Below are 72089 nucleotides of genomic sequence, written 5' to 3'. Positions count from 1 at the left end.
TGGGACCACTCATACAAACAACAGTTTGTAAAGCAGCTTAATAGAGGAAAAGGTTGGGGGCGGTTAAGGGCTTCAGTGGGAAAGTACGAAAGTTTCCACTGGGCTTTTTCGTCCTGGTGCTAATGGGCAGCCTCCTTCCTGCCTGGAAACTCCCCTGGAGGGGAATTTATGGCAGCTGAATTCTCACCTCCTGGTGCTGGGATCCCATTTTCTCCCAAACATGCAACTCCCTTGGAGGGGTGTTAATGGTTGCTGTGTCTGGGGGTTGGGGGGGTCTGCTTTAGTCAGATAAGGGCGGTTCAGATAAGATTTCTTTATGCATCTTTTGCACAAATGTTTCTCATTTAAAGTTATCTTTATGCCATTCTGGTGGGTTATTAGTCCCTTCATCTCTCTATATATCTATATCTTTTATCTATATCAATATAGATATATTGATATAAACTCATCAAATGTGTATATTTTCTGAACCAATTTTTTTCCACCACATTTACCCCTAATACTTCAGTTTGTATGAACTATTTATTTATTTATTTAATTTTCGGCTGTGTTGAGTCTTTGTTGCTGCACGCAGGCTTTCTCTAGTTGTGGTGAGCATGGGCTACTCTTTTTTTTTTTTTTTTAATTATTTATTTATTTATTTATTTATTCATTTATTTATGGCTGTGTTGGCTCTTCGTTTCTGTGCGAGGGCTTTCTCTAGTTGTGGCAAGCGGGGGCCACTCCTCATCGCGGTGCGTGGGCCTCTCACTATCGCGGCCTCTCGTTGTGGAGCACAGGCTCCAGACGCGCAGGCTCAGTATTTGTGGCTCACGGGGCTAGTTGCTCCGCGGCATGTGGGATCTTCCCAGACCAGGGCTCGAACCCCTGTCCCCTGCATTGGCAGGCAGACTCTCAACCACTGCGCCACCAGGGAAGCCCCTGGGCTATTCTTCATTGCGGTGCGTGGGCTTCTCATTGCGGTGGCTTCTCTTGTTGCAGAGCACAGGCTCTAGCTGCACGGTTTCAGTAGTTGTGGCAAGCAGCCTTCAGTAGTTGTGGCACGAGGGCTCAGTAGTTGTGGCTTGCAAGCTCTAGAGCGCAGGCTCAGTAGTTGTGGTTCACGGGCTTAGTTGTTCCACGGCATGTGGGATCTTTCCGGACCAGGGCTCAAACCTGTGTCCCCTGCATTGGCAGGCAGATTCTCAACAACTGCGCCACCAGGGAAGCCCTGTATCAACTATTAAAGGACAAACTGATGCATATTAAAAATTTAAAGAGATTATTTGAGCAAAAATCTATTCCAACCTATTAAGGCAGCACAAAACTCAAAGTGGTAAGGAGCTTTCCACCAGCAGGAGCTCAGGGAAAGCTTTTATAGAGAAAAGGCAGAAACAAAGCAAGGAAATTATTTGATTGGCTAGAACTTAAGTTTACCTTATTTGGAAAAGCCTACTTTGTTTTGGTGATTGGTTGTCCTTTGGTTTTGATTTCTTCACCTTGAAGCATTTACATGCTTAGGTTTTGGTTTGCTTACACAGGCAAACCCCTTCAGTCTAATGGCTTCCTTGTTTAATTAATTTAACTTTACAAAGAAGAGGGGTATCCCTCTTACATAACCACAGTACTGTTATCAACTTTAGTACACTTAACACTGATATAATTATATTTCCTAAATCTACCATTCACATTCCAATTTTGTTAATTGACCCAATAATATATTTATAGCAATTTTATCCTTTCCAGCAGAGGATCCAATCTAGGATCAGGTATCATATAGCAGACCCTTGAATAATATGGGTTTGAACCGCATGGGTCCACTTATACAGGGATTTCTTTCACTAAATACATATACAGCAACGGTCCCCAATCGCTTTGGCACCAGAGACTGGTTTTGTGGAAGACAATTTTTCCACAGACAGGAGGGTGGGGGATGGTTTTGGGATGATTCAAGCACATTATATTTATTGTGCACTTTATTTCTATTATAATTACATTGTAATATATAATGAAATAATTATACAACTTACCATAATGCAAAATCAGTGGGAGCCCTGAGCTTGTTTTCACTCACTGATGGGCTTTTGATATGAGTCTGCAAGCAATTGATTTATTATGGTCTCTGTGCAGTCAAACCTCTCTGCTAATGATAATCTGTATTTGCAGCCACTCCCCAGCACTAACATCACCGCCTCAGCTCTACCTCAGATCATCAGGCATTAGATTCTCATAAGGAGCGCGCAACCTAGATCCCTCGCACATGCAGTTCACAGTAGGGTTCACCCTCCTATGAGAATCTAATGCCGCCTCTGATCTGACAGGAGGCGGAGCTCAGGCAGTAATGCGAGCGATGCGGAGCGGCTGTAAATACAGGTGAAGCTTCGCTCGCTCGCCTGCCACTCACCTCCTGCTGTGCGACCCGGTTCCTAACAGGGCATGGACGGGTACCAGTCTGTGCATGGCCCGGGGGTCAGGGACCCCTGTACTACAGTACTACATGATCCGCAGTTGGTTGAATCCGAGGATACTGAACTGCAGATATGCATGGCCCACTGTAAAGTTATATGCAGATCTTCGACTGTGGGGAATGTTGTTCCCCTAACTCCCTCATTGTTCAAGGGTCAACTGTACTTAGTTGTCTCTTTAGTCTCCTTTAATATGGAACATTTCCTTGGCTTTTCATTGTTTTTTATGACATTGACATTTTGGGAAAAAATAGTCCATTTTAAAAAAACAAGTAGAATACGTCTTATTTTGAGCTTGTCTAATATTGTCTCATCATTAGTTTCAGATTATGCATCCTGGCTAGAATAGTACATTAGTGGCGTTGCATCCTCAGGAGACCACACCTGGAGGCACACAATATGTGTGCGATCTGACCCTCATTTGTGGTGTTAATTTTCATCTTCTGGTCAAGGTGTTGTTCACATAGTTAGCCGATTTTTTTTTTTTTCTCTTGTTACCAATAAGCAACCTGTGAGAAGAATTATGTGCAGTAGTACACCTTTGGTGGATATCAGAATCTAGTCCTGTTAATTGTTTGAGGTTTTGTTATATACCTGTAAACTGGGCTGTATCCTGAATTCTTCTAATTTCCTCAAGTATCTGGCTCCAAACTAACTTCTAATTTCTTCCATCCTTCTGACTTGAAGTCACTAAGAACAAAGGCTGCCCTTTTCTCTTCAAAGTGAAGCTGGACAACTTGATATAAACCTCAGAAAAATCACTGCAACAGCTTATGTATGGACAACCTTTATGCCTACTACTGTATGGGCCACGCATAAGGTTCCCTGGAACACCTGATAAAATCACCAGAAAGATTCAAACCACAAAATATTCTGCAAGCCCAACATCTTGAAATCAATGGCTGCCCTCAGAACTCAGAAACTGGACTCACAGTCTGCTCTAATCATTAACCTTTCTTTTTATTTTGTTTCCATAGAAATACCTCTTATTAAATACCTGGTTGCTTGAACCATATAAGCCTAACTTTGGGAGCCCACCTGTATCACTGCTATAAGTGTTCAGAATTTGTCACCCCAAAATGTGCCATGTTAGTATATTGATTATTTTGAACTAACGTTACTTGAGAAACAACTGGTACAAGAAGGACACTCTGACCCTCCTTTGTCCCCCTAAAAGTAGGAGATAAATCTCCCATGAAAGGTACCCCCCCTGTACCAGGAGGGTAGAAGGCATTCTTATCAACAGAGATAGGGAATTTAGGGCCAAGAAGGCTGTGTAAACAAACGTTGCTACTTCATCATTTTACTAACCCAAGCCCAAACCCTCTTGTCTTGTCAATCTTCACAAATTTATTGTTTCTTTGTCTAAAATGTATAAAACCACCCTGCTTTGTTTACTTCTTTGTGGGGCTCCCATATAATTACATTTGTTTATCTCCTATTAATCTTTTTATTACAGGTGGGTCTCAGCCAAGAACCTAGAAGGGTAGAGGAGAAATTATTTTTCCTCCCTTACACCGCCTCCTGAAATGAGACACAACTCTTTAACCGAACTGACCTATTCTCAGTACGAAGAGACTGGTTCAGTAAGATGGAGGAATCTACCAACTTCACAAGGGCTGTGAAACTTAGCAGGGAAGTTTCAAAGGCAGGAATGAAAAATAGCAGAATATGCCCCACTAAAATATACCTCTTTGGCATAAGGTTTATTTTGAGCTGATTATTTTTTTTTTTCAAGTAGACACAGGAGAAGCTCCGAAAACAGAGTTGAATTTACCCCTTTTTAAGGGAAATCTCCATTGGTTAGGATGTCTCCCTCTCTGTACCAGGAAGAGAAGAATGACTCTAAATCACAAAAGACTCATGCATGAAGAAGGTGCTGGCTTAAATCTGCATAACAACCTTACCCTGTTTACTGTGTCTTTCCTGATAACCTCCCATAACTGCCCCCTCTACTCCCCCATATCTTTCTTTTGTCTTTAGCTGAAGATAGTACTTAAAGTGATGGCTTGGGCCATTTCGGGGCTTTTTACTCAGTTTTCCTGGATATCTCCCATGTATACATGAGGTATTTGTGTTAATAAACTTCTGTGTGTTTTTCGCTTATTAATCTGTCTTTTATTACAGGGGGTCTTATCACAGAACCTAGAAGGGTAGAGGGAAATTTGTTTGAAAAGGGCTTTTTTTGTGGAAAAGAGGAGGATAAAGAAGAATGACAGTTAGTTCCAAAGATAATTTCATAATAGTAACAGTTATTAATGCTAGAGCTGTTAATGAAAAAGATAGTGTGCGTGTTTCTAAGAGTTCTTTTAATATGAGGATCATTCACAACTTTCTCTTTAGGGTCAGGAGTAGTTAAAAAAGTAATATGACAACATTAAGCAAAGTATTAGCTGCTGTTGTTCATTTTTACAAAAGACCAAATGGAGTAAAGACACCCTCTAGTGGAAGGTTAGGTCCTTTCTACAATCAAACTGAAAGAACAGAAAATCTATCCGCAGTTAACATTGCAATTGCGATGTGGGGATTTTGCTTTCTTCTGAACAATAGAATCAATAACAGAATTAAGAAATGAATTCCCTTATGTAAGAAATTAATTCTCATTCATATGTTCTTTTTTTAAATAAATTTAATTAATTAATTAATTTTTGGCTGCGTTGGGTCTTCGTTGCTGCGCGTACGCTTTCTCTAGTTGCCACAGCAGGACCTACTCTTTGTTGCGGGGTGCGGGCTTCTCATTGTGATGGCTTCTCTTGTTGCATAGCACAGGCTCTAGGCACGTGGGCTTCAGTAGTTGTGGTGCATGGGCTTAGTTGTTCTGTGTCATGTGGGATCTTCGCACACCAGGGCTTGAACCCGTGTCCCCTGCACTGGCAGGTGGATTTTTAACCACTGTGCCACCAGGGAAGTCCCATATGTTCTTCCTGAATGAACTTTATTTATTTTAATTACTTTTAGGGTGCATTATCCTGTAAGTAGGAATAACCAAATTGTCATGGTCCAGGAAATCTGTTGTTTTCTATTTTGAAAAAACTGTTAGTCACTCTGTATTGACAAATAAATCGACTCTCTCTCACAAGTTTATACAAATAAATATTGACTTGTTCAATAGATAATCTGAATGTGTTATCAAAATTTGCTTTAATTTTATAAAAGAAATTAATATTTGAAAGAGAATAGTTTGCAAAGTTATCAAAAGATCTAATAATAAATATCTAGAAAAATAAGATGTTGACAGAAATGTTTATTTTATGACTTTCAGTGTCAAGGTGCTTGAGAAAGAGAAAAGAATGAAGGGACTGAGTGTGTAGAGCTGGTGGGGGTGGTGGGCAGGAGATTATACTCTCAGAGTCTAGCCCAGGGCCTTGTTCACAGTGGAAATCAATAAACATTGTTGACTGGAGGTGAGAAAAGTTGTTCCCTAACCAACTGAAATAAAATCTCTTCTGGATGAATTGCTAAGATGATTGCAGTGGTTAAATATCTGTAAAATGAAAAAATCCATTGTTTCATGATTTAAAACTGTCCTGTAAGACTTACATGTTGACATTCCCTTGGTTTTGACAAAAGAAATACTGAAATACAATGGTGGAAAGATGGTCTTTTCAACGAATGGTTCTGGGCCTATTGGATAGCCATCTGGACAAAAAAAATAAATCTTAACTTCTACCTCACACCATAAAGAAAAATCAATTCCAAGTGGATTGCAGATCTAAATGAGAAAGGTAAAACAGCAAAGCTTCTAGAAGAAAACACAGGCACCTCAGGGACAGCAAATATTTCTCAAACTGGACATGAACAGCACTAACCACAAAGGAAAAGGTTGATAGGTTGTACTAACTGAAAATTAAGTACTTCTCTACATAGGGCTTCCCTGGTGGTGCAGTGGTAAGAATCCGCCTGCCAAGGCAGGGGACATGGGTTCAAGCCCTGGTCCAGGAAGATCCCACATGCTGCGGAGCAACGAAGCCCATGCGCCACAACTACTGACCCTGTGCTCTAGAGCCCATGAGCCACAACTACTGAGCCCACGTGCCACAACTACTGAAGTCCACGTGCCTAGAGCCCGTGCTCTGCAACAGGAGAAGCCACCACAATGAGAAGCCTGCGCACCACAACAAAGTAGCTCCTGCTTGCCGCAACTAGAGAAAGCCCGTGCGCAGCAACAAAGACCCAATGCAGACAAAAATAAATAAATCAAATAAATAAATTTAAAAAAGAACTTCTCTACATAAAAAACACCACTAGAAGACATTTGCAATACATATAGTCAATAAAGGACTTTTATCAAGAATACGTAAAGAAGGGACTTCCCTGGTGGCACAGTGGTTAAGACTCTGCGCTCCCAATGCAGGGGGCCTGGGTTTGATCCCTGGTCAGGGAACTAGATCCCACATGCATGCCGCAACTAAGAGTTCGCATACCGCAACTAAGGAGCCCACATGCTGCAACTAAGGAGCCTGCCTGCCACAACTAAGACCTGGCACAACCAAATAAATAAATAAATAAATATTTTAAAAAAAGAATACGTAAAGAATTCCTACAAATCAATAAGAAAATGAACACAGTAGAAAAATGACCAAAAGACTTAATAGGGACTTTATAAAAAAAAGACATTCTATTGATTGATAAACTTATGAAAATGTGTTCAACTTTCTTAGTCATCAGGGAAAGAAAACTTAAATCACAGTGTGACAGCACTATGACTAACGGTATCCTGGTAAATATTCGACAATTGGCTTTCCAGAGGGTCAAAAAAGTGTATATGTGTGTGTATCACAAATTGACAAATAATAATAAAATATACAACATAATATATACTCTTTATTGTAAATTCCATATAGCCAATTAATTCTAACAGAATGCTTCTGTTGATTTTTGGTGAACTTCTGTATCCTTATCTACAGCTGTAATTCAACCATGCTTCGATAATTTTTTTTAGCTATTTACAAGATATCAACTACAAACATGACACTTTTTTTTTTTTTTTTTGGCGGTACGCGGGCCTCTCACTTTTTGTGGCCTCTCCCGTTGCAGAGCACAGGCTCCGGACGCGCAGGCCCTGTGGCCATAGCTCACGGGCCCAGCCGCTCCGCGGCATGTGGGATCCTCCCGGACCGGGGCACGAACCCGTGTCTCCTGCATCGGCAGGCGGACTCTCAACCACTGTGCCACCAGGGAAGCCCCAAACATGACACTTTTAAGTTTAACCTGCATTATTAACGTTTCCCCCATCCCTATCTTAAGTCTATATAAATCATCAGAACAATAAATCAAGCTCTGATTAGTAGCAATTCCTAGTTTCCATAGTGTAAATACTCCACTGTGATCAATTTCAAACTACCTAGAGGATATCGCTGAAGAGATGCATATAGTATTATGCACTATATAGTATTTCCACCATACAGATACAATTACTGTAAATAACCTTAATAGCATAGATGATAGTCAAATGTAGTAAAATAATTAAGAGGTGGTGAATTTTGAATACTTATTATTTTTGTTTTAATATAACATTTATATTTATGTAAGTTAATTTTTTAATAATGGTTGTGTTTAATAATGAGCTCTCAAAATTACTACAAATTTAACCTTTGGCCCCTGAGAGACGATCTGAGCCAACTCCAACAAAGGTGAACACAAGGTAGGTTCACCTTTGAACCTACCAGAATGAAAAGATAGCCAATACCACATGAGGCCCTATGACCTGACAATTCCTAGATATATCCCCAACAGAAATGAACACATATGTTCACCAAAGACATGTACAAGAATGTTCACAGCAGTACTATTCATAGTAGCCCTGAACAAAAAGCAACCCCAAAGTCTATCAACAGTAGTGCAGATAAGTAAATCATACTATATTCAATGAGAATGAACAGACTATTGTTACATGTGCCAGCATGGATGAATTTCATAAACGTAATGTTGAGTGAAATAAGCCAGACCCAAAGGTATACATGCTGTTCGTTTCCATTTATATAAAGTTCAAAAGCAGACAAAAGTAGTCTACAGTGTCAAATCAGGAGAGTGGCTACCTCTTGGGGTCAGGGCATAAGGGAGACAACCGGGGGTCTGGCTATGTTCTTTTTCTCAGCTAGCACTGTTTCCACAGGTGTGTCCGGTTTGTGAAAATTCATTAAACTGTACAGCTTAAGATCTGTGAGATTTTCTGTGGATGTTGCATTTCAGAGTTTTAAACATTTTTTAAAACCCACTCCCTAGATTTAAAAAAGTAAAACTGACCTAACTGATAATTCCAAGGTAAAATTAAGTTGGCTAATTTAATTATCCATAACTAAAGGAGTAGGGGAGTAGAAACCAGAAGGTTACGTCATGGAGTCCCATTGTCTCACCATGAGACCCTGTGAAAGGATTTTTATTCCTTTTGTGACTCAATCCTTTCTACTACAAAAAAGCAGTGAATTACAAAAACCAGAAAATTACTGAAAGACAGAGCTTACCAAATCTCTATACTAATCTTAAAAATAGTTAAACTCTTTCTGAAGCTGGATTATGTCAGAGAGTAATATATCCTAAAAAAATATACATTGTCCTTAAAAATATGACTCTAATGTTGAGAGTGATATAGTCTTTTAAAGGGTTTTCAAAGATATAATAACCTTGTTCATTTTTTTTCCTTTGGCCTGGATCCACAGACAGAAAACAGGTGCAATCTAATAAAATAAAAAATGAAAGGAGTACTTCCCAGTAAAAGATATGGGTAAATGGTTAAATGAATATTGGAAATGGAGTGAGGGCTCCATCAGCCATAAACCCAGTGGAAGGCAAGGAGCAGCTCTCTGCTGAGTACAAGTTAATTTAACATTATATGTTGCAGATAAATATGTTTGCCAGAGATTATTAATCCCTATAGATCTATACCTAGATCTTCAAATTATTATCAAATTACTTTTGAAGGTTTTCTCCTTCCATACATAGCATATCAAAATATTACATACAAAAAGACATTACACTCTGTTGCTACATAAAGACCCTCCTTCTAGAAGTTTTACTGGTATAGCACATTTCACATTTCATGAATTTTCATGTCTGTTTTGCCCTAGACTTTCCTTTCTATGTGAGTTACTTAGCAGAACTTAGTTTAAGAATATGTGATATGTCTAAAAGAGGAATCATTTTAGATGGATGTGATAGAAAGAGATCCTTTCTTGAAGGTTTGTTCCTGTGAGCCTTACATTTTGTTCAAGGATAAGAACCATCACTAGAGCATCAGTTTCACCATAAATCTACCCATCTCCTTTGAAAAGAGTCTATAACCAGCAATCAAAGATCTTAGAATTATTCTAGTCATTTGGCTCTGCACACACACCGACTTGACAGATGTGAATAATAGGCTCAGACTGACTGGACAACCAGAAGAAGACAACATTTGGGTAAATCAAACAAGGTTTACATATTTAAAGGTGCAGCATGAAGTCAGAACAGGTAGGCCGTGCACTAGAGAGATCAGCTCTCATTTCCTATTAGTGGACAGAAGTCCTTTCACTTGAGGACCCCTCAAAGGGGCCACACCAGCAGATACACAGTTGGCGGTGGTAAGTTTGAGCAAATGAGGCTCACATCAGACCTTGCAAAGATCAGCTGCCTCCTTCAGACCTAGTCTTGCATACACAGTCCTAAAGCAGTCCAAGATGTGGTCTTGGTCTTGCCTGGGTACACACTGGAGACAACTGCACCCTGGCCAGGTGTACTGCATCTATCAGGGAGTCATAGTACACACCCCAGGTTTGCAGGAGTACATAGGGCTCCATTGGACTGGATATAATACTGAATTCTATTCCATGGAGCTAGAGTAAGGATTTGTCACCCATATGGCCCTGGGAGTCATGCTAATGTACCCTTGGACCAGTTTTAGGATCTAATCTACAAGTCCAGACTTATGTTGACAAGGAATCATGAGATTGAAGAAGGAAAAAAAAGACTGCAAAATATATGCCCCAACCATAGACGGTCCAATTATGTAGTCACTAAGCATTGTAAGATAACTTTTCTACATCATAATGTTTTACATGTGTTTTTATTTTGCTTATTTGTTTTTTCCTTCTAAACCTACACACTGAGATATGAGAAGGTTTCTATCTAGCCATCCTTCATCATCTGGGGGCATCCTTTCAACAGGTGGAACATCCTTTTGCTTTGGATGATGTCCTTCCTTTCAACTCAGTTTTGAATGATAGGATGCCAAATTGCAGCGTCACAATGAAATCCCTGCAATTTGGGCTTAATCCATGACATTTTAATTAGGGAAGAATTACTAGATGTTACACGTCTCTGCCTAAAGCTTAATCTATCTTAACTGCTCCTTTATGCTGAAACCCTTACTCACCCTGGATCATTCTGCTGAGGCAGAGAGCTGATTTAGATCAGGAGCCAGGCTCAAACCCTGGCTTTACCATCTACTAGGCTTGTGATCTTCAGTAAGTCCCATAGACCTCGAGCTTTGCTTTCCTCATCAGTGAAGTGGGATTTTAATCTACCTCATGAGTTTGTAGCGACAGTTCAGAGAATGTTTGTAACCTTGCCTTGAACGGTGCTTGACAGTCTGTGCTCAATAAATATAAATTGAGTCTAAATCTGACAGTTCAGTATTTGAAATATCTCACGTGTAAAAATTCTTTATTGTCTATAATTTTTACTGACATGCATGGGTTTTACTGAAAAGTCTCTAAATTTCAGCAATAAAATAATTGCTAGGATTTTAGAGGATGAGTTTGTTGTGCTCTGAACAGACATTAAAGTGCTTGCAGCTAAAAGCATTTCCTTGTATGTGAACTTAAGGCTTGCGACTACATGCCAAGCAACTCATGAATCAATATCATATTCTGGGGCACCACTTACCCTCTTGGAAGCTTTTTCAGAAAATTAGTAAGTGTAACCAAGAATTTGTTGAACTCAAGTAAATTTTCACTGAGCTGTTTGATTGCTCAGTCTTTTAGACGGATTTAAAGGTTATTAGAGAAGGGCTGTGGTTGACAGTGCTGCTGATGGACCAGGAAGCAATAAGCCTGCACAGTAATGAAGAGAAGGAAAATCATGCCATACAGGGATTAAGATTTTAATTGGTTTCTCAAGGCACTTGCAGACTCTATTCAGGAGCTAATTCTGAATTTTAAAAGAATACTGAAAGAGTGCAATCATGACCATTTAGGGCTTTCTGTTTTACATTTATAAATATTAATTGAATGCATCAGCACTGTCTAAAAATAGCCCAGTAAACATTTACCAAGAACATCTGGCTATTAGACTTCTTAATGCATCCAACTATGTTAATTTTGGCAATGAATGTGCAAATTGCTAAGCTTGTTTAGGGATTCTAAACTTGGAAGGGGCAAAGGTTGGGGTGTAGGAGGTAGTTCTTTGAAAATTAGCAAGAAAGGGACTGGACTGTAGTGGTCAGTGGCTCAAACTCTGACTCAACCTCTAGTTACTGCCCCATCTCCTTCATCTGCCCACATGATCTAGGCTCTGCTGATTACAGGTGCCAGCTCTGAACTTCTGAGTTAATGATGCAAAGAATCAGGACTGCAGGAAGCCTTATGGTAGCCACACAGAGTTCCTAGGGAAGCAGGGACTGAGGTTCTAGCAGCAGTAGCTGTGTCTGCAGGGCAGGCTGCAGTGTGTATCCTGTGGGAGTGATGTCTGTGTGGTTTTGACTGGATGAGTTGTGTGATTTTGAGTGGTGTTTCTGGCTGCATGACTCTGAGTCTTGTCCTCCACCTTCCTTTGGATTCTGAGGCCTACCAAGAGCATGTCACAAATTCCTTTCTGCTAACTAAGCCACAGTCAGTTTCTCATGCTTGTATTTAAGAATATTATACAAGAAAGCAATTCATTCAATTTTTTAAAAGCCAATGTTAGACATTGTCAAAAATTCCCATGCATTGGATTTGCTGTAGTACACCACTTTGAGTCCTCCCTTCTAAATTATAAGCTCCTGGGAATTCCCGGGCGGTCCAGTGGTTTGGACTCTGCTCTGTCACTGCCATGGCCTGGGTTCAATCCGTGGTCAGGGAACTAAGATCCCACAAGCCACATGGTATGGCTAAATAAATAAATAAATAAATAAATTGTAAGCTTCTTCATAAATAAAGTGGGAGAAGAGAAAATATGAAGAGAATTCATACAAGTTGGGTTTCTTCATTTTTCCCCTCATTATCAAAGTAATACATCATCCTATCTTTTTTTTTTTTTTTTTTTGCAGTACGCGGGCCTCTCATTGTTGTGGCCTCTACTGTTGCGGAGCACAGGCTCTGGACGCGCAGGCCCAGCAACCACGGCTCATGGACCCAGCCGCTCCGCGGCATGTGGGATCTTCCCAGACCGGGGCACGAACCTGTGTCCCCTGCATCGGCAGGCGGACTCTCAACCACTGTGCCACCAGGGAAGCCCCACATCATTCTATCTTTTTAAAACAGTATTTTTAACAGAGTAATAATTATAAAGTAATTCTTTAACAAATTTATAGGATCAAAGAAAAGGCAAAGGTCAGGTGGAAAATGGCTGGGTCATAGGGTACATCTAGTTTGCCTGAGTCCTTGACATACCATGCTGACAGGAAAATGCATATTCCATAATGTTTAGAACAATGGGGTAGCCTGGTGAGAAAGACAAAGGAGGCTTTTCCCTTTCCTTCTTTTAACACATGCCAATTAGTAAATGTTGTTTACTTTGGGCAAAACATTGTGCTAGCAATCTGAAGAAACTCAAAGAAGTATGAATCACCTGACTGCCCTTCAAGGAAACTCATTCATTCACTCATTCATTCATTCATCTTTCAAATGTTTATTACACTCTTCTATATTAGACCTGATGGATATAAAGGCCTACAAGGTATAGTCCTTGTCTATTGAGGCTTATGGTTAATAGGTATAATCATCCACATGACTAGAGACCTGTGTGGCCTTGTGACACACAGGCACCTATTATATATATATATATATATATATATATATATATATATATATATTTTAGCTTATTTATTTTTGGTTAACATTTTAAGCATGTACAACCAATTATCATAACCTGTGGTGTTTTTTTTGAAATTGATATTCATTGCATATCTTGAGTTTACAGATTTAAGCAGTATATAATCAGAAAAGTTATAAATAAACTCAGATTATACAGGCAAAGGTATGTTCCCAAAGGTGACACGTACAAGTACATTATTAAAAGCAGGCATCTAAAATTGTGACCGAGCTCTTTTTAAAATGCAGAAATGTAAAATTACACTTTTTTTTTTAAATGAAGAGATTATATATACACTTTAAAAATCAAATGTGGCTTATATCAGAGACGGATGACAGCTATAGGATTGAACTCATCAAAGCCAATTACCTAAGATTTTTCTTGTTACCTAAACAATAGCAATGGCATTAGAAGAAAATTACACCTGCATTTTAATTGCCAATCTAGCATTAAGCTAGTTCTGCAAAAAGGTAATGCAAACAAAAGACTTCCAAACTCCAAATTAAAAATCTGCTAGGCCCAGATTAAATTATGGAATGTTGCAGATGAAAAATAAAGATAAAATTGGATTATTGAATGGAATAAAAAATTGCTGACATTTCTCTGAACCTTGGAACTACTAAATTTCACTTCTTTAAATATGTCCATTATTTTTTCTTAGTGGTGTGAGCTATCTCAAATAGCTTACAAAGTTATTCTCTACAAAGCACTTTTGTTTGCTGCTGTTCAGATAGAACAAAAACCGTTCTGCATTAACTTAACAATATATGTATATTTGTTACAAGATTTTATCATGATGGATATCTAATAGTTTTTCCATTAAGACAAAACAGTAAAATATTTTTGTTCCATTAGCACTGAATCTTAAAAATGTTAACATTAAATACAAAGAACCATTATCTTATTTGGCTATTAGATATTGAGTTGGAAAAACCTACAGTTCTGTGTTTCTCCTTTACTCTCACACTACTGCCACACTCATAACACTTCTGACACTTCCGGTCACCAAATGTTTGCATTTTTTTTTTCCCCACACCAAGCAATTCTCCAGGAAGCCAGCTGGGTTTATGATTTAATTGAATTCTGGCACTGTCTACCTGGAGATAGAGTCAGATTCCACAGGTTAAGGGTTCAATCCCACAAAACTGCTCCCGTCCCACTTCAGATGTCAGTTTCAAGTACTAGGTCCCTAGGTTACCGACATCTATGAAGTGGGGTGTGTCAACCTCTGGTATGGTATGTGGATGTTCACCCACCTGGAAGCTTTGTGAACCCCTAACTACTGGGATTTTATGAAGGCTTCCTCACATAGGGATGGTCAATTATTAACTCCATTTCCAGTCCCTCTCCCCTCTCTGGAGGATGGGTGGTGAGGCTGAAAATTCCAAAATTCTAATCATGGTTTGGTCTTTCAGTTGACCACCCTTCATGCAGAAGCCAGCCAGAAGCCTACCCAGAGTCTCCTGAATGGAATGAAAGATGCTTCTAGTGCTCTTACCACTTAGGAATTTACAAGAGTTTTAGAAGCCCTGGGTCAGGGATTGGAGATGAAGACCAAATATATATTTCTTATTATAAATCACAATATCACAGATATATTTTAAATCTCTTACTAGAGAGAAAGCCTATGAAGAAAATGCAGAATATCTTGAAGTTTAAAGGTTGAAGAACCCCCAAAGGCAAAATCCAATCAAGTAGTTTAGCAGCCTAGAAGGAGGTTAAAGACACTTAAATATCTTAAGACCTGAGTCAGAATGGGCTTCTTCTCTTTCTAGGTATTGTACTGATGATAAATTGAAATTATAGTGGAGTGATCACAGTTCAGGTATACAAAAATGGGGTTGGGCAGCCATGGAGGTTCTGGTCTCAGACATATTCCTGAACCAATGAGAACTGAACATTCTTTAAACTGTACCAGATCCAAGGACACAACCAGCTGTATTCAGAATAATACCTACCGAGTGCAACTTTATGTTCTCAAGGTCTCCCCTTATAACTATGAAACCATTTCAGACCCCAACCATTCCTTACTGAACAATCACCCTTACTTCTTGCCAGCTCCAATTATAATTCTTGATAAACAACTCATGTAATTAACTGTAACCTTGTGGGTTTTGCCTTTATAAGCCTCTCCCATTTTGTAGACTGGTGGAACACAATTCAAGTGCTTCTTGGATCTGTGCCTCATGGGATGCAGTCCTAACAAACCTCAAACGAACACCTTTTTATTTCAATCAGGTCTCCATTTCATAGGATTGTTGTGAAAATTAAACAGTGAGTGTCAGGTGTCTGGCTTATAGGAGGTAACTTAAATACTTACTCATTTTTCTTTTCTCTAGGAGCTTAAGATCTAGTTGGGATGATAAGCTGTAAACCCCTGAAGAGGTAAAGAAAAATCCAAGATTTAAGCCACAATTCACATGCAGTGAGGTGGCTGGAGAAGATGATTTTTAATGTCATGTCCAGCTCTAAACATCGATTATTCTATGACAGCTGTATGAGAAGTGTCATGGGGCAGTGCATGATGAATTGGCAGTTGGGAGGTGCAGACAGTAAGTGTTATGAGGTCAAAGAAGGGAGCAACTGCCTTGGGCTGGGATGGTTTAGGAAGACTATTAAAAAATTCTGAGCTGTCTGAGCTAGAACAAAAGTCCAATTCAATTAGGAGAGTGACTGGCAAGGGTCTGTTTATAATACAAATTTAGCCCAAGCTGAGGAGAATAAGAAACATAAGGAAAAGGCAGTATCAGCAATTTGGTTTCTGAAACACACAGAGAATATAAAGCAGCTATCTTGTTTTTCATCCTTATAATAGTCTTATAATAGGTGAAGTGTATCAGCCCTGCTGAGAATCTCCTGAGTAAGGAATCTGTTAGAAGTGTGTTTGGTTACAAATAATAGAAAACCTGGCCAATGGTGGCTTACACAAATAAAGTGTTTTTTTTTTTTTTTCTCCTTCAAGAGAAAGAACTCCAGGGTTGGTGCCACCACATAATAACACAGCCAAGACACAGGCTCTTTCTATCTCTCTTCTGCCTCACCATACTCTCTGCTTGATAGCATTTGCCCTTTTTGCTCTTTGCCTTATGGTCAGGAAATGGCTGCTGTACCTCCAGGCATCACATTTGCATTCCAGACAAGAGGCAGACAAAAGGGCAAAGGAACGGAGTGAGGGCAAAATGGCTTACCCACTGAGTCTGTGCCTTTTTATTAAGAAAGCTAAAGTTTTCTGGAAGATTACCCAATAGATTTCTCCTTGTAAACTGCTGGCCAAAACTGTGTCTTGTGGTTGCTCCTAGTGGTAAAGAGACTGGGGAGAAGGGGAATGTGGATGGGGTTAAGTCAGCCAACTGACCATGAAGAAAAAAGTGTTGAAGCCTTGTGAAAAAAATTACTACAAATTCAATTTTCTTAGTAGTTATCAGGTTATTCAAACTATCTACTTCATTTTGTGTGAGTTGTGGTAGTTTGTGCTTTTTGAGGAATTGGTCTATTACACCTAAGTTTTCAAATTTTTGCATGGAAATTTTTTCGTAGTATTCCCTTATCAATATCCAACTATTTCCCAGATGTCTAACTCTTCAAGATATTCAGAAACATTGTATATGTCATCGATTTTTAGTTTCTTGTAGAGATCTCGCTCAGAGCCATCTGATTGCTCCAATCCAGATGAAGCTCCCTTTGTGTAGCATATAAGTATCCCCTTGGGATTTTACTTAACTTTTCTCATGTTTCCTGAGTCCTGTATCTTCCTTTTTCTTGGTTTACATCTGTCAGTAACTTCCTCAGAAGGGTGAAACTAAGAATATCTTTATTCAATCCTCACACTTTATTGACAGTTTGGTCTAGGATAGAATTCAAGGTTGGAAATAATTTTTCTTCAAAATTTTCAAAGTATTTCTTCATTGCTTTCTTGTTTCTGTTGTTGCTGTTGAGAAGTCTGAAGGTATTCTGATCCTGATCCTCTGTATGTGACCTGTTTTTTTCTACTTGGAAACTTCAAGGATCTTTTCATCACTAGTGTTCTAAGCCTCATGACAATGATCTCTGGTGTGTACCAATTTTTTCCATTTTGATGAGAATATGGTGGATTCTTTCAATCTGTACATTCTTGTCCTTATGTGCTGCAAAAATATTTCTTGTATTATTTCTTCAATAATAATAATTTTTATAATAATTTGGGAAGTTTATTAGGAGGTCATGGTTTGACTAACTGAAAAGTATCCTAAAGTAAATTAGCTACAGAGCCAGACATTTTAGAAAGTGCTTTTTTCTGACATCCAAATTTGCTTACATACACTCCCTGTACATCCTTGGCAACTCCCCTGAAACTCAACTTCAGGTGTTATAAAATGCTGACATAGGCAAAGTAAGTTTATTTCTAAACAGTTTTGGCAGGAAAATTCTCCCCATCACCTCCAGACAAGTACAGTTTTGTGTGTCTTTTCCATTCTTGCTACAGGAGTGAAATAAAAAACAGAGCACCAAGCATCTTTGAGATCATCTGAGAGGAAGAGGTGAGCAGGCTTTTAGACCAATGAGACACCGACATGGTAGCAAGTACTGAAAAGAAGGATCAGAGCAAAAATGTCAGTTTCATATCCCCCAATTCTTAGTTCATTGGGACCCAGTGCATATACAGTTTTATTCTTTAATTTTTTAATTTTTATTGGAGTATAGTTGATTTACAATGTTGTGTTACTTTCTGCTGTACAGCAAAGTGAATCAGTTATACATATGCATATATCAACTCTTTTTTAGATTCTTTTCCATATAGGTCACTATAGAGTACTGAACTGTACTGTGCTATACAGTAGTCCTTATTAGTTATCTGTTTTATATATAGTAGTTTTATTGTTGAAAGTTATTTTGGTACATCTAAATTTGTTCATATTTTTTTCTTTGTTCATCTTCTCTTTTAAAATACCTATAAAATTTATTTTTGTAAAATATTTCCTCATCTACTACTATAGTAGTTCTCTCCCATCACTAACATCTAAAGCGAGAAGTCAGTGATTACATCTTTGAAAAACTACAGAACATTACAAATTTAATCTCCAATATTTTGCAATTTGAAAAAGTGGGGAAATTTCTCAAGTACTATTATAGTAATTTTATTATTTTATTTTTTCTGTTTTATTTACTGAGATTCTATGTGAGAGTTTATTTGTATTTTTAAAACTTTTTGTTAAGTATAATACACATGCAGACATATGCACGGATGTTATAGGTGAATGAATTTCACAAAATGAACACTCAAATTTTATTTTGTTTATAATTTCTTTATCTGTAAATTAAGAGTGAAGCAAGATCACAAGTGTGATGTTTCAAATTCTATACACTGGATGTATCAAATACTAACCATTCTTTGCCATTTAACTCAATTGCTGTTAAGGAGCTTCACCTGAGAATAACATAACTCTGTCCATAACAGCTTTTTATAGTTTACTAAGCACTTCTTTTTGAAGCTTACTAACATTTCTACATACCTTATCTCAATCATTTCTCACAATACTTTATGAGGAACAGATTATCACATAGTTTTAGAAAGAAGGAACCAACAAGGGCCTACTGTATAGCACAGGGAACTATACTCAATATCTTGTAATAACCTATAATGGAAAAGAATCTGAAAAAGAATCTATATATATGTTTATATATGAATAACTGAATCACTTTGCTGTCCACCTGAAACTAACACAAAATTGTAAATCAACTACAATATATTTCAATAAAAATTAAAAAAAAATAGAAGGAAACAGGCTCAGAGAGGTGAAGCAACCCCTTGGGGGCAGAGGGTCTATAAGTCGCAAGTCATGGACAGGAAGCAAGGCCCTGAGAGTCCAGGTCTAGTATCAATTCTATAGATAAACTGCTTTTGTGTGGTGCATCCCAGATCCCCTTTCAGGAATGAAGGACTTATTCCTCTGAATGACTTATTCCTTATGCCTGCTGCCGGCAGAAAGCTCTAAGTCTCACCCACTTCTGGGACTGCCTTGGCTGAAGAGGGAAACCTCACCTGAGGTTACGCCTCCTTCCTTGAGCGGTCACATCCAATGACTCATCAATGAACAATGGCCCAGCCCCCTCAAGAAAACTCTCAAGTCATCTCAGCTTCAGAACTTCCGGCATTATGGTTGCTGAGGCCTCCATCAGACTGCAAGGCACCTCGGCTTCTCCCTCTACCCACTTGTGGTTCCCCTCCTTCCTTTGCACAGGTGTTGATTCTAAGTGAACTCCCTAATAAACCTCTCCTGAGCTAATCTCCAGCCAATGAGATCTTGATATCCCACACGTGCTATCACATTTGATGGTGTGAAAAAAACCACACTCTGCATCTGAAAGTTCTGTGTAGAATTTCAGTGATTAACAGATATGAATGGAGCATTTACTACTTGCTAGGTATTGAAGATATTTAAAATTAATAAAACTCTACTTTTAAAACACTTATTCAGTCTGTCTCCAAGAAAATTATGTTGTAATCTAAAACAAAACAGATGAAAATCAATATTTATATTTACCTTAATTGGTTGAGAAAGAGATTTTATGGATTCTGATCTAACCTTTTTTTTTTTTTTTAACGAGTTTGTGGGTGATGAATCTGGTGAAACTGTAACTTCCTAGGAGGTCTGAATTTAAGTTTGTAGAAACAAATGAAAGCTAAGATTCGAATAAGGACAGATATCCTCACTGTAAGGACTATGGTACAAGAGAACACACTTTTTCAAGGTGAGATTTGAGGATTAAATAAAAAGTACAAAATGAGTTTCTCTCAGGTGTAATTTGCCTATATTATCCCACTGTGAGACCAGTCCTAGCAAGGTCATCCTGGTTTGTGGCAGACATTTAACAGCAAGCACTTCTTACATCTGGAGATCTTAGTACTGAGGGGTGGGAAGTGGGAGGAGAGATATAGGTACGTATTTCATTTATCAAAAGCCTGTGAATCAACTATACTCCAAAAAGAAAAACAAGCCTGTGGCCTTTCTGCATTAACCAGAGAGGGGTCCAGATGGCGGCGTTGTTCTGGGCTCCCCCTTGTAACTTACAGGGAAATTTTCATAATATCCAGAGCCCTTGATGTCCTGCAAATGAAGGAGGAGAATGTCCTGAAATCCCTCACAGCAGAGCCCACTTAGGTGGCACCAACCTGACTTCCAAATGGAACAGCACATCTACAAAAGGAAAAGTGATGGCGTTACCTCATAAATCTGAAGAGAACCCGGGAGAAGCTTCTGCCAGCAGCTCGTGCCATATTCGACATTGAAAACCCAGCAGGTGCCAGTGTCATACCCTCCAGGAATGCGAGCCAGCGATCTGTGCTGAAGTTTGCTGCCGCCACGGGAGCCTCTCTATTGCAGGTGCTCCATCCACTCCTGGCAGCTTCCCTAACCGGATCCAGACAGCCTTCCGCGGTGTGTTGTGCGGTTATCAGGGGTGACCACCAGCCTCACAGAGGCGTCTTATGGTAACCCGCCTACCGTTGCTCCATGTCACACAGACTCTCCCCCTGTGCTTTGTGGACGCTGCCATCCCTGCAGCACGAGGGGAGCTCCCGGCGGGTCTGATGTGGTGGTGCTGGCCTGGGGATTGTGCGCCTGCGCGGCTCCATCTCCGGTGCGCGCTCGTGGGAGGTCAGGTCGTGTTTCTGCTTCTACAGGGATCCTGAAGAGACTGAAAAGGAAGAGCAGGCGGCTGCTGAAAAGGCTGAGACCCCGGAGGAATTTCGGGGTGAATGAGCTGCTCCAGGTCCCGAACTTATTGCTACTCAACCCGAAGTTGCAGACGGGTCTGAAGGCGCAGGTGGCCTCAGCATCTTCCAGCAGCTCCTCCGGAAGGACCGCGGCGCGCAGCCAGCCTCTGAAGGCCGGTCTGCCGCCGCTGCTCAGACCACTAAATGGGGAGAAACAACCAGAGTGGTCTCAAAGCTGCTCTTCCACAGACTCTTTTTTTTTTTTTTTTTTTTTTTTTTTTTGCGGTACGCGGGCCTCTCACCGTTGTGGTCTCTCCCGTTGCGGAGCACAGGCTCTGGACGCGCAGGCTCAGCGGCCATGGCTCACAGGCCCAGCCGCTCCACGGCATGTGGGATCTTCCCGGACTGGGGCACGAACCCGTGTCCCCTGCATCGGCAGGCGGACTCTCAACCACTGCGCCACCAGGGAAGCCCTTCCACAGACTCTTAAACAGAAGATGGAAATAAGGTCGATGGAAAATAAAGTTTCTTTAAAAAAAAACGAAAAAAAGCCCACGAATAGGAATAGCTGACCCGAGCCTCAGAAGGCTGGCAGCCTGGTATGGTGGTACATGTACACAGAGTTAGACAGACTGTTGCTCACGTCCTGGTTCTGCCACTTACTTGCTACAGAACTCTGAGCAAATAACCTAGTTTTTTTGAATATCAGCCTCATCTGTAAAACATAAGCTCCATCAGGGCAGGGACCATGTCTGTGTTGATCCAGTGCCTAACAAGACTGGCACTGTGGCACTTGGTGCCAAATCAAACAGGGTATGGAAGGAGTGTATTGAGAAAGAAAAAAGGAACAGCCCCAGACATTCAGAAGCTGGCCTGTACTCACAGGTAGGCCAGCAAAAGAAGATTAGTTCCTGCAGAACCTGCCAGTTGGTTTGAAAGGCTGTGTGCTTAGGAATGTGACAGGTTACGTCAGGGTCAGATCCTGAAGGGTCTTTTTTCTATTCAGAGAAACTGGAAATAATCCAGAGTGGAGACCATTGAAGGATTAGAAGCAGGGGAGAGTAACAAAATCAAATTTGCATTTTAGAAGGATGGATTGGAGTGTGGAAATAAGGAGAAGGAATGGGAGACTACTTAAGTACTCTACGCAAGAAATGGGAGGCCTTCTTTAATGACCTTCTATAAGGCAACCTTGCTTATTCCTTGAAATTTGGGGCGAGAAGACAGAAAAAGAATATGGTTGCACTCTTCAAATATTTGAAATTCTGTCATAAGAGAGTGATTAGACTCTTTCTGAGCTGCTCTAGGATCAAGGTATAAAGTCATAAGGAAATATTAAGTGCACTATGGGGAAACACATTCTAATAATTAGAGTGGTCTGAAAATAACAGACTTCTTCACAAATAGTTATTTCTTACATTTCTTTCTTTCGTCTATTCAACAACTATTCCTTGGAGCAGTTAGGATGTGGCAGGCATTAGGCATATAACGGTGAACAAAATAGACAAAGGCACTTGCCCTCGATGGAGGTTACTGTAATTTTTGTCCAATGTGGTACCGTTTATAGATAACTTTTATATAATCATTTAACCAAGAAGCAAGCTCCCAATAGGGGTATCTGAAAAGTGGCTCTGAGTGAACTCTGGCCAAGAAGATCGGGAAGGACGACAACCAAATAGAAGAGTTGTAAGGTCTGTGTGAGTCTCAGGCGCCATTGGACGAGAAAGCCAGAGAGCTCGCTGCCTTCTCTCCCTGATCTTTTCCACCAGCCAGGCCTCCGCTCCGCTCCGCCCCGCCCTCTCCGCCCGCCGCTCGCCAGCACCCTCCCCTTTCTCGGTTCCCCAACCGCCGCTGTGATTCGCGCTGTCGGCCCGCGAGATTTCGAGCTCTTCTCTCGCGAGATCTTCAGCATACTGGAGTCAGCTGTGGTGGGCCGCTGTGATTCGCGCTGTCGGCCCGCGAGATTTCGAGTTCTTCTCTCGCGAGATCTTCAGCATACTGGAGTCAGCTGTGGTGGCCGCTAACTGGGCGGTAGAAGCTCGTCTTGCTGCAGTTTTTCGGCCCATCTGAGTCTGGCCCAGAGGCGGTAAGTAGGTTCTGGGGGCCGAGACCCGGCTTGCAGTCGTGCGGGGTCCCTAAGGAGAGAGGGGGACGGACTCTCTGGGCTCGGGCGACCTCGGGCCGCTTGCGCGCAGCGTGTGTGCCGCCGGCGGGAGCCCGCGTGAGGTCTCGCCCGCGGGGTGCGGGGTCGGGGTGGGGTGGGGTTGGTGGGCGGCCCACAGGTGCGGTGACACCGCCCGCGGACTCTTACAGTGAGGTTCGAGGCACGCCTGCGGCAGGGGTGAGGGCGTGAGGTGTCCGGTGCGGCCCCGGCCCCCTTTGGCCCCTCCTTGGGTTCGCCGGGTTGGCGTCCAGGTGCCGCCTGAGGTCAGCGCGCAGTTTAGTGGCTCGAGGGTCTTGCAGACTGGAATTTGCTTCGTTCTGTTATCAGAGAAATTACTTCTTCCAAAGGTTCCAGGTGGAATTGGTTTTTCTTATTTGCGGCTTTACGAGGCTTGTCTGCCTTGTTCAGAGAGGCAGAAGCAAGATGAGTAACAAATGCCTTAAATCTTACTATTCTCTCTCTTTTTAAAATCAGGATATACAGAAAAATGGAGTATATGACAGAACCCGTAAAGCACACACCTGGACACATGTGAGTCACGTCCCTTTTCCCCCATCCCCCTTAAGTTTAAAAATGTTAAAAGTGACTCTTTGAAACTTACTGTGGGGAAAGCTTTTCTTTGCGGGGTGGGGTCGGGGGGATTCCTTTGTCTTAAGTGGGAAAAATGAAAAGCCTTGTTTCCTGAGAAAAACGAGTTCATTTTTCGCTGGGAAGTTTGTGGTAGTAAATACTGGTTTAAGAATGTTAAAATATTCACTGTACATTCTTCTAGGTTGGCACCAGCCATTGACTTTTAAGTTTAGGGTAATTAAAATGTAATAAAATTAAGTATTCATTTGTTCCGTCTACTACCCACATTTCAAGTCCTCCGTAGTCACATGTGCCTGGTGGTTACCATAGTGGACATCAGAGGTTATAGAACTTTCATTTTGGGTAACGTCAGTGGTTCTTAAATATTTTGTGTTCCCAGTACACCTAGGGTTATGACACTCCTATCATAGTGAGTCACTAGACATGATAGTCTTTCCATCCTCTAAAAATTTTTCTCCTTTGGGTAAATGTTTACATTTTGGCAGTCCCTGTGCTATACTGAGGCTTAAAAAAAATTTGCCTTTGGACCATAAAGCTGTCTGATGATTACTATTAGCAGTTATTTTGCCTCTCTAGACCCTTTGTACATTGGCCATATTTTGAGGTTTTTTGGAATTGCGGCCATCCTTGGTTTTTTTTCACCTCAATAATCCAAGGTTTTTAATCTACTGCATCTTTGAAGTTAGTTTTTTAAAAAGGGCAGAGATATTATGGCCTAACTTGAAGGCTTTGGTTTGTTTGTTTTTTATTTTTTTATTATTATTTTTTGTTGAAGTGTAGTTAATTTTTCAATGTTGTGTTAGTTTCTGGTGTACAGCAATGTAATTCAGTTTTATATATATATATTTTATATTCTTTTCCATTATTGTTTATTACAGGATATTGAATATAGTTACCTGTGCTATACAGTGGGACCTTGTTGTTTATTTTATATATAGTATTATAGTTTGTATCTGCTACTCCCTGTTTGATAGTTTTTTAATTTAACCTGTGCACTTATGAAATCTAATTTGAAAAACGTATGCTTTGTTTATTTAAGCTTGTGCTGCGATTGCGGTGTCCCGATCAGTCCAAATCCTGCCAATATTTGTGTGGCTTGTCTGCGAAGTAAAGTAGATATCAGCCAAGGCATTCCGAAACAAGTCTCTGTATCTTTCTGCAAACAGTGCCAAAGGTACGGTGTGGTACTATTTTATCCTGCTTAAAGTTGAGATTTGTATGTGGGAGAGCCACCAGGATATACTGACAATATTTTAAGAGTGTTAAGATATTCACTGTATATTCTTCTAGATTGGCATCAGCCATCAGCCATACGTGGCTTTTTAAGTTTAAAGTAATTAAAATGTAATAAAATTAAGTATTCAGTTCTGTCTGCTACCCAGATTTCAAGTCCTCAGTAGTCACATGTGCCTGGTGGTTACCATAGTGGACATCAGAGATTATAGAACTTTCATTTTGTATAATGGCAATGATTCTTAAACATTTTGTGTTCCCAGTACACCTAGGGTTATGACACTCCCATCATAGTGAGTCACTAGACAACGATAGTCTTTCCATCCTCTAAAAATATATGCAATAAGATGCATGTAATAAAGATAAGATACATGTAATAAAGTGCATGTAATTGAGATTTAAGTTTTATTTATGTTGGCCTAGCTAGAGATTTTAGAATTCGCAATTTTGTAGTGTTCTTTTCTAGTTTTCTCTGCTAATTTGGTAAAGTTAGTGCAAAGGTATTTGAATCCGTTCTTTTTCTGTTAAGGGATTAATAGGTTTGATGTATACAATTAATAGATACAAGTTGATGTTTTTAAGGGTGAGAGCAGATTTTTAAAGACATATTACTATCAATTACCATGAAGCTTTTGTTTTCCGCTTCAATCATATAGAAGCCATGTATGATAAAAAGCACCTTATTTTTTAAGTAATTTAGTGGTGTGTTTTAAATAAAACATCATGTATTAATGTTCCCATGTAACTAAAATGACTATAGCTGATGGAAAAACAGCTCAGTATATCATATCTAGGATGGTCTGAAATGAAGACTGGATTTTAAGGCAGACTTCTTCTGAAAGTTAATGTTTTATTCCTTTTATGTTTTCTTTAGTTGTTGGCATAAACAGCTTATGTCTAGGAGGCCATTGAGTAATACAAAACTACCCATTGAAACTATCCATAAAATTACATACCTGTCATTTCCCAAATGGGTTAGGACTCTAGTGGCTCTTAACTTTTTTGGGAGGGAGGGGTTCATGAATCCCTTTAAGAATTTAAAAACTGCGTCTTCCCAGAAAAATACGTAAAACAAAGACATGAAATTTGTGTACTGTTTCAGGGAGTTTATAGTTTGTAAGCTTGGCAGGTGTGAGGATTAATCTATAATAAATATTTGCTATTCTTAAGAGCGTCGGTGGAGTGAAAAAAACACTGGACAAAGAATCAGGAGACCCAGTTTATCTTGGATTTCTCACAAACTAGCTCTTTGATACTCTTGGCCAGTTCACCTCTCTAAGCCTTAATTTCCTCATCAGAATGAAGGGGCTTTATTAGATGATATACGAAGCCCTTTCTAACTCCAAAAACATGCTTATAACAAAGGGACCTATATAAATAATTTTTTTCAGTGAAACTTTAAAAGTGAAAATTAGAATATTTACTTAACAAGTAAGGGGAAAAAAAAGCATTCACATAATACATTTAGAAGTATTATGTATTTAACAAACATTTATTGAGCATTTACTGTATGCTAGGCACTGTCCTAAGTCCTGAGCTGACTGGGCTAAAAAACTTAAAGTACATACATAAGGGATTTAAATTTTAATTTAGTCAGGTTTTATATAAGATTTTAAATTTTACAATTTAAAATTTGAAAAGGGACTTTGAAGTAGATAAATAGTCTGAGCTATTATTGATACATAGTATTAGGTACTAATTTACCTTTTCTGTGTGTGAGAAATAAGCAGTTCTTAAGCATTTTAGATGTACATTATAAACCATTTTAATGCTATTTGGAGGTGATATTTTCACCTGTGTTTCAAAGTATAGCTTCAAGGAACACTGGGGCATTTTGTCATCCTCACTGGAATGCTTACTGGTGCTTGAAGTAATAAGACCTTTTAATAAGTTATTTCAGATTGACTTTCTCAAATACTCAGAATTTTATTTAACTAAATTACTTGTCTAACTGAAAAGTTTTCTGGAACTTTTAAAATATATTTTGATTAAGTGCCTCAGATCAACCTTGGGTATTATTATATTTGATTAATAATCATTGTTATGTCTGCATATTCACATGGAAAATTTTTTTTCTGAGAGATCCTGAATTTCAATATATTTTCTCTCAGATATTTCCAGCCACCAGGAACTTGGGTACAATGTGCATTAGAATCTAGGGAACTTCTTGCTTTGTGTTTGAAAAAAATCAAAGCCCCTCTGAGTAAGGTAGGTCAAATAGCTAAAATCAGTTTTTGTGGGGGGGTTCTGTGTGTGTGTGTGTGTGTGTGTGTGTGTGTGTGTGTGTCCTCTCATTTTCAGATAATCCTTGTTTGAGTAGATTTTCCAAAATAACTATTAAATGCTACTATTGGTAAGCACACTACTACAAATGCTGTTTTCATTTTTAAAGTTGTATAAATTCTTTTTTAATGGAAATGAAAATCTTTTTGCTTTAAAAGACTTAGTATAGAATCAAATTTTTTTCATTCATTATATGAGAACCTCTTATGTGCAATAATCTTTTTCTGAAAATGTTTATATAAAGCCATTGCTAAACATAATTTGGTGGCTATAGTATTAGGGCTATGGTATTCGGTTTTAAAAAATTTTTCATTACTGCTCTGGAAAGAAAATATTTGTGCCTTTTACTTAAAGTCAGTGTATAAACATCTTCAAAAAATAAATAGGGTTTGTTAGTGTAGTTAGCCTCTCTACATAACACTTTCAGTTTTCTTTATGATAAACTTTATGACTTATTTCCACCAGGTATGTTTGTAATTGAAATGGCTCTTTTGGTTTGAAGAGCTTCAGATTCTCTTAAAACTCTGATAAAATTACCTGTAAGAGTTCTTTGAAGTTTCTCCCTTTATTTTCTTTGTTTATGCTCCCTGGAATTTGTATCAGTCAAATGTTGGCCCTAGTAGCTGAAAACTTTGCCTTTTTGCCCTTGTATTGTTTTTAATCTTTTTTTTCCTGTGTTCCTGACAGTTTCCTTTATCTTCCAATTTTTGTATTAATTTTCTTACAGTAGTAATATTTTAAGTTTAGAGTTTTTAATGTTCTTGATACAGTCTGTTGAATATTTCTGAAGGTTTAAAAATATGCTGTTATTGTTTTTTACTTTCCTTCTGTTCCCTGATTTGTCTTAGGTCTTTTTTTTTTTTTTTCTGGAGTCAGTTTTTGTGTAATTTGGTCTTTTGTTTTCATACTTCCGGCTTTTGTCAGATGTTCATTAATAATTCATTAGCATTCAACAGACGTTTATTAACTCAACTCTGTGCCAATCTACTTTTGGTGTTAGGGATATGGAAGTAAATGAGAGAGACGAAATCCCTGTCTTAGACCGCTTTTATTTTAGTTGAAGGGGAGGGTGTGGAGTAGTCAATGAACAAAATAAATAGGTATATTAAGAGGTATAAATTCTGTGGAGGAAAAAGCCAGAACTGTGCAGGGAAGAGTTGCAATTTAAAATAGAATGGTTAGGGGAGGCCTCATTGATGAGGTGATACTTGAATAAACATTAAAGGCAGTAGGGGAGGGAGCCATAATCTGGAGGAGAAGAGCTGTATGGGTAGACAAAACTAGTGTAGAGGCCAAAGGCAGGAGAATACCTGTGTGGTTAGAGTGGAGTGGGGAGGGAAAAGTAATTGGGGATGAAGCCAGGGAAGGCATGGAAAGTCAGTAGGTCAGGCCTTGTAGGCCCTTTTGAGGCCTGGTTTTTCCTCTGAGTATAGTGGGTGTAGAGCAGGGGTCCCCAACCCTCAGGTTGTGGACAGGTACTGGTCAGTGGCCTGTTAGGAACTGAGCCGCACAGCAGGAGGTGTGCAGCGGGGGTGGGTGAGCGAGCAAAGCTTCATCTGCTGCTCCCCGTTGCTCCCCATTGCTGGCATTCCTGCCTGAACAACCCCCCCACCCCCGTCTGTGGAAAAATTTCCTTCCGCAAAACCGGTGCCTGGTGCCAAAAAGGTTGGAAGGTTGGGGACCGCTGGTATACAGGGTATAGGGCAGAATAGTGAGATGAATGATTTACAGTTTATCAGCTTCCCTCTGGCTGTGTTTAGAATAGATGTGAGGGGCATGGGCACCTTTAGGAAGCGATTGTAGTAATCATGAGAAGTGATATTTGGATCAGTAGTAGAGGAAGTGAGAAGTGGACAGGTTCTGGCTGTATTTTGAAGGTAGTCAGTAGGATTTACTCATGAAGCTGGATGTATGTTTACGAGTTGGAATAGTCAAGGGTGACTTCCATGGTTCTTGACTTGATCAATCAGAGGAGGGAGTTACTGATAGTGAAGTAGGAAAGGCTTTAAGAGGAGCAGGTCAGGGGACTTCCCTGGTGGTCCAGTGGGTAAGACTCCTTGCTCCCAATGCAAGGGGCCCCGGTTTGATCCCTGGTCGGGGAACTAGGTCCCGCATGCGTGCGGCAACTAAGGGTCCACATGCCACAGCTAAGACCTGGCACAGCCAAAATAAATAATAAATAAATAAAAATTTTAAAAAAAGGAGCAGGTCAGGTGGGAGAGATCAAAGCTCATCTCAAAGTGGTACTTAGATGTCTATTAGACATGGAAGTAGAAATAGTGGGGAGCTGGATAAATGAGCAAGGGAGTGGTCCAGACCAGAGATAATAAATTTGGGGTGTGATGGTATTTAAAGCTGTAATATTAGATGAGATTTCCTAGAGAGTTTAGAGAAAGGAAGAAATGTCAGGACTGAATCCTGGGATCCTTTAATGATAAAAGTTTGAGAAGATGAAAAAAAAACATCAGTCATTACTTCTAATTAGCTGCAGGGAGAGCAATATGTATAATCGGGAGATCTAGAAGGTGAAGGGAATGTTCAGGAAAGAGATTGAGGATTTTGGAGGTTTTGTTGTTAGTGAATGTTGAATTCCAGACGCCAGTAAAAGGTTTTCGGGATTTGGGTAGGAGTGTTAGATGGGATAGAAAAGGGCATATGTGGAACTGTATGGAGATCGGAGTGTGGGACATGAGGGAGTGACTGAGGTAATGGTAAAGAAGGATTAAAGGGCTCGATAAGATGGATTAGTCCTGGTTGTCTGAGGACAGATGGTGTGGTGAGGCTGAGGAATGGGGAATGCAGATGGAGGCTGAGGGAATAAGAAGCTCTCTGTCACACTCTGTACCTGGTGTCGCTTGTTGACTACTAGGCTTTGCTTTAGGGAAGCCACTCGAATGAGCAGGGTTTTACTCTGGACTGCTGTACCTATACTAGCTTATCTAGTTCTCACCAGAAAGGTCTTGATAAAATTATCTGCCCGCTCATGTCTCCCAAATCTGTTATCTACAGCTCAGATTTCTCCATAGAGCTCCAGACCAAATATATATCTCACTAACCATTGAACAGCTTCACTTGGATATCTTAGATAAATCCTCTTAAACTTAAATGTCTGAAACCAAATATAGCACATTCCTCCCCATTTAATCTGTTTTTTATTTGTGTCAGAAAAATAGTGTTACCTAGATGCCCAAGCTGGATACTTGACCATCATTCTAGAATCTTCTTTTCTTCCTTCCCATATCCAGTTATTACTAAATCCTATAGATTTTATCTCCTAAATAGCTCTTGGCTTGGATCTTTCTGCTGCTGTTATTTCCAACCCCTCAGTTCAGGTCACCTACAACTCTTGCCCAAATTATTGAAACAACCTCCATTTTTGTTCTCCCACCCCCTTCCTCAGAACACCCATTTTAGCCATATTGAGCTACATTCAGTTTGTCACATATGGCAAACTGTTTCTGGCCTCTGCTGATTTAGCAGTGAGTTACCATTGTTGATTCAGTATTCAGTGCATGAGACTCCCTGTAATGAATGTTCATTCTTTTTTTTAATTTAAGCCACATACATATTATAGTGAGAATAATGAAAGTAGAAACCTTTGTTCATGAGATTTCTAGTAGGTGATGAGGTCATCAGGTCTTTGTTTTCTTCTAAAAAGTGTAATTTCCATTCAAAAAACTGTATACTGTTTTTAGGGGAAAGGAGTTTTTTTCTATGCAAGTATTTTAATTTTTGCTTGAATTATACCAGTTTCATTAATATAGTCATTAGATTTTCCCTTTATTTGCTGTTTTTGTTGCCATACCTCTGATGATGAATCTTTTTTTTTTTTTAAACTGGTGATGTTGGGTAGATTAATCATGGATTCCTTAAGCATCTATGAAATCTGTTTATTAATGAGTTATTCTCTCATCTCTTTTCTCCTCAGATGGGAACTTACATTTCTTTTTGTTTGTGTTTTGTTGAAGGTACGGCTTGTAGATGCAAGCTTTGTTTGGACTGAGCCCCATTCTAAGAGACTTAAAGTTAAACTAACTATTCAGAAAGAGGTAAGCTATACATAATTTTCTCAGCATGGTTTAAAGTATAGGTAGGAGAATGAGGGGCTATTGGTAAATTATATTATGACTTGAACAGCTTAAAAGGAAACAAATGCATTCTTAATTTTAACCCTTTGTTTTGGATCATCTGCACAGATGATCAGGTTGATAGTAAGAGCAGCCATTGTTCATGATTAGTGGGCTAAGTTAATCTTCTCAAAGTCATTTTTATTTGGAATAAGATTGAAGTAAAAACATGAGCTAAGGCAGTGCTTCTCAAACTTGGCTGATCATTTGACTCACAGTGACTGAATCAAACTGGATTCAACTGGATGTAAGATCCAGGAATCTATTAAAGCTTCCCAGGTGATTTCTGATGATTGCCTATGTTTGGGGACAATTAAATTTAAGGAATATCTTCTTTTTTGAGAGTTTTATTGGTCTCCTAAGGAAGAACTTTATACACACACATGCATATACATGTATATATAGCTATAAAAATTCTTCAAAGAATATCCTTACAACACTTCAACTAAAGGTAAATTTGAAATGTTAATCTAATAAATCCTATGAATTAAACCTATATATCTTTCTTGAAATAGTATGACATAGGATTTTAAATGTAACTCATTTGTTGTTGATTTCCTCAAAGCATTCATGGAAGAAGATTTTAAGTTAAATATTGAAGGATCTTCTTTTAAGAAAACTATTTGTTATTAAACAGAAAGGAAAGAATGAAGGAGTGTGATTGTTTTCTTCGTCAGGTGATGAATGGTGCTATCCTTCAGCAAGTGTTTGTGGTGGATTATGTTGTTCAGCCCCAGATGTGTGGAGATTGCCATAGAGTGGAAGCTAAGGATTTCTGGAAAGCTGTGGTTCAAGTCAGGCAAAAGGTAATGAGAGAAAGATGATGTGTGAATCCTCCATCTTGTATCTTTGTCGGTTATAAATAGCGAGTAAAACCTTTCTCCTTTCCCGTCTTTCCAAATCTTTCAGGCACTAGGGATATTCCAGGTCTCTGGGGCATTCACCTTTAGAAAGAGATCACTGCCACATTTTAGATAATCTTTAAAGATTGTTTTTGTTTTAAAAATCAGTGTCCTATATCTGTAGATGGCTTTTTTTTTGCATTTCATTTATTAATCTAATAATGCATTTATGTTTAGACTTTGCACAAAAAAACTTTCTACTATCTGGAACAGTTGATTTTGAAATATGGCATGCACCAGAATACACTTCGTATCAAAGACATTCATGGTGAGTTAAAATTTAAAGCATTTGAAATGATGTCAGAATTTTATTTCAGCTATCCTAAGGAGTCTTTTATCTTTACTGATAGTATCTAGAATAGTACTGTCCAAAAGAAATTTCTGTTAGGAAGAAAAAAATCTTAGCTCTTTATCTGCACTGTCCAACCAGTATGGTAGCCTCTAGCCATATGTAGCTATTGAATATTTGAAATGTGGTTAGTGCAACTGGGGAGCTGAATTTTTAATTTTTTTCTATTTTAATTGAAATTTACACTAAATAGCTACCAGATGAGTAAACCAGTAACTACATTAATAGAATGTAAAGTGGTATGATAGAAATTCATCAAAAACTTATTTTATGTAGAGGTCAGTTTCTGATTGAAAGAAAATTATTTTTGAGATCTGTAAGTTGTAATATTTTTGTTTTTCATATGCCTAGCGGCATTTGTGCTGGATACATTAAATCAAAAGGCTAAACTCAGTAATAATAAATAGTGATATACAAATGATATAATTAGATTTCTTGAAGATGGAATTTAAAAATGTTTGTGTAATTTCATAATGGCTCCTCAGAGCGTGTCCTGTCTTAGCACTTACTATTGATGTAGCATACTTTTATATACTAGCTGATGGATGAATATTTCTTTAATAATAGAAAAAATAAATATTCTTTAGCAAACTCTTAAGCCTCTTGCTAAAAGTTAATATTTTTAGTTGTAGGAGATGTGTATAATTTTTCTGGTTGTTAAAGTACAGGTTTAGAGATAGCTATTCTTGAAGGAATGACCAAATTCTTGTACTACTTATTTCAAAAGTGTAAGTTCCTCTGTTACTGATCTGTTAGTCATTTATCTCATATGTCTTGAGGAAAGTAATTAGAAGTGTGATTTTGGGTCCTTACATGGGAAGAAGTGAATATCAGTTATGTCACCTGGAGAAAATCTTTTAAGCTTTGTATCTGATTTGAGTGCATTACCAGTATAAGGTTAACAGTCTAAATCTGTAAAACATAGTTTACTGAATACTTATCATGGGGAAGGTACTTTGCAGCCTGTTTAACATGGTGCCTGGCTATTTGTGGCTAGCCATCAGGCAAAAATACATCTTTGTCCTGAGTAACTTTGTTTTGAGTAACTTTTGGGGATTAGGGGATCCTAATATTCTAGCAAAGGAAACAGAAAACTGATTATCGTTCACCACCAGGGCAGAAATGTCCTTACACAGAATTTTTTGTAGCAAAAGACTTGGATACATTCTGGTACATGCCTTTGCTGTCACTTTGAAAATCAAAAATGCTGGAAGTTTAACAATGCTTTTTTTCATCCAGAGGAATTAATCTATTTTTTCCCCCTACTGGTTCTTGGTTTGATGTAAATGAATCTTTTGTTTGATTGCTTGTTTGTTTGTAACTTTGTTTTTAAAATCATAACAATTGTAAAAATTTAAACAAGTATATATGAGTGAAGGACCTCTGTCCCATTTATCCACTTGTTATTCCCAGATGTAGCCCCTTAAAACAAGGTATTACAGTATGTACTCTGTATATAAATTGTGATAGCATTGGTTTCCCCTCATACATGAGACTGTTCTGTAATATTCTGTGACTTGCCATCTTAATATATTTAGAAACGTTTCCAAGTCATTGCATATAATCCTATTTTATTATTTTTAACCACTATGGTTGTGTATTTGTTAATGAGTATGTTTTTAATTATTTAGTTGTTTCCTATTAACTGGTTTACAAGATGCTCTCGTTTTTTTGCTGCTACAAACAGTACTGTAATAAACATCCTTACGTTTGTGCATAGTGGTTTTTCTGTGGGACTGAGTTCAGGAATTGAAATTACTAGGCAAAAGTATACAAATGTTAAATTTTATATATGTGCTGCTAGATTGTTTTCCAAAATGGTGCCAGCTTACAGTCCAATCACTTGTGAGAATTCCTCTTTTTCCAAACACTTGCCAACACTGCATAAGATTGTATTGGACTTTCTAATTTTTGCTGTTCTGATGAAGAGAATAAAAACATCTTGTTTTTATTTTCATTTCCTTGATTACTAATGAGGGTTAACATTTTCATATGTACTGGCCATTTATGTTTATCTAATGTGAATTGTCCTGCATATATCTGTTTTTTCCTTATATATTTTGTGTCTGTTATTCAGGATATGAATCTCATTACGTGTGTGTATTATTATATATAGAGAGAGAGGAGCATGCAGAGCATGTGTTTGAGTGTGAACCTGAGAGAGCAGATACTTTCTTACAATGTCTCATGTCTTTTATCATCTAAATTTTTCATTTTTTAGTTTTATATAGCTATGGCTTTTGACTTTCTGTCCTGCATAGGAAAGTTTTTTATACTCCAAAAATTAGTTTTAGAAAGTAAATTTTTGTTTTACTTTTGGATCTTTAATCTTACCTGGTAAGAGTTTTTCCCAGAAAGTTAACTTGCATTGTCTCAATACTTACCTACCAAGTAGTCTGTCCTTTCCCCACTGATTTGAAATATCTCCTTTCTTATATATACTAAGTTCCTTTGTACACATGGCTCAGTTCTGATTTATTTTGTCCCACTGCTTTTATTACAATATGTAAATTATACTTTACAGTATGTGCCCTTTTATTAATTCTTTTGTAAACCTTGGTTGATAGTGAGTAAGAGCATGGGTTTTGGAACCAGATTTTGTGAATTTGAATCTCTGTTCCACCAGTTTTTTGCTGTGTGACCTTAGGCAAGTTATCTAACTTCCCTGAGCCTCAGTTTTCCCATTAATAGAATAGAGAGGATGATAATAACCCTACCTCATAGGATTATAGTGAGGATTAAAAAATTTGTGTAAATCACTTAGAACTGTGCCTGGTGCATAATCATGTTTATTTAGTTCTTTTCTGTATTTCAGTGACATGTTATTGTTTTCTTCATCAAGATTTTGAATGTTTCTAGTTTTTTTAAGACTATTCTATGCTTTTTGTTATTGTGGATGGCAACTTTTTCATTATATTTTCTAAGTGATTATTGCTAGTATTTTGGAAAACTGTTGATTTTGTATGTTGATCTTTCTGAAATTTCTTAATCACTAATAGTTTACATTATATTCTTGTGTCATATATATGATAATTTACTAGGTAAATTATTATCTGTACACAATGATAGTTTTATTTCTTCCTTTGCAGTATTATTCCCTCTTTTTTTCCCCTTTGGCTAGGAGTGGAGAATAGCATTGAGTGGTAATGTATCAGGCATTACCATCTTTCTGTTTCACCCCTAAATAGAATATTTGTTGAGATTTCTATCTGATACATATGCATATATAGTTATATTTAAACTGTTCTGTCCCATCATGCTATAAGTTATGTTAGTGACATTGAAACAGTCGGAGTTTTTCCCTCTTTCTGCATACTGTTAATCAACATGTTGAAGTTTTGTAAGAACCTGCCCATTAAGCCATCCAGTTTGGTATGAGGAAAGGGGGTAAAGGCTTTTCAACTCCTTTTATTAAGACGTTAGTCTTTCAGGTATTATACTGCTTCTTGAATCAATTTTAATAGCATTTTCCAAGGAAATTCACCATTTTGTCTAGCTTTTCACATACTTGGCATAAAATTGAACATGGTATATATATCATAGTGTTAAATCTCATCCATAACTATCGTTGTGTCTTCTTTATTGTTGCTAATGTTGTTTGTCTTTTTTCATCTCCCTTCACTTCCTCTCTCTCCCTGTTCCCATCAGATTTGCCAAAGTTTTGTCTATTCTAGTTTTTTCAAAGAGTTAGCTTTAGTTTTATCAAAAAAGTCTTACTTTTTCTTAATTTTTGCTTTTGTTACTAATCCTTCTATTTAAAATTTTTTTTAATTGAGATAGAATTGTAGAATTCACATAAAACATTATATTAGTTTCAGGTATACAACATATTGATTGAATATTTGTGTATATTGCTGAATGGTCACCCTATTAAGTCCAGTTAACGTACATCAATCACCATACATAGTTATACAATTTTTGTTTGAATTAATTGAAAGCTTAGTTTATTTTCAATTTCTAATATGTAGACTTAATAAATTTTCTGAGTATCATATTGGCTCTGTAGCTGGTACTTAAAGCAGTCTTTTTCCACTACCCATTGCATATTTCTTTTTTTTCTCAGCAAGTATCTCAGCTATTTGATTCTCTTGAGTACATACCTAGGTGTAGAATTGCTGAGTCATGGCAAATTTATATTTATCTTTTTAAGAAGCTACCAAAGTGTTTCCAAAGTGGCTGTATCATTTTATATTCCCATCAGCAGTGTTTGAGGGTTCTAGTTTCTGCATATCCTCATCAACACTTGCTATTGTTTCTTTTTATAAATAGCCATTCTAGAGGATAATTTGAAGTGGTATCTCATTGTGGTTTTAATTTGCATTTCCCACATGACTAATGTTGTTGATTATCTTTTCATGAGCTTATTAGCCATTTCTGTATCTTTTTTGGTGAAATGGCTGTTTAAGTATTTTGCCCAGTTTTTGATTGGGTTGTCTGAAGTTGTAAGAGTTATTAAAATATACACTGGATACAAGCCCCTTATCACATATGATTTGTAAATATTTTCTCCTAGTTTATCTTTTCATTTTCTTAATGGGGTCTTTTTTAAAAATTGTGAAATCTACCCTCTTAAGTTTTTAAGTGTATAATACATTATAGTTGACTGTAAGTACAGTGTTGTACAGCATATCTCTAGAGCTTAATCTCTTGCTTAACTGAAACTTTATGCCAATTAACTAGTCACTCCTCATTTCCCCCTCCTCTCTGGCAACCATCATTCCACCGTTTAATTCAATGAATTTGACTATTTTAGATATCTCATATGAGTAGAATCATGCAGTATTTGTCTTTCTGTGACTGGCTTATTTCACTTTGCATAATGTCCTCAAGGTTAGTCCATGTTTTTGTACATTGTAGAATTTCCTTCCTTTTTAAGGCTGAATAATGTTCCATTGGAGGTATATATCACATTTTAACCATTCATCTGTTGTGGAAACAACCTAAATGTCCATCATCTTGGCTGTAGTGAATAGTGCCGCAGTAAACATGGGAGATCTTGATTTCGCTTCTTTTGGATAAATACCTAGAAATAGGATTACTGGATTATATGATAGTTCTATTTTTAATTTTTTGAAGAACATCTGGACTATCTTCCATAGTGGCTGCACAGTTTTAAAGGGTTCCAGTATCTCCATGTTCTCTCCAGTACTTATTGTCTTTTGTGGGGTTTTTTGGTAATAGCCATCCTGACAGGTGTGAAATGTAAACTCATTGTGGTTTGGATTTGCATTTCCCTGACGATTAACAACATTGTGCTTTTTTCATATACCTATTTGCCATTTGCACATCTTCTTTGGAGAAATGTCTTGTTCCTCTGCCTGTTGCTTAATTGGGTTATTAGGGTTTTTTTTGCTGTTGAGCTGTAGGAATTCCTAATAGATTTTGGAGATTAACCCCTTTGCAGATACATGGTCTGCAAATATTTTCTCCAATTCTGTAGGTTGCCCTTTCATTGTGGTGATTGTTTCTTTTGCTATGTGGAAGCTTTTTGAGTTTGATGTAGTCTCAGTTGTTTATTTTTGTTTTTGTTTTGGTGTCATCTGTGAAATCATTGCCAAGACCAGTGTCATGAAGTTTTTTTGTATGTTTTCTTGTAGAAGTTCTATAGTTTCAGGTCTTACATTTGAGTCTTTTAAATCTGTTTTGAGTTGATTTTTGTAAGACGAGTTCAGTTTCATTCTTTTGCATGTGGATAGCCAGTTTTCCCAATGCCGTTTGTTGAAGAGACTATCATTTCCCCACCGTGTATTTGTGGCACACTTGTTGAAGATCAGTTAACTGTGTATGTGTGGATTGATTCTATAGACTTGTCTTTTTGTTGATACCATACTGTTCTGATTACTGTAACTTTGTAATATATTTTGAAATTAGGATGTGTGATGCCTGCATGAAATGGTGTCTTTTGAATTGTGAAACTTCTAAATTTTGAAGTCTAATTTATCATTTTTTAAATAGCATGCTTTTGGTGTCATGTTTAAGAACTCTTGTCTAATTGATATCAGAAAGATTTTCTCCTGTTTCTTTCAAATGTTTTATAATTTTAGCTCTTATATTTAAGTCTAATCCTTTTGAGTTAATATTTATGCATGGTGTAAGGGTCTAAATTCATGTTTCCCCATGTGGATAGCCTGTTTTCCTAGTGAAAAGACGATTCTTTTCCCAATGAATTGCCTTGGATGCTCTGTCAAAGATTTATTGACTATAAATGTAAGGGTTTATTTCTGGATTCTCAAGTCTGTTCCATAGATCTATATAGTTTATCCTTAATATACTAGTACCTCACTGTCTTGACTACCTAAAGTTATTGAGTTTTGAAATTGGGAAGTGTAAATTCCTGACAACTTTGGTCACTTTCAAAATTGTTTGGCTATTCTAAGTTATTTTAGTCTTCCTAGTTAGCTGAGTTGTTTGGAAGAATATCTCTAAACATTTCTTAGCAGGTAGTTTGCTTTTAGTTATCTCTTTGCTGCTGATTTTTAATGGTACTGCATTGTGATCAGATAACATTGTAGTCATTTCTGCTGTTTGGAATTTATTGAATTTTTTTTATTCTTAGTATGTGATTATTTTATGAATATTCTATGAATTTTTGAAAATAACAGTCTTTCTTGGGACCATGTTCTACAATGTCAATTAAATCAACCTTGATACTTGGTTTTTCAAGTTCTGTGTATCCCCCCTATTTTTGGTCAGTTTGGTCATTTTGGTTTTGATAGTCTTATATACTGGTCTCCCACAATGATTGCACGTGTGTTAACATTTGTTAATTTTATTCTTTTTAATAGTTTTTGTTTTCTGCATCTCAGTGCTGTGTTATTAGATGAATTCCTATTGTCTTCTTGGTAGATTGTTTCATTTATTACATAAAATATCCTTCTGTTTAATATTGTTTTCTTTTAACCTTGATTTTATTTTGTCTGAAATTTAAATTGGGCATCTTGTTTTGTTTTGTTAGCATTTATCGGATTTGTCTATCCTTTTGTCAAACAAGTCTTTAAGTGATAACGGTATTCCTACTGTGCTATGGCTAGAATATTATAATTGTTTAATATGCATTGAATTTTTGGTATAGTCATGTTAGTAGAGGAAAATCTTACTTTGTGGTATTATTTTAACATGGCTTATTTCTTTAAAAGATGGTCTGGATTTCTATTATTCCTCAAAACAACATGCTCAGAAGATGGTAGAATTTCTTCAGTGTACGGTTCCCACTAGGTATGTTTTGAACGTACATGTGATTAAATCCCGGGAACTGGGAATGAACTTAGGTCAAATCCATTCTTCAGGCTTTAGCATCCTATCTTAAAATACTTAAATTATAGTAGGAATACTTACACAGTTAGTAAGCATTTATTGGATTAGGCATTTTAAGGGAAGTATTAGCCAAAGAGCATTAACAATCTCTTTGGGGAGCTAGACCTCAGCCCACAATAGTAAGCACTGTAGTACTGAACCACTGATTGAATATGTTTAAATAAGCAAGAAGAAAAATGGGGGTAGAGGACTTTGGGGAGAAACTTCATGAAAGAGGAAGAACTTAAGCTCATAAAATGGGGAAATTTTCAAAAGTAGAGTTTGTATTGAAAAGTGAGATTAGTGTGAACAATGACTTGGGGCAGGCATTAGTGTGGCTTTTAATGGATGCTATATGTAGACTAGATTGGTCTAAGCCAAGGGCATGTTTTGGAGGTTTTCAGTAGGTAAAGTTGAAAATAGGTAGGGTGCAGTCAGATTGGTGAAGGTTTTTAAATGAAGTGGACGAAATGAGGGTTCACCATAGCAGACATCTGCTGTTTCAGACCTTGGACAGTAATGATTTGATTTGATGAAAATTTATATTCTCGAGACTATACAAGTAAGGACCTTTGTTTTTTTATTACGATTAACTTTTTCTCTTAACAGATACAAAGCCTCACAGAGACTGATCTCTCAGGATGTCCATAGTAACACATACAATTACAAAAGCACTTTTTCTGTGGAAATTGTTCCAATATGCAAGGTACTTTTTCTCATTTAATTAATCCATGTCCTTCTTTCTTTTTTTTTTTTTTTTTTTTTTTTTGCGGTATGCGGGCCTCTCACTGTTGTGGCCTCTCCCGTTGTGGAGCACAGGCTCCGGACGCACAGGCTCAGCAGCCATAGCTCACGGGCCCAGCTGCACCGCGGCATGTGGGATCTTCCCGGACAGGGGCACGAACCCGTGTCCCCTGCATCAGCAGGCGGACTCTCAACCACTGCGCCACCAGCGAAGCCCAAATTAACCCATGTCCTTCTTAATTGGTTTATATGTAATTATTAGGTCCTGGTTTCCTTCTGGGATTGGTTAAACATTTAGAAAACTTCCTTCTTAATGATTTCTGACACATTTCAGCCATGTTAAAAAGATGTTTAAAAGTAATCATGCTTAAAATTATAAATGTTTGGTGTACTAATTAAAAGGCCTGGTTGCAGTGTTTATGGTGCGAATTCCTTAAACTTTGCAATCCTAGTGGACACTTGATAGTTCTGTGAAACTTTGAATACAGGAAATTAGTTTAAAATAATTATCAGTGAACCACTTTGTGGAATATATGCAAACTGGTTTTAGGCATGATAGAATTAAACAGTATTGTGGAAAGGAGATCATAGAATTATTTTTGTGATTTTTTAAAAAAATTATTTATTTATTTTTGGCTGTGTTGGGTCTCCATTGCCGCACGTGGGCTTTCTCTGGTTGTGGCGAGCGGGGCGCTGCTCTTTGTTGCGGTGCGTGAGCTTCTCATGGCAGTAGCTTCTCTTGTTGTGGAGCATGGACCCTAGGCACGCAGGCTTCAGTAGTTGTGGCTCGCGGGCTTTAGAGCGCAGGCTCAGTAGTTGTGGCACAAGGGCTTAGTTGCTCTGCAGCAGGTGGGATCTTCTTGGACCAGGGCTCGAACCCATGTTGCCTGCATTGGCAGGTGGATTCTTAATCACTTTGCCACCAGGGAAATCCCTGTGATTTTAAAAATATAACCCGAATAACACTTAAGACATAGGTTATCATTTCATTGATTGTACTAAGGTAAAACTCTGCTTTAAAAATATAAATGAATTAAAATTCAACAAATAGTTATTGAGGATCTATTGTATAGAAGGCTGTGTGTTAAGGATTATGTAGTAGAGGTCACTGCCACGTAGGAACTTGCATGTCCATGTTTAAATCACTAATAATAAATGCCATAATTTATTGTGAGCATTCTACATAAAGCTGTTATCTCTTATACTTATTATTATAAGTATATTTCACCTCTTCAAGTCTCATAACAACGGGAGTAAATCATATCATCACTTGAAGATGAGGAAGTTGAAGCTTGGGGAGGTTAGATGACTTGCCCAAAGTTACATAACTACAAAATGATGAAGCCAGGATTTGGGTCTAGGTCTGTGACTTTGAGGCTTTAAAGTTATCACTAATTTATGGTGTAGCACAGTACCAGGGATGAAATGATGGCTTAAAACCGAGTCAGCAGATTTTTTCTGTAAAGGGCCAGATAGTAAATATTTTCAGCTTTTAGGCTATATAATTGGTTTTGCAACTACTCAACTGTGCTGTTGTTGCACAAAAGTAGCCATAGTTAACAGGTAAATGAAGGGCTGAGGCTGTGTTCCAGCAAAACTTTATTTACAAAAATTTGGTCTGAGGATCTTATTTGCAGACTCCTAGTTTAAAACAGTGAACATTTTCCTGGTGCAAAACTGGGGAAATATGAATCTAGGTGTGAGGGCATATTTAGGCCATATGTATTAAGTGCTTTGAGTGACTCACACAGGTATCTGGATAAATACACAGTGTAAAGAAGTTTTTTCATTAATCTTTGGAGACTCTTACTAAGTTAAAAAAAAAAAAGAAAAAAGAAAAGAAAAAGGACTGAAGTAGGTGCCATTAGGGAGGCACAGAATGTTCCTTCAGTGGGGGAGCCTTGTGAATAGATACAGCTTAAAATATAACCCAGATCCTTTTTATATTTTAATAACAGCTTAAAAACAGATAACCACATTGGTGGTAGTATCTCCTGATGCACACATAGTCATATGTGCTTTTAAGGGGGCATTAGATCTTTCATTTCATATTGGTACATGTAGACAAGAAGGAGGAACACGTGGCTCCTCTGAAATTAATTTTTTTAAAAATAATGGTTATTTTTTAAAAAATTATTTTTAGCTGTGTAGGGTCCTCATTGCTGCATGAGGGCTTTATCTAGTTGCGGTGAACGGGGGCTACTCTTTCGTTGCGGTGCGTAGGCTTTTCATTGCGGTGGCTTCTCTTGTTGCAGAGCGTGGGCTCTGGGCGCGGGCTTCAGTAGTTGTGGCACACAGGCCCTAGAGTACAGGTTGTGGCGCACAGGCTTAGTTGCTCCGTGGCATGTGGGACCTTCGCGGACTACAGGTCGAACCCGTGTCCCCTGCATTGGCAGGTGGATTCTTAACCACTGCGCCACCAGGGAAGTCCCTGAAATTAATTTTTATAGAGATTAAATGAAGGCACAAATAGATTAGAAAATCACTCTTCTTCTGGTGTTTATAATACTTTGCTTGGAATGTAAACTATATTAACATAGAGTAAAAAGGCATTCACACTTGAATAAAATTGAAACAAACTTAATAGTTTGGTGACTAGGATCTGGAAAATATTTTTGAAAGCATTTTTATTAAGACATATTTCCATCTTAAGAAGGTGTAGCTTATTTTCTGTTTCTTTAAGGTCTGATTCTTTTTTTTAGGCCCTTTGTTGATACATAGAATTAAAAATGACATTTTGGTTCGGGCAAATGCACTTGGATCAGCTTTACATTGATGAGTGTTTACTGGAGACTGTTACTTAGGATTTCCTTCACACTAAATGTTAGTTCTTATGCCTAGGATAATGTTGTTTGTCTGTCTCCAAAACTGGCACAAAGCCTGGGAAACATGAACCAGATTTGTGTGTGTGTTCGAGTAACCAGCGTCATCCATCTCATAGATCCAAATACCCTACAAGGTAAGTTTTCGAAACTATTTGCCTTGACAGTTCTTTCCAGCAAGCAGTAATAATTTGTTAATGTTGTTAATTTTATCAAGCATTCTTAGTAACATTGTTTTAAAAAACTACTGTACAGTGGTTAAATTTTTACCATACAGTGTTTTAAAATACTGGAATTTTTAAAGCTTTTAATAAGTTATCCTTGTATTTTTTTGTTTGAAGAAAGCTTTCTGTGAACTTTAACATTTTTATTAGTTGTATTCCATTTAGAGTATAATTGCTTTACAATGGTGTGTTAGTTTCTGCTTTATAACAAACTGAATCAGCTATACATATACATATATCCCCATGTCTCCTCCCTCTTGCATCTCCCTCACACCCTCCCTATCCCACCCCTCTATGTAGTCACAAAGCACCGAGCTGATATCCCTGTACTATGCGGCTGCTGCCCACTAACTATGTATTTTACATTTGGTAGTGTGTATATGTCCATGGCAGTCTCTCACTTCGTCCCAGCTTACCGTCCCCCTCCCTGTGTCCTCATGTCCATTTTCTATGTCTGCATCTTTATTCCTGTCCTGCTCCTAGGTTCTTCAGGACCATTTTTTTTTTTTTAGATTCCATATATATGTGTTAGCATACGGTATTTATTTTTCTCTTTCTGACTTACTTCACTCTGTATGACAGACTCTAGGTCCATCCACGTCACTACAAATAACTCAATTTCATTTCTGTTTATGGTTGAGTAATATTCCATTGTATATATGTGCCACACCTTCTTTATCCATTCATCTGTTGATGGACACTTAGGTTGCTTCCATGTCCTGGCTATTGTAAATAGAGCTGCAGTGAATATTGTGGTACATGACTCTTATTGAATTATGGTTTTCTCAGGGTATATGCCCAGTAATGGGATTGCTGGGTCATATGTAGTTCTATTTTTAGTTTTTTAAGAAACCTCCGTACTGTTCTCCATAGTGGCTGTATCAATTTACATTCCCACCAACAGTGCAAGAGGGTTCCCTTTTCTCCACACCCTCTCCAGCATTTATTGTTTGTAGATGTTTTGATGATGGCCATTCTGACCTGTGTGAAATGATGACTCACTGTAGTTTTGATTTGCATTTCTAGTGGTGTTGAGCATCCTTTCATGTGTTTCTTGGCAGTCTGTATATCTTCTTTGGAGAAATGTCTATTTAACTCTTCTGCCCATTTTTGGATTGGGTTGTTTGTTTTTTTGATATTGAGCTGCATGAGCTGCTTGTAAATTTTGGAGATTAATCCTTTGTCCCTTGCTTCATTTGCAAATATTTTCTCCCATTCTGAGGGTTGTCTTTTGGTCCTGTTTATGGTTTCCTATGCTGTGCAAAGGCTTTTAAGTTTCATAGGTCAAATTTGTTTATTTTTGTTGTTATTTCCCTTTCTGTAGGAGGTGGGTCAAAAAGGATCTTGATGTGATTTATGTCATAGAGTGTTCTGCCTATGTTTTCCTCTAAGATTTTGATAGTGTCTGGCCTTACATTTAGGTCTTTAATCCACTTTGAGTTTATTTTTGTGTATGGTGTTAGGGAGTGTTCTAATTTCATACTTTTACATGTAGCTGTCCAGTTTTCCCAGCACCACTTATTGAAGAGGCTGTCTTTTCTCCACTGTTTATTCTTGCCTCCTTTACCAAAGATAAGGTGACCATATGTGCGTGGGTTTGTCTCTGGGCTTTCTATCCTGTTCCATTGATCTATCTTTCTTTTTTTGTGCCAGTACCATACTGTCTTGATTACTGTAGCTTTGTAGTATAGTCTGAAGTCAGGGAGTTTGGTTACTCCAGCTCCATTTTTCGTTCTCACGATTGCTTTGGCTATTCAGGGTCCTTTGTGTTTCCATACAAATTGTGAAATTTTTTGTTCTAGTTCTGTGAAAAATGCCATTGGTAGTTTGATAGGGATTGCATTGAATCTGTAGATTGCTTTGGGTAGTAGAGTCATTTTCACAATGTTGATTCTTCCAATCCAAGAACATGGTATATCTCTCCATCTGTTTGTATCATCTTTAATTTCTTTCATCAGTGTCTTATAATTTTCTGCATACAGGTCTTTTGTCTCCTTACGTTTATTCCTAGATATTTTATTGTTTCTGTTGCAGTGGTAAATGGGAGTGTTTTCTTAATTTCACTTTCAGATTTTTCATCATTAGTGTATTGGAATGCCAGAGATTTCTGTGCATTAGTTTTGTATCCTGCTACTTTACCAAATTCATTGATTAGCTCTAGTAGTTTTCTGGGAGCATCTTTAGGATTCTCTATGTATAGTATTATGTCATCTGCAAACAGTGACAGCTTTACTTCTTTCCTATTTGGATTCCTTTTGTTTCTTTTTCTTCCCTGATTGCTGTGGCTAAAACTTCCAAAACTATGTTGAATAATAGTGGTGAGAGTGGGCAACCTTGTTTTGTTCCTGATCTTAGTGGAAATGGTTTCAGTTTTTCACCATTGAGAACGATGTTAGCTGTGGGTTTGTCATATATGGCCTTTATTATGTTGAGGAAATTTCCGTCTATGCCTACTTTCTGCAGGGTTTTTATCATAAATGGGTGTTGAATTTTGTGGAAGGCTTTCTCTTTATCGATTGATATGATCATATGTTTTTTCTCCTTCAATTTGTTAATATGGTGTATCACATTAGTTGATTTGCATATATTGAAGAATCCTTGCCTTCCTGGAATAAACCCCACTTGATCATGGTGTATGATCCTTTGAATGTGCTGTTGGATTCTGTTTGCTAGTATTTTGTTGAGGATTTTTGCATCTATGTTCCTCAGTGATATTGACCTGTAGATTTCTTTTTTGTGTGACATCTTTGTCTCGTTTGGTATCAGGGTGATGGTGGCCTTGTAGAATGAGTTTGGGAGTGTTCCTCCCTCTGCTGTATTTTGGAAGAGTTTGAGAAGGATGGGTGTTAGCTCTTCTCTAAATGTTTGATAGAATTCGCCTGTGAAGCCATGTGGTCCTGGGCTTTTGTTTGTTGGAAGATTTTTAATCAAGTTTCAATTTCAGTGCTTGTGATTGGTCTGAAATATTTTCTATTTCTTCCTGATTCAGTCTTGGCAGGTTGTGCATTTCTAAGAATTTGTCCATTTCTTGCAGGTTGTCCATTTTATTGGCATAGAGTTGCTTGTAGTAATCTCTCATGATCTTTTGTATTTCTGCAGTGTCAGTTGTTACCTCTCCTTTTTCATTTCTAATTCTATTGATTTGAGTCTTCTCCCTTTTTTTCTTGATGTGTCTGTTTAATGGTTTCTCAATTTTGTTTATCTTCTCAAAGAACCAGCTTGTAGTTTTATTGATGTTTGATGTTTGCTATCGTTTCCTTCATTTCTTTTTCATTTATTTCTGATCTGATCTTTATGATTTTGTTCCTTCTGCTAACTTTGGGGTTTTTTTGTTCTTCTTTCTCTAATTGCTTTAGGTGTAATGTTAGGTTATTTGAGATGTTTCTTGTTTCTTATGGTAGGATCATATTGTTATAAACTTCCCTCTTATAACTGCTTTTGCTGCATCCCATAGGTTTTGGGTTGTCGTGTTTTCATTGTCTTTTTTTTTTTTTTTTTTTTTTTGCGGTATGCGGGCCTCTCACTGTTGTGGCCTCTCCCGTTGCGGAGCACAGGCTCCGGATGCGCAGGCCCAGCGGCCATGGCTCACGGGCCCAGCCGCTCCGCGGCATATGGGATCCTCCCAGACCGGGGCACGAACCCGTATCCCCTGCATCGGCAGGCGGACTCTCAACCACTGCGCCACCAGGGAGGCCCTCATTGTCATTTTTTTGTAGGTATTTTTTGATTTCTTCCTTGACTTCTTCAGTGATCTCTTGGTTATTAAGTAGTGTATTGTTTAGCTTCCATGTGTTTGTATTTTTTACAGATTTTTTCCTGTAATTGATATCTAGTCTCATAGCATTGTGGTCGGAAAAGATACTTGATACAATTTCAATTTTCTTAAATTTACCAAGGCTTGATTTGTGACCCAAGATATGATCCATCCTGGAGAATGTTCCATGAACACTTGAGACAAATGTGTATTCTGTTGTTTTGGATGGAATGTCCTATAAATATCAAGTCCATGTTGTTTAATGTATCACTTAAAGCTTGTGTCTCCTTATTTATTTTTATTTTGTGTGATCTGTCCATTGGTGGAAGCAGGGTTTTAAAGTCCCCTGCTATGATTGTGTTACTGTCAGTTTCCCCTTTTATGGCTGTTAGCATTTGCCTTATGTATTGCGGTGCTCCTTCATTGGGTACATAAATATTTACAATTGGTATATCTTCTCCTTGGATTGATCCCTTGATCATCATGTAGTGTTCTTCTTTGTCTGTTCTAATAGTCTTTATTTTAAAGTCTATTTTGTGAGATATAAGAATTGCTACTCCAGCTTTCTTTTGATTTCCATTTTGCATGGAATATCTTTTTCCATCCCTCACTTTCAGTCTGTATGTGTCCCTAGGTCTGAAGTGGGTCTCTTGTAGACAGCATATATATGGGTCTTGTTTTTGTATCCTTTCAGCCAGTGTATGTCTTTTGGTTGGAGCGTTTAATCTGTTTACATTTAAGTTAATTATTGATATGTATATTCCTAATGCCACTTTCTTAATTGTTTTGGGTTTGTTATTGAAGGTGTTTTACTTCTCTTGTGTTTCCTGTGCAGAGAAGTTCCTTAGCATTTGTTGTAAAGCTGGTTTGGTGGTGCTGAATTCTCTTAGTTTTGCTTGTCTGTAAAGGTTTTAATTTCTCCATCGAATCTGAGATCCTTCCTGGGTATAGTAATCTTGGTTGTAGGTTTTTCTCTTTCATCACTTAAAATATGTCCTGCTACTCCCTTCTGGCTTGCACAGTTTCTGCTGAAAGATCAGCTGTTAACCTTATGAGGATTTCGTATGTTAGTTGTTGTTTTTCCCTTGGTGCTTTTAATATTTTTTCTTTGTATTTAATTTTTGATAGTTTGATTAATATGTGTCTTGGCGTGTCTCTCCTTGGATTTATCCTATATGGGACCCTCTGCATTTCCTGGACTTGATTAACTATTTCTTTTCCCATATTAGGAAAGTTTTCAACTATAATCTCTTCAAATATTTTCTCAGTCCCTTTCTTTTTCTCTTCTTCTTCTGGGACCTCTATAATTCGAATGTTGGTGTGTTTAATGTTGTCCCAGAGGTCTCTGAGACTGTCCTCAATTCTTTTCATTCTTTTTTCTTTATTCTGCTCTGCAGTAGTTATTTCCACTATTTTATCTTCCAGGTCACTTATCCGTTCCTTTGCCTCAGTTTTTCTGCTATTGATGCCTTGTAGAGAATTTTTAATTTCATTTATTGTGTTGTTCATCATTGTTTGTGTGCTCTTTAGTTCTTCTAGGTCCTTGTTAAAATTTCTTGTATTTTCTCCATTCTGTTTCCAAGATTTTGGATCATCTTTACTATCATTCTGAATTTTTTACTCAGGTAGACTGTCTATTTCCTCTTCATTTGTTTGGTCTGGTGGGTTTTTACCTTGCTCCTTCATCTGCTGTGTGTTTCTCTGTCTTCTCATTTTGCTTAACTTACTGTGTTTGGGGTCTCCTTTTCGCAAGCTGCAGGTTTGTAGTTCCCGGTTTTTGGTGTCTGCCCCCAGTGGCTGTGGTTGGTCCAGTGGGTTGTGTAGGCTTCATGATGGAGGGCACTGGTGCCTGTGTTCTGGTGGATGAGGCTGGGTATTGTCCTTCTGGTGGGCAGTACTGCGTGTGGGGTGTGTTTTGCGGTGCCTGTTACCCTATTATGGTTTTAGGCAGCCTCTCTGCTAATGGGTGGGGCTGTGTTCCTGTCTTGCTAGTTGTTTCGCATTGGGTGTCCAGCACTGTAGCTTGCTGGTCGTTGAGTCGAGCTGGGTCTTAGCATTGAGATGGAGATCTCTGGGAGAGTTTTCACATTTTGATATTATGTGGAGTCGGGAGGTTTCTGCTGGACCAGTGTCCTGAACTTGGCTCTTCTACCTCAGAGTTACAGATTTGACACCCGGCCAGAGCACCAGGACCCTGTCAGCCACATGGCTTTTGGGGCCGCCAATGTAGATGAAAGTATAGGTGGAGTCTGAGTATCTGAAATCTGCCTGCTGGGTTGCTGCTGCTGAAACCCTGGAAGCCGGCTCGGATGCTCTGGGCGTTCACCCGGGACAGCATTTGATGGCTTTTGAAATACTTCAGTTCTTTTGTTCTTTAATGTTCTTTGTTTATTCTTAGTTGCAGATATTGATGGCAACACTTTTTGGAGTCACCCTTTCAATAGTTTATGCCATCCCAAACAGCTAGAAGAGTTTATTGTTATGGAATGTAGCATAGTCCGAGATCTAAAACGCAATGCAGGTGCTGGAATGATATCAAAAAAGGTAAGTTCCATCCTGCTTTCCGCCTCCTAGCCTCCAACTTACTGTTTTGTGTTTCTCTCTCTCTCTCTTTTTTTTTTGTATCTTTGTTTTTTTAAAATTTGTTGGTAATTCCAAAATGTGGTTCCAAATAAGCTAACAGCTCATTCAGTTAAAAATGCATTGTGTGTTTGTATAACATTTGCTTTTAACGTGTGGTCATTGTGATGAAAACTGTCAGACTTATACTATCTAGTAGGTTAACTTACTCTGTTTAATACTGGAAAAATTAAAAAAATATTATTATGAAAAAGCATTTCCTTTCCTTTTGTACAGAAGGACGAAATGACAAGCTTAACCCTCTTTTGCTTTTAAAAAAATTTCAAACATGTTGAATTAAATATATATATATTATCACTAAATACTGAATGCTTCAATAATCATCTCTAAAACATAGAAGCATTTTCTGTATAATCAAAGTACTATCATACATATAAACTGCATAGTTTGCCAGATTTCCTTATTTGTCCCAAAGTGCCTTTTATGGTTCGTTCAAACCAGTGTCTAGTTGGGGACTCTATATTGAATGTGAATATTGTACCTCTTAAATATTTAATAACAGCCCCCTCCTTTTCTTCTCATTCATTTTTTTATGATAACAACTTCCTAATGCAACTAGGGCATTTATTTATCTTGTGGATCTAGTTTTATTGTTTCCTCATGATGTCACATTTTTTTAAACTTATTTATTTATTTTTGTCTGTGTTGGGTCTTTGTTTCTGTGCGAGGGCTTTCTCCAGTTTTGGCGAGTGGGGGCTGCTCTTCATCACGGTGCGCAGGCCTCTCACTGTCGCAGCCTCTCTCTTTGCAGAGCACAAGCTTCAGACGCACAGGCTCAGTAGATGTGGCTCGTGGGCCCAGTTGCTCTGCGGCATATGGGTTCATCCCAGACCAGGGCTTGAACCCGTGTCCCCTGCATTAGCAGGAGGATTCTCAACCACTGCGCCACCAGGGAAGCCCCTCATGATGTCATTTAACTTTCTTCCTAATCTCTTATATTTCCTTTAAACTGGAAAATGGATCTAAAGTCCTATTTAAGTTTAGGTTAATTTTGTTTTGGCAGAACATTTCGGAGGTGATGCTATGTACCTTTTATGATATATCAAGAGACAAGTAATGTTTGGCTGTTTATCTGACAGCCAGGTCTCTCCATTGTAATTGAAGAATTTTTTCCCTTTGCTACTACCCTCCCTCCCTCCCTCCCTCTCAGATCACCTCAAATGTAGCCAGTAGGAGCCCCTTCAGAATAGTTTCTATTTCCTTCAGAAAAATTTTTTTTAATGACTTACTTTTTTTAGAGCACTTTTAGGTTCACAGCAAAATTAAGAGGAGGTAAAAGATTTCCTGTATACGCCTTGCCTCCACACATGCATAGCCTCCGCCATTATCAAATGCCCTTCTTCTGCCAAACGAGTGGTACATTTGTTACAATTGATGAATCTACATCGACACATTATAATCACCCATTGTCCATATTTTACATTAGGATTCCCTCTTGGTATTGTACTTTCTATGGGTTTGGACAAATGTATAGTGACATGTATCCATCACTGTAGTATCATGCCGGATATTTTCACTGCCCTTAAAATCCTCCGTGCTCTGCCTGTTCATCCTTCCCTCACTCCTAACCCCTGGCAATCACTGATTTTTTTTTTTTTTAATACTGTCTGTATAGTTTTGCCTTTTCCAGAGTGTCATATAATTGGACTCATACAGTCTTTTCATATTGGCTTCTTTCACTTAGTAATGTGCATTTAAATTTTCTCCATGTATTTTCACAGCTTAATAGCTCTTTTTTTTTTAAGTGCCAGATAATATTGTTTTGATATACCACAGTTTACTCATTCACCTACTGAAGAACATATTGGTTGCTTCCAAGTTTTGGCAGTTATCAATAAAGTTGCTATAAACATTCTTTTGCATGTTTTTGTGTGGACATGAGCTTTCAGCTTCTTTGTGTAAATACCAAGGAGCATGTTTGTTGGAACATTTGGTAAGAGTATGTTTAGTTTTGTAAGAAACTGCCAAACTGTCTTCAATAGTGTTGGTGTCATCTTGCATTCCCACCAGTAATATATGAGAGTTCCTGTTGCTCCACATCTTCACCAACATTTGATGTCAGGAGTTTGGATTTGTCAGTGTTTCGGGCCTTCCTAATAGGTATATAGTAGTATCTCATTGTCATTTTAATTTGTATTTCCCTGATGACACATGATGAGGAGTATTTTCTCATGCTTATTTGCCATCTGTATGTCTTTTTTGGTGAGGTGTCTGTTAAGGTCTTTGGCCCATTTTTTAATCAGGTTGTTTGTTTTCTTATTTTTGAGTTTTAAGAGTTATTTGTGTATTTTGGTTAAAAGTCCTTTGTTAGATATTTTTTTGTTGTTGTTGTTAGATATGTTTTTTGCAAATGTTTTCTCCCAGTGTGGTTTATCATCTTATTCTCTTGACATTGTCTTTCATAGAGCAGAAGTTTCTAATTTTAATGAAGTCCAGGTTATCTACTATTCTTTCATGGATCCTGCCTTTGTTATTGTATTGAAAAAGTAATTGCCAAACCCAAGGTCAGCTAGATTTTCTCCTTTGTTATCTTCTAGGAGTTTCATAGTTGTGTGTTGTACACTTAGGTCTATGATCCATTTTGAGTTAATTTTTGTGAAGGGTGTAAGGTTTGTGTCCAGATTGACTTTTTTTTTTTTTTTTGCATGTTAATGTCCAATTATTCTAGCACCATTAGTTGAAAAGACTGTCTTTGTTCCATTGTATTGCCTTTGCTCCCTTGTCAAAGATCAGTTAACTGTATTTATTTGGGTATATTTCTGGGCTCTTTTATTTTGTTCCATTGATGTATAATATTTGTTTATTCTTTTGTCAGTACCACACTGTCATGATTACTGTAGCATTATAGTAAGTCTTCAAGTTGGATAGTGTCAGTCCTACAGCTTTGTTCTTCTCCTTTAAAATTGTGTTGACTGTTCATGATCTTTTGTCTTGGTATAACTTTAAAAGCAGTTGTTGATATCCACAAAATATCTTATTGGAAATTTTTTTTAATTGAAACATAGTTGACATACAACAGTATGTTATTTTTAGGTGTACTACACAAGTGATTTGATATTTTCATGCATTATGAAATGATCACCATGATAAGTCTAGTTACCATCTGTCCCCATACAAAGTTATTACAGTATTACTGACCATATTCCTTATGCTGTATATTATGCCTCTGTGGCTAAACTTGTTGGGATTTTGATTCGAATTGCATGAATCTGTAGGTCAAGTTGGGCAGAACTTACATCTTGACAATATTGAGTTTTCCTGTCCATGAACATGGAACGTCTCTCTGTTTTAGTTCTTTGATTTTGTTCATCAGTTTTGTAGTTTTCCTCATACAGATCTTATACATATTTTGTTAGACTTACACCTAAGTATTTCATTTTTGGGGGGGTGCTAATGTAAATGGTATTTTTAAAATTCAAATTCCACTTTCTTATGTTGGTATATAGGAAAGTGACTTTCATTTATAACCTTGTATCCTATAACCTTGCTATATTCTGGGAGCTCTTTGGTCCATTTAAATTTTCTATGTAGATGACCATGTCATCTGCAAAGATAAGTTTATTTTTACCTTTCCAATTTATATACCTTTCATTTCCTTTTCTTATCTTTTGTATTAGCTAGGGTTTCCAGTAGGATATTGAAAATGAGTAGTGAGAGGGAACATTCTTGCCTTGTACCTGATCTTAGTGGGAAAGCTGCACGTTTCTCACCATTAAGTGTAATGTTAGGTTTAAGGTTTTTTTTTTAATAGATATTCTCTATCAGGTAGAGGAAGTTCCCCTCTATTTCTAGTTTACTGAGAGGTTTTTTTTTTTTTTATCATGAATGGGTGTTGGATTTTGTCAAATGCTTTTTCTTTATTGATATCATCATGTGATTTTTTTTCCTTTTTAACCTGTTGATTTGATTAATGGGCTACATTAATTTGATTTTCACGTGTTGAACCAGCATTGCATACATGGGTTAAATCCCACTTGGTAATGGTGTACAGTTCTTTTATGTTTTGTTGAGAATTTTTGAATCTATGTTCATGAGAGATTGGTCTGTACTGTAGATTGCTTTCCTTGTAATGTCTTTGTCTGGTATTGGTTATAAGGTAGTGTTGACCTTGTAAATGAGTTAGGAAGTATTCCCTCTGTTTCTGCCTTTGGGAAAAGATTCTAGAGGAATGGTATAATTTCTACCTTAAATGTTAGCTAGAATTCACCAGTGAATCCATCAGGGCCTGGTGCTTTTTATTTTGGAAGATTACTAATATTGACTCAATTTCTTTAATAGATATAGGTCTATTCCTTTGTCCTTTTGACATGACTTTCCTAGTCTTTGAAAGCATCCTTACTTGGTGGGACAACACCACAACATTTAGGTGTTCCAAAATCACATTGTATAATTCCTACCCCATATCTGAAATCAGGTGTTTCTTCAAGGATGTAAGTCTGATTTCTTCCACTATACAATAGTATTTAGAGGCCCCCCCAAACTGTATAGTAACAGTGCTCATTTCTATTGAGGTAATATTGTGTCTTGAGACAAAAATAACTTCCAGTAACTTGAGAAAATCAATGGGAATGGAAGAATTACTTTTCATATTTTTCTTTAAAATAAAAAATTTGATAATATGATTAAGAACAAACGTTTAGGGCTTCCCTGGTGGCGCATTGGTTAAGAATCTGCCAGTGCAGGGGACACGGGTTCGAGCCCTGGCCCAGGAAGATCCCACATGCTGCGGAGCAACTGAGCCTGCGCTCTAGAGCTTGTGCTCTGCAACAAGAGAAGCCAAGACAATGAGAAGCCTGCGCACCGCAATGAAGAGTAAGCCCCCGCTTGCCTCAACTAGAGAAAGCCCATGAGCAACAACAAAGACCCAATACAGCCAAAAATAAAAACAAATTAATAAATAAATTTATAAAAAAATAAAGAAATGTTTATTATTTAAGCACCACCACTTCCCCTCAGACATATATGAAACTACTTTCTTTGCTTTCAAAAAATGCATTTAGCTAGAATTTAGTGTTTCCCTGGTAATTTGATTTTTTTTCCCATTTTTTTCCTAAATCTGGGACCTGTCTGTTATTTCAGTTTCTTCCTCTCTCTCTACCTCTTCTTTTCACCTCTTTGAGATTCCTTAATTCTATCTATAATTCTTATTATTTTGCTCTTGATTCCATTTTACTTTGTTCTGTTTTTGTTAGTAAAAGGTATTGGCACATGCTATACTTCATTCAGCCGGGAAGTTTGAAATGTCAGTTACAATTGCTTGTAAAATTCCATGTTTGGAAAGGGACATTAATGATTTTCTGCTTTAAAAGTTCAAACTTGAGATGATGTTTCCATGGTATATAGTTTAAAAAAAAGTTATACCTCAAAATAGTAGACCTTCAAAAAACTGATGAAGATTTGGGTTCTGTTGTGGTAGTGGTGCCGCTGGGATTGCTAGATTATTTTCTCTGAAGCCTGTTTTTTTTAACCTTATGTGTAAAACAAGGGGTTGCTTAAGATATTTTCTGGATTTAAGATTCCCCTACTTTTTTAGTTATTCTTTTTACTCAGTCTGTGTTGGCCCATCTCCCTGTGAGAACATTTCTTTTGAAAATCCTACATATGTGTCTCTTTTTACGTGACAATGTTAATGTTTTATAAAAGCCTTGAATAAAATCTTAACAAAATATTTATTTTATGAATTATGAGTCTTTCTGTACTCATAATTCAGTAATTTGTTAATTTTGACAGTGATTCAGAGATCTGGAAAATAAAACAATTTCTGTCTTTAGAATGAAAATCAGAAAACCAAAATCAACATTGTATTTAACTTTTCTATGAGATGCTTTTTAAGTTATGCCTAGATTATTGAAGAGTTCATTTTCTTTCCTGTTAAGCATACCCTCGGGGAAGTCTGGGTACAGAAAACATCTGAAATGAATACAGATAAACAGTATTTTTGTCGCACTCATTTGGGACATCTTCTAAATCCTGGAGACCTGGTGTTGGGGTTTGTATTATTTTATAGTATTTTAAACTGCCGACTAACATTGTAGATTTTCTCTGGGAGCCAGCAAAGCTATCTAAAATAAAGTTGTTTATCCTAAAAAGAATTTAAGAGTTCTTAGGAGCCATATAGCTCACTTTATTATTGATAACTAAATGAAATTATTGATTGGACAGAAGCCCATAGTTATTCCATTTTGGCCATCATCTTAAAGAGTCATTTATTATAAGATTTTGAGTAATTGAACCCTGAAGTAGTATGATTAGATTATGTTTGTAGTTTTTGGGGGGAGCAGGTAGTATTTTATTATGCATATGCTGTTGTTAAAATATTTCACTTTTAAAATATGGCAGCTATATATGTAAAGGGTCTTTATAGGCATAGGATAGTCCATTCTGATGCAGAGCTTATAAGCATGCCTTAAACATTATTTTTGCTCTTAGGGTTTCAGTTCCTTTTACTAGAGAATGAGGGGTGTTTTGCTTTTGTTGTCTATAAATTGAATGGAACCATGTAACTGAATCCTAATGTTAGACTGATATATAAGTCTGTTTTGCTTCTTTTACAAGAGTATACTAAGGTGGACAATAATGGATGACATGTGAAACTGAGAGATAGAGTGCATTATTATCTTTACCAGGATCTGTAGAAGCCTGTTCACTGTATAGTACACTGCAAAACTTCTGAAGTGGGAAAGTGTATTAAATGTTTGATCTTAGGAGGAACTGTTAGGTGATCATCTATAAAATAAAAAGTTACATGGAAAGAGTAAGTGTTTTTGTTATTAAGTGTTTCATTGTTTTCATTTCAGGTTTGATTTGGCCAACTGTAACTTAAATGATGAGCATGTCAACAAAATGAAATCAGATAGAGTCCCAGATGTGGTAAGGCTTTAGATTTTCTTCTTTTTCATGTGTTGAAGATGATTGATGAAACTCTTATGGGTAAGATGCATGAGTTCACATTTTTTTTTGTTTGTTTGTTTGTTTGTTTTGCGGTACGAGGGCCTCTCACTGTTGTGGCCTCTCCCGTTGCGGAGCACAGGCTCCAGACGCGCAGGCTCAGTGGCCGTGGCTCACAGGCCCAGCCGCTCCGTGGCATGTGGGATCTTCCCGGACCGGGGCACGAACCCGTGTCCCCTGCATCGGCAGGCGGACTCTCAACCACTGCACCACCAGGGAAGCCCGAGTTCAGATTTTTGAAAGTAATCAATTTAGAGGTTTCTTTTGAAATTGCAGTTAAGGTATAATAGCAAAACCTTCATTTAAGATAATTATTCTTAGTGGATAAAACCCAAGATTTATTGAGTTTTTTGGTTGCTCTTATAATCAAATTTTCATTCTGTCAAAATACTTGATATAGTATCTGTAGAGTAAAAATAAATTTGCAGCTAGAAATGATGACCTTTAGAATTTATTCCTGTTCATTCTTTTAGGCTCAGCTTATTTCATGTATTGTTAAGAAGGCATTTATAGTTAAAACCATCATTCAGGTTTGAATATAATTGTAGTTGAAAATAATCTTCACAGTGTTAAGTCTTAGAGAAAGAATGTTACTTCTGAAAAAAATCTGTTAAATTCTAACATGAGTTTATCAGAATCCTGAGCAACAGTGAATGTGAAACGTGAAAGACCCTATCTCCTGTTTGCTTTACTTAATCTTTTAAAATAAACATTGATCTCTTTAGCTGTGGGCAAAAATAAAGTCATGGTTTAAGAAGGGCTCCCCTCCTCACCACCCAGTTGTGCTTTTATTAATTAATAAATTAGGAAATAGAAGCATGGTTTCGGTGTAAGTCTAAATAGGTATTTTTCAAAAAGGTCATAAGAGAAGATCAAATGGTCTTACATAGATTTTGTATTATAAAGTTATTTTCATTTATTCCACACTTTATTAAATTGTTCTAGGATATACAGTTGTGAAAATATATATAATTCTATAAGTGCTTATTAGTAGGAATGAAAGGGAGAAAAATGTCTGCCTATGATAATGTTTCAGAGTGATTTATGTGAATGGTAGCTGAAAACTGAACTTTGGTATAAAGGAAGAAAAAAAACCACCAGAAACATGAAATTTTTGGTAGAAAAAAATTTTAATTTTCAGTCACTGGAAAATTTCAGTTAGTAAATTTTAACAGTTATACGAATAATGGCTAAATGCATTCTCATAAAATATTAAGTACATTAATAAAAATGTTAAAAGTTCTCTTGACACCAATTTTTTTTTATTTTTATTATTATTTTTATTTTTTTTATTTTTTGCTTTATAACAAATTTAATCAGTTATACATATACATATGTTCCCATATCCCCTCCCTTTTGCGTCTCCCTCCCACCCTCCCTATCCCACCCCTCCAGGCAGTCACAAAGCACCAAGCTGATCTCCCTGTGCTATGCGGCTGCTTCCCACTAGCTATCTACCTTACGTTTGGTAGTGTATATATGTCCATGCCGCTCTTTCACTTTGTCACAGCTTACCCTTCCCCCTCCCCATATCCTCAAGTCCATTCTCTAGTAGGTCTGTGTCTTTATTCTTGTCTTACCCCTATGTTCTTCATGACATTTTTTTTTCTTAAATTCCATATATATGTGTCAGCATACAGTATTTGTCTTTCTCTTTCTGACTTACTTCACTCTGTATGACAGACTCTAGGTCCATCCACCTCATTACAAATAGCTCAATTTCATTTCTTTTTATGGCTGAGTAATATTCCATTGTATATATGTGCCACATCTTCTTTACCCATTCATCCGATGATGGACACTTAGGTTGTTTCCATCTCCGGGCTATTGTAAATAGGGCTGCTATGAACATTTTGGTACATGTCTCTTTTTGAATTATGGTTTTCTCAGGGTATATGCCCAGTAGTGGGATTGCTGGGTCATATGGTAGTTCTATTTGTAGTTTTTTAAGGAACCTCCATACCGTTCTCCATAGTGGCTGTACCAATTCACATTCCCACCAGCAGTGCAAGAATGTTCCCTTTTTTTCCACACCCTCTCCAGCATTTATTGTTTCTAGATTTTTTGATGATGGCCATTCTGACTGGTGTGAGATGATATCTCATTGTAGTTTTGATTTGCATTTCTCTAATGAGTAAAGATGTTGAGCATCCTTTCATGTGTTTGTTGGCAGTCTGTATATCTTCTGTGGAGAAATGTCTATTTAGGTCTTCTGCCCATTTTTGGATTGGGTTGTTTGTTTTTTTGCTATTGAGCTGCATGAGCTGCTTATAAATTTTGGAGATTAATCCTTTGTCAGTTGCTTCATTTGCAAATATTTTTCCCATTCTGAGGGTTGTCTTGTTTATGGTTTCCTTTGCTGTGCAAAAGCTTTTAAGTTTCATTAGGTCCCATGTGTTTATTTTTGTCTTTATTTCCATTTCTCTAGGAGGTGGGTCAAAAAGGATCTTCCTGTGATTTATGTCATAGAGTGTTCTGCCTATGTTTTCCTCTAAGAGTTTGATAGTTTCTGGCCTTACATTTAGGTCTTTAATCCATTTTGAGCTTATTTTTGTGCATGGTGTTAGGGAGTGATCTAATCTCATACTTTTACATGTCCCTATCCAGTTTTCCCAGCACCACTTATTGAAGAGACTGTCCTTTCTCCACTGTACATTCCTGCCTCCTTTATCAAAGATAAGGTGACCATATGTCCATGGGTTTATCTCTGGGCTTTCTATCCTGTTCCATTGATCTATCTTTCTGTTTTTGTGCCAGTACCATACTGTCTTGATGACTGTAGCTTTGTAGTATAGTCTGAAGTCAGGGAGCCTGATTCCTCCAGCTCCGTTTCTCGTTCTCAAGATTGCTTTGGCTATTCGGGGTCTTTTGTGTTTCCATTCAAATTGTGAAATTTTTTGTTGTAGTTCTGTGAAAAATGCCAGTGGTAGTTTGATAGGGATTGCATTGAATCTGTAGATTGCTTTGGGTAGTAGAGTCATTTTCACAATGTTGATTCTTCCAATCCAAGAACATGGTACATCTCTCCATCTATTTGTATCATCTTTAATTTCTTTCATCAGTGTCTTATAATTTTCTGCATAGAGGTCTTTTGTCTCCTTATGTAGGTTTATTCCTAGGTATTTTATTCTTTTTGTTGCAATGGTAAATGGGAGTGTTTCCTTGATTTCACTTTCAGATTTTTCATCATTAGTATATAGGAATGCCAGAGACTTCTGTGCATTAATTTTGTATCCTGCAACTTTACCAAATTCATTGATTAGCTCTAGTAGTTTTCTGGTAGCATCTTTAGGATTCTCTATGTATAGTATCATGTCATCTGCAAACAGTGACAGCTTTACTTCTTCTTTTCCAATTTGGATTCCTTTTATTTCCTTTTCTTCCCTGATTGCTGTGGCTAAAACTTCCAAAACTATGTTGAATAAGAGTGGTGAGAGTGGGCAACCTTGTCTTGTTCCTGATCTTAGTGGAAATGGTTTCAGTTTTTCACCATTGAGGACGATGCTGGCTGTGGGTTTGTCATATATGGCCTTTATTATGTTGAGGAAAGTTCCCTCTATGCCTACTTTCTGCAGGGTTTTTATCATAAATGGGTGTTGAATTTTGTCGAAAGCTTTCTCTGCATCTATTGAGATGATCATATGGTTTTTCTCCTTCAATTTGTTAATATGGTGTATCACGTTGATTGATTTGCGTATATTGAAGAATCCTTGCATTCCTGGAATAAACCCCACTTGATCATGGTGTATGATCCTTTTCATGTGCTGTTGGATTCTGTTTGCTAGTATTTTGTTGAGGATTTTTGCATCTATGTTCATCAGTGATATTGGCCTGTAGTTTTCTTTCTTTGTGACATCCTTGTCGGGTTTTGGTATCAAGGTGATGGTGGCCTCGTAGAATGAGTTTGGGAGTGTTCCTCCCTCTGCTATATTTTGGAAGAGTTTGAGAAGGATAGGTGTTAGCTCTTCTCTAAATGCTTGATAGAATTCGCCTGTGAAGCCATCTGGTCCTGGGCTTTTGTTTGTTGGAAGATTTTTTATCACAGTTTCAATTTCAGTGCTTGTGATTGGTCTGTTCATATTTTCTATTTCTTCCTGATTCAGTCTTGGCAGGTTGTGCATTTCTAAGAATTTGTCCATTTCTTCCAGGTTGTCCATTTTATTAGCATAGAGTTGCTTATAGTAATCTCTCATGATCTTTTGTATTTCTTATTTATTTATTTATTTATTTATTTTTCCCTATGTTGGGTCTTCATTTCTGTGCGAGGGCTTTCTCTAGTTGTGGCAAGCGGGGGCCACTCTTCATCGCGGTGCACGGGCCTTTCACTATCGCGGCCTCTCTTGTTGCGGAGCACAGGCTCCAGACGCGCAGGCTCAGTAGTTGTGGCTCACGGGCCTAGTTGCTCTGTGGCATGTGGCATCTTCCCAGACCAGGGCTCGAACCCGTGTCCCCTGCATTAGCAGGCAGATTCTCAACCACCGCGCCACCAGGGAAGCCCGATCTTTTGTATTTCTGCAGTGTCAGTTGTTACTTCTTTTTCATTTCTAATTCTATTGATTTGAGTCTTCTCCCTTTTTTTCTTGATGAGTCTGGCTAATGGTTTATCAATTTTGTTTATCTTCTCAAAGAACCAGCTTTTAGTTTTATTGATGTTTGCTATCGTTTCCTTCATTTCTTTTTCATTTATTTCTGATCTGATTTTTATGATTTCTTTCTTGCTGCTAACTTTGGGATGTTTTTGTTCTTCTTTCTCTAATTGCTTTAGGTGCAAGGTTAGGTTGTTTATTCGAGATGTTTCCTGTTTCTTAAGGTGGGATTGTATTGCTATAAACTTCCCTCTTAGGACTGCTTTTGCTGCATCCCATAGGTTTTGGGTCGTCTTGTCCATTGTCATTTGTTTCTAGGTATTTTTTAATTTCCTCTTTGATTTCTTCAGTGATCACTTCGTTATTAAGTAGTGTATTGTTTAGCCTCCATGTGTTTATATTTTTTACAGCTCTTTTCCCGTAATTGATATCTAGTCTCATAGCATTGTGGTCGGAAAAGATACATGTAGTCCATTTACATTTAAGGTAATTATCGATATGTATGTTCCTATTCCCATTTTCTTAATTGTTTTGGGTTCGTTATTGTAGGTCTTTTCCTTCTGTTGTGTTTCTTGCCTAGAGAAGTTCCTTTAGCATTTGTTGTAAAGCTGGTTTGGTGGTGCTGAACTCTCTCAGCTTTTGCTTGTCTGTAAACATTTTAATTTCTCCATCAAATCTGAATGAGATCCTTGCTGGGTAGAGTAATCTTGGTTGCAGGTTTTTCTCCTTCATCACTTTAATTATGTCCTGCCACTCCCTTCTGGCTTGTAGAGTTTCTGCTGAGAGATCAGCTGTTATCCTGATGGGGATTCCCTTGTGTGTTATTTGTTGTTTTTGCCTTGCTGCTTTTAATATGATTTCTTTGTGTTTAATTTTTGACAGTTTGATTAATATGTTGACACCAATTCTTGATCCCTACTTCTTTCCCTTAAGGTATAACCACTGTCATTAATTTAGTGTCTTCCTGGCATTCCTGTAAGCTTTCATTTTAAAAATTTTGTTGGATTTTGAGGTCCTGTTACCTAGTTCCCATTTTTTGTACCTTGCAAATATTTCTTACTTTTAGGTGTTAATCAAGAAGAGCTATGACCGTACCAAACGTCAGCGTCGTAGAAACTGGAAACTGAAAGAGCTTGCAAGAGATAGAGAAAACATGGATACAGATGATGAAAGGTCCCACTTTCTTTATATTTTATATGTTGTCTCAAAGGAAATTCTTATGATAAATCTTTATTGGTTTTTTTTTATCATAAAGAAATAGTCACCACACACTTGCTCCTTGCACTCAGTATTAATTTTCTGTTATCAGTATGTTGTTTGGATCAGTATGAACAGATGTAATGACATTTAACACAGATTTAGTTATTATTTCCTGGGTTATGACCTGACAATTGCAGTGTTATTATTGATGATTCATTTGAAAATATAATGAGCAATTACCTTGTGGATATCACAAATAGCAAATGAGTACTTATGATTTAGTATAAAAAGAAAATAGCACATTGATATCAAATATGCTGTTTTTCATACAACTTAAGGAGAAATGAAGATACTGTGTTCTAGAAAAGTTTATTGGATGATTGGAAAAGTGGCCTTAATGATGACATTAATGACGCTGATGTATAAAAAAAATGAAAAGTTTAAATAAAGTTGTGTCATGAAATGTGAGTGGGAAACAGCAATATTTCTAAAATATAGTCTCATAGTATAACTTAAAATACGTATATATAAGTATATAATGTTAAATAGATATTGTAAGTACATATTTGACTATTTCATCTATAGTCTTAAAGTGTGTGTATTTCAACTTGACTATACATTTTTTTAGGGGGAGGGTAAAGTATGAAGAGGTCTTGTTATTGTCTTATATTTAATGTCACCTATATTCAGGTGTGTATTTTTTTTAATAATGTAATTTTGAAAGAAAAGAATTTTTAGAAACCTGTCAGTATTTAATTAACATCCTTACTTGACCTTCAGTTAACTATTTTGAAAGATTTTAATACTTGGAACACACTTATAATGCTGAAAATGAAGAAAACATTAACTTCATACTTTCTTGGTAAAGGTGAAATACTTAAATGTTTCTTTATGCTTCGGTAGGCAATACCAAGATTTCCTTGAAGATCTTGAAGAGGATGAGGCAATTAGAAAAAATGTGAACATTTATAGAGGTTGGTGAATTAGGAGTATTTGATTTAAGTTGTAGCTTCTGTAAATAAATAAATTAACCCAGTATGAGTATTTTGGTATCTTAAACTCTGATTCCATAAATGACTTTTATCATGTGTTTTTAAAACTACTCTAAACATTTACCCCCCCCCAAAAAAAAATCCCAAACGTGCACAACAGTAAAACTTATTAAAATGTTGTTTACTATACCACATTTGATATCATTTGCATCCTAGCATGATCCCTTAATTTGCTGACCCCTGTACAAATATATTTGTATATTTCCATAGTTGTATTTGAAATCCTCTTTGTACTTTTCTTAGATTCAACCATTCCTGTGGAAGGTGACACAGATGATGAAGGAGCACCTCGAATTAGTCTGGCTGAGATGCTTGAAGACCTTTACATTTCCCAAGATGCTACTGGTGAAGAAGGTGAATCGATGATGACATAATGAGATCATGTTGTAGATGGTTTCCACATCCGTAGGCTCAGGATGTTGGACAAAATAATTTTTACTGTCTATTCTGTCTATGCCTTCATATTGAGAGAAGAGAAGTTTAGTTTTAAACCTGAATAAATATGACTATTTTGATTGTTCACTTGAAGCACTGATAAAGGTTGATGGCTTTGAAGTTTCAGATAAAAAAATGCAGAATGTAATTATTACTGATATTTAGGCCATTTTACGTATGGAATTTTATTGGTTTGTTTTTTTATCAGACACTAGTATTTTCATATACTATAGCTCTGGGTTTAAAAGCTCACAAGTTCTGATTCCTTGGAGGTTACCTAAATCTTCAAGCAGAAAACAAGTTTCATATTCTTTTTATATTGATTGCTTTAGTAGAAGAGCATATGAAGAATCATTTTTAATAAGAACTTGCCATGCACTTAGTCCACTTCAGATCATTTTTATGTCCTTGGGATAGAAAACTTGGGGTTCAGTTTATCGTTAGACATTCAGTAGGAAAGCTGTCTTTTTTATTTGTAATATTTACATCTTCAAAAGCTGTTAAGCTGGGTATTATCTTAATTTTCATTGCAGAAGAAGGTCTATTTAAAATATTTGTAGCAAACAATAAAGGTTAAATAACAATTTGTACCTTTGTTTTGGCTTGTGCCAGCAGCTTAGTGAAGTAGCTGCTTATGTCATAAAAATGTCTTCCTATCACTTCAGGGATTTTACTTTTAAAATTTTGGTTTACAAATTGAGAAGGAATTCTCTTTTTATAAGTTCCTATCACTGAACACATCACTATCAAAAAGAATATTAGAATCCAGCATATAGTTGATGAAGTAATGAAAATGATCTTCATGCTTTATAAAACCACGAATCAGATTTGAATGAGGAATGCCTTCCACATCCTTGAAGGAAAAGCATTGGCTTGGGTTTTAAAGTGTTCTGAAATGAAGTATTAAGATCCTATTTCTATAAGCAAGATCAGACTTACTAAGTGCTAATTCATAAATTCTATATATACTACTATATAAGGAAATTGAGTAAGTGCTGAATGGAACATTTTCCTTTTTTTAAGATCAGATTCCCTAATTCTGAAGTTTTGAATAAAGGCCTGTGCTTTCTAAAGTGGCTTCTGTCTGCATATTTAAAGTTTTACCTGTGGTCTGTGTTTACCTCTTCTATGTCAAGACTTTAAAAAGCATGAAAATAAAAACGTTCTCCCCCTTTTTTGTGTCCTTGAAGTGATTATGTGGGTGTCATATTTAAATTTCATGCAGGTTTCTGAAGTAGAATTAATGTTATTTAAGTACTTGTCATATGACTTTCCCACTGAAAAATGTAATTTTTCACTAACCTTATTTAGTCTTGTTTTCATGTTGTGTCTTTATGAGTAATGAAATCTGTTGGTTGAAAGAAGGTTGTGACAAGATGAGGGAATATAGCTGAAAGAAAAGCTGTTAGCCAAGAGTGCACACAGTTATATAGCCTTGATAAATCTACCATTTTAGAGGATAATTTCCAGGCTTATGTCCCAGAGTTGATACAACTTGAGGATGCTGGTATTAATCAAAATAACAGGAACCTGATTTATAACCCAATTTATAAATATTCTAAGTCAGTATGATTGATTATTTTTTTGTGGCCAAATCTGCATTTGAAGCTGCTGTTTTATTGGCAAGAGGCACTTGATGAGCAAGGAAACAGTTGAGGGGAGAGAGTTGCTTGTGTGGTTAGATGTTTAACAGCATCAAGCTAATTCCTTGCCTCAGTGGAACCCAGAATTCCAGACTTTGTGCTAGAGCACACTTCTCTGATCAGTTCTGAGTAAGTGCCAGGAGCTTTCCCATGACTCTTAAAATTTTAGTAAATGTGTTCATGTTGAGTCCTATCCTTTATTTTTTTAAAAAATAAGTTTATTTATTTATTTTACTTATTTATTTTTGGCTGCGTTGGGTTCATTGTTGCGCGTGGGCTTTCTCTAGTGGTGGCGAGCTGGGGCTGCTCTTCTTTGCGGTGCGTGGGCTTCTCATTGCGATAGCTTCTCTTGTTGTGAGCACGGGCTCTAGATGCGCGGGCTCAGTAATTGTGGCTTCCGGGCTCTAGAGCTCAGGCTCAGTAGTTGTGGCACACGGGCTTAGCTGCTCCGCGACATGTGGGATCTTCCCGGACCAGGGATCAAACCTGTGTCCCCTTCATTGGCAGGTGGATTCTTAACCACTGTGCCACCAGGGAAGTCCGATTCCCATCCTTTAGATAACTTGATCTGGTATTTTTAGCCCAGAGGACGTTTACTTTAAAAAATAATTTATTTTTAATTTTGGCATAATTTCAGACAAAAATTGCAAAATAGTACAGAGAATTCCTTGATACCCTTCACTTGGATTTGCCAAACGTGAACATAACCTTATTTTCTTTCTTCCTCTTTTTAGTTATTTTTTTCCTGAGCCATTTAAGAGTAACCCCCTAAATATTTGGTTTTTCCCCTCCAAAACAGGGAATTTTCTTACATAATCACAGTGCAATGATCAAAATCAGAAAATTAACATTGACACAATACTGTTATCCAATTGATTGACCACATTGAGATTTTGTCAGTTATCCCAACCATAAAGTCTTTTATGGAAAAAATAAATATCTAAGATTGTATGTTGCATTGGGTTCTCTTATGTCTTTAGACTTCTTTCATCTGGATCCATTCCTGAGTTTTTTTTAAATGTAATTGACATTTTTGAAGAGTCCAAACCAGTTGTTTTCTAGAGTGACCTCAGCTTAGGCTTGTCTGACTTTCCTCATGATTAAATTTATGTCAAGCCCTTTTAGCAGGACTTCCCCAGACGTAATGCTAAATTCTCAATGCATTGCATCAGGAGACATATGCTGTCGATTAGTCCAGATGTTCCCAAATGTTTTGGGGTTATATTATTTGGTTTTCTGTTTGAAGGGATTAAAGGATTTAATCCTTTGCAATTGTTATTTTAACTTGATTTTTCTTTTTAAATTCATTAACTTATAGATGGTGAAGCTTATGCTTTGATTTACAGTTCTTTGAATTTTAACATGTGTATATTCATGGAATTGCCACTACAATTAAAATACAAAAAATTTCTATCATCCTCCCCAGTCCCCCTAAATTCCCTTTGCTACCCCTTTGTTTTCAAACCCTTCACCCATCCTTAACTCCTGCCAACTTCCAATCTGTTTTCTAACCTTATGGTTTGCTTTTTCCAAAATATGTAAATGCAGTCATACAGTATGTGAACATTTGAGTCTGTTTTTTTTCACTTAGCGTGGTACGCTTGAGATTCATCTAAGGTGTGGTATATATCAAGAGTTTGTTACTTTTTATTTTGAATAATATTGCATTGTATGGATGTACCACATTTTATTCATTCCTCTGGTGAGGCACATTTGAATTTCCAGGTTTTGATGATTAGGAGTAAAGCTGCTTTGAATATTTGTATACAGGTTTCATTTTACTTGGATAAATAACTAGGGATGTGATTGTTGGATCCTTACAGTATTTGTATATTTAATTGTTTTCCAAGTGGTTCGTGCCTTTTTGCTTTCCAACCAGCAGTGTATCAACATCTCAGTAACTGTGCATCCTCACCACCACTGATGTTGTCATTTTTTAAAAACCATCCTAATAGGTGGTTGGTTGTATCCTTTGTGGTTTTAATTTACATTTCCCTAATGGCTTATCATGTTGAGCATCTTTTCATATGCTTATTTGTTATTCATATATCTTCACTGGTAAAATGGCCGTTCAAAACCTTTGCCTACTTTTAAATACCAGATTGTTTGTTTTCTTTTTGTTAATCTTTTCTTTTGTCGCTCACATTATCCCAGAATTGGCTAGTGGGTGCCCCATCAGTGTGGCTCCTGTGTCCTTTTGCCAGGTTCTTCTCCATATATTTGAGTTTATTCGTGGATGCTGATAATGTAACTCTTTGAGTAGGTTTTGGATTTCCCTTGTTCAGGACATGTGTGCAGTCTCCTCTTGGCTTATTTTCATGATGGGACCAATTTTCCTAAAAATACACCAGTTTTCTTAAAAATAAGCCAGCCTTAGTTGAGTCATCCTGTGAATTAAGGAATCATGAAATAGCATCATAAGAAACACAGATATAGGCTATTCATTCTCAGTTTATCAATTCTGTCACATGTTAAAATAGCTTGAGCAGTAGGGTGGCGAGCCTTGATGAAGGCAAGAAATCAGTCTCAATATCTCTTTGAACTTAACAGTAGTATAAGGAGAATAATTGATTTGATACATTTTGAAAGAACCGCCTTATTGCCTAGGAAAGAGGCATGCTTGAGGATGCCTCCTGGTAAAACAAGATCTAAATATTTAAAAGTTATTAGAAGTAGGTTTGGCAGTCACTGTGTTTCTGTAGCAATGCTGCTTGTACAGATGCTCACTGACTTACCATAGTTCAACTTAGGATTTTTCACCTTTAACATGGTGTGAAAGTGACATGCATTCAATAGAAACCATACTTTGAATTTTTATCTTTTTTTTTTCTCTTTTTTTTCCTCCTTTGGCCGCGCCACGTGGCATGCAGGATCTTAGTTCCCCGACCAGGGATTGAACCTGTGCTCCCTGCAGTGGAAACACGGGGTCTTAACCACTGGACCACCAGGGCAGTCCTTGAATTTTTATCTTTTCCCAGGCTAGGAATATGCAGTACGATATTCTCCTGTGATGTTGGTCAGCGGCAGAGAGCATAGCTCCCAGTGCCATGAGGGAGTAAACAGTCAATGTACTTACGGTCATTCGGTACACATATAACCGTTCTGTTTTTCACTTTCAGTACAGTGTTAATTAAATTACATGAGATGTTCAACACTTTATTATAAAATAGGCTTTGTGTTAGATGATTTTGTCCACTATAGGCTAATTAAGTATTATGAGCATTAAGGTAGGCTAGGCTAGTCTGTGATGTTTGATAGGTTGTGTATTTAAATGCATTTTCAACTTGATATTTTCAATTTATGATGGGTTTATCAGGACTTAAACCCATTGTTTTATCTGATGGAGATTTTGTTTTGTCTTTGGTGGAATTGGCACTGCAATGGTGCCTGTCACATTTTTCTTCTAACACAGTTTCACATAAATATGGTTATTTAAAACTCACTTCATAGTGTTGTTGTGAAGTACTTTAAGATAATATATGGCACTAGTGAACGAGTAATTCTAGGGAAGCTATATTATCTAAAAATAAAAGCATGTTTGAAGTCAGCTTATCTGCCATCTGTTAGCTCTATGGCCTAAAATTTCTGAACCTGTAGTTCCTTATCTTTTAAAAAGGCACAGTGGTGTTCTTTTAAAACGGAAGAGTAGTGTTCACAGAGTACTGTTAAAATTTCTTAGCAGGGCTTCCCTGGTGGCGCAGTGGTTGACGGTCCGCCTGCCGATGCAGGGGACACGGGTTCATGCCCCGATGCGGGAAGATCCCACATGCCGAGGAGCGGCTAGGCCCGTGAGCCATGGCTGCTGAGCCTGCGCGTCCGGAGCCTGTGCTCCGCCACGGGAGAGGCCACAACAGTGAGAGGCCCGTGTACCGCAAAAAAAAAAAAAAAAATTCTTAGCACGATCAGTATGCAACAAATTGTAATTATTCAATAAATAGTATCTGCTTTTAAAATTTATAATTACGGTTCTAGTGTTTAGTATTTAAGTAAGTTGAGCAAACAAATCTTGTATGCTTATACGTTTTAGAGCAACATAGAGCTTATTCTAGAAAATGTGTATGGCACAGAGAACTATAAAGACAAATCATAAATTGCCCATATTTCCAATAGAGTGAGATCTGTCATTTAATACTTGGCTGTTTTTTCTTTTTTAATAGACTTTAATTTTTAATAGTTTCAGATCTTCAGGAAAAGTGAGAAGATAGTACTGAGTATATCACACCCAGCTTCTCCTGTTTTTAACATTTTACATTTTAACATTTTATATACTTTGTTATACTTAATAAGCCAATATTGATATATTGTTATTAGCTAAGTCCATAGTTGATTTGATTTCCTTAGTTCTTATGTAATGTACTTGTTCTTTTCCGAAATCCTATCCAGGATACCACGTTACATTTGGTTGTCCTGTTTCCTTAGGCTCCTCTTGGCAGGGGCAATTTCTCTGAATTCCTTTTTTTTGATGAACTTAACAGTTTTGAGGAGTACTGGGCACGGATTTTGTAGGATGCCCCACTATTGAGGTTGTCTGATGTTTTTCTCATGATAAGAATGGGGTTATGGGTTATTGGGAGGAAGACCACATGCAAAGTGCTATTTCCATGACATTATATCAAGGGTATATACTGTTAGCATGATTTATCACTGTTGATGTTGGTCATGGTCACCTGACTGAGATAGTGTTTGTCAGGTTTCTCCACTGTAGAGTTACTCTTATTTTTTCCCTTTGCATAATGAACACTTTGGAAGGAAGTCACTATGCACACTCCACACCTACGAAGTAGTGAGTCATGCTGCTTTTCCTTGAGGGTGGGATATCTACATAAATTATTCTGAATTCCTCTATAGGAGATTTGTCTCTTTTTTTCCCATTTGCAGTCATCCCCCCATATCTTTGGGTTCTGCATCCACGATTTAACCAACCTCAGATTAAAAATATTTGGGGAAAAAAAGAATGTATATACGTGTATAATTGAATCAGTTGCTGCACAACAGAAATTAACATTGTAAATCAACTATACTTCAATTAAAAAAATATTTGGGACAAAAGTTCCAGTAAGTTCCAAAAAAGCAAAACTTGAATTTGCCAAATGCCAGCAACTATTTACATTGTATTTGTAACTATTTACATAGCATTTACATTATATTAGGTATTTTAAGTAATCTAGAGATGATTTTTGAAGTATATAGCAGCGTGTGTCCAATATGCAAATACTGTGCCCTTTTACATAAGGGGCTTGAGCATCCTCAGATTTTGGTACTTACGAGGGGGGTCCTGGAACTAATCTCCTGCAGACTCTGAGGGACAACTGTACTAGTTTGTTCATTTATTTAAAGCAACATGGACTCATGAGTACTTATTTTCTATTTTGGGTTATTAGCTAATACTATTTTACTTTGCTCTTTGAATTGTTCTAGCTTTGGTCATTTGGAGCTCTTTTGGTTGGCTCCTGTGCTCCTTTGACATAACCCTATTGGGCTTGTGTATGTAGATTTTCTTTTTTCTTTTCCTCCCCTTCCTCTTCTTCCTCCTCCTCCTTCCCTCTCCTCTCTTACCCTTCCCTCTTTCCTACACCGCTCCTCTCCCCTTGTCTCCCTCTCCCTTCACATTCACCTTTGCATTTCCTTATTCTCTGCCATCATAATTATGGCACTACAGAGTCATTTTGTATATTTACTACCTTAGAATCAGCCATTTTGCCCAGAAATTCTGCTTCCATTTATTGGAGAATGGTTTTAGAAACCAATATCTAGGCACAAGGAATGCTTGTTGCTCCTGTGTGTCATTTCTTTTAGGCCCTCTTAGCTGACAGGCTGAAAAAAATGCTTTTATACTAACCTATATATTTACACATATTTATAAGTATTTCTATATGTAACCATCTCTGTCTACATTAAGCTAAACATGAGTTCATACTGTCTTCAACTCTTAATTCATTACATCATGGATCAGTCTAACTTCCCTCGTTTATC

The 72089-nt window shown here is 37.3% G+C and overlaps 1 protein-coding gene across 1 annotated transcript; it reads left to right on the top strand.

Annotated features, from left to right (window-relative positions):
- Positions 1-23112: 23112 nt before the first annotated feature.
- On the top strand, positions 23113-65647 carry NMD3 (NMD3 ribosome export adaptor). The gene is made up of 16 exons (XM_082625865.1): positions 23113-23212; positions 23765-23821; positions 24921-25055; positions 27226-27322; positions 31366-31446; positions 32202-32330; positions 32604-32694; positions 39912-39990; positions 40678-40774; positions 43654-43771; positions 50011-50156; positions 56129-56241; positions 57050-57122; positions 62853-62959; positions 63890-63960; positions 64282-65647. Exons 2-16 carry the CDS (start codon positions 23778-23780, stop codon positions 64410-64412), a joined length of 1512 nt encoding a protein of 503 aa, XP_082481991.1. The 5' UTR covers positions 23113-23212; positions 23765-23777; the 3' UTR covers positions 64413-65647.
- The last annotated feature ends 6442 nt before the right edge of the window (positions 65648-72089 follow it).

The sequence above is a fragment of the Mesoplodon mirus genome (assembly GCF_964341445.2).
Source record: "Mesoplodon mirus genome assembly, chromosome: 6".
Classification (NCBI taxonomy): Eukaryota; Metazoa; Chordata; class Mammalia; order Artiodactyla; family Ziphiidae; genus Mesoplodon; species Mesoplodon mirus.
This window is presented reverse-complemented; position numbering and strand designations above follow the sequence as displayed.

What these genes read in the sequence shown, in the direction of transcription:
- NMD3 (XM_082625865.1), top strand. Translation starts at nt 23,778, where the DNA reads ATGGAGTATATGACAGAACCCGTAAAGCACACACCTGGACACAT. An exon ending in TTCTGCAAACAGTGCCAAAG is followed by an intron (nt 25,056 to 27,225) that starts GTACGGTGTGGT and finishes ATTTTCTCTCAG; the next exon opens with ATATTTCCAGCCACCAGGAA. An exon ending in TCAAAGCCCCTCTGAGTAAG is followed by an intron (nt 27,323 to 31,365) that starts GTAGGTCAAATA and finishes GTTTTGTTGAAG; the next exon opens with GTACGGCTTGTAGATGCAAG.